At 40.7% G+C, this 72,089-nt stretch overlaps 5 protein-coding genes and 3 pseudogenes across 6 annotated transcripts; 1 reads left to right on the forward strand and 7 right to left on the reverse strand.

Annotated features, from left to right (window-relative positions):
• Window positions 1-4,714: 4,714 nt before the first annotated feature.
• Window positions 4,715-6,169, reverse strand: LOC115731705 (annotated as a pseudogene).
• Window positions 6,170-14,132: 7,963 nt separating this feature from the next.
• Window positions 14,133-15,519, reverse strand: LOC125315133 (annotated as a pseudogene).
• Window positions 15,520-23,122: 7,603 nt separating this feature from the next.
• Window positions 23,123-24,553, reverse strand: LOC125315130 (acetyl-CoA-benzylalcohol acetyltransferase-like). Its single transcript, XM_048279306.1, has one exon. It carries the CDS (start codon window positions 24,453-24,455, stop codon window positions 23,145-23,147), a length of 1,311 nt encoding a protein of 436 aa, XP_048135263.1. The 5' UTR covers window positions 24,456-24,553; the 3' UTR covers window positions 23,123-23,144.
• A 15,585-nt stretch (window positions 24,554-40,138) lies between these two features.
• Window positions 40,139-41,141, forward strand: LOC125315136 (annotated as a pseudogene).
• A 1,756-nt stretch (window positions 41,142-42,897) lies between these two features.
• LOC125315296 (acetyl-CoA-benzylalcohol acetyltransferase-like) lies at window positions 42,898-44,031 on the reverse strand. The gene has a single exon (XM_048279747.1). The coding sequence runs from the start codon at window positions 44,029-44,031 to the stop codon at window positions 42,898-42,900; it is 1,134 nt and encodes a 377-aa protein (XP_048135704.1).
• Window positions 44,032-48,156: 4,125 nt separating this feature from the next.
• Window positions 48,157-49,467, reverse strand: LOC125315297 (acetyl-CoA-benzylalcohol acetyltransferase-like). Its single transcript, XM_048279748.1, has one exon. It carries the CDS (start codon window positions 49,465-49,467, stop codon window positions 48,157-48,159), a length of 1,311 nt encoding a protein of 436 aa, XP_048135705.1.
• A 6,500-nt stretch (window positions 49,468-55,967) lies between these two features.
• LOC125315298 (acetyl-CoA-benzylalcohol acetyltransferase-like) lies at window positions 55,968-56,639 on the reverse strand. Its single transcript, XM_048279749.1, has one exon. It carries the CDS (start codon window positions 56,637-56,639, stop codon window positions 55,968-55,970), a length of 672 nt encoding a protein of 223 aa, XP_048135706.1.
• A 7,468-nt stretch (window positions 56,640-64,107) lies between these two features.
• LOC115730841 (acetyl-CoA-benzylalcohol acetyltransferase-like) lies at window positions 64,108-65,746 on the reverse strand. 2 transcript variants are annotated; one of them, XM_048279305.1, is made up of 2 exons: window positions 64,248-65,746; window positions 64,108-64,210 (listed from the first exon to the last, which is right to left on the reverse strand). In XM_048279305.1, exon 1 carries the CDS (start codon window positions 65,661-65,663, stop codon window positions 64,290-64,292), a length of 1,374 nt encoding a protein of 457 aa, XP_048135262.1. In that variant the 5' UTR covers window positions 65,664-65,746; the 3' UTR covers window positions 64,108-64,210; window positions 64,248-64,289. The 2 variants fall into 2 exon arrangements, with proteins under 2 accessions (XP_048135262.1, XP_030517320.1); XM_030661460.2 differs by having other exon boundaries at window positions 64,117-64,157; window positions 64,253-65,746.
• Window positions 65,747-72,089: the final 6,343 nt, after the last annotated feature.

The raw sequence follows: 72,089 nt of genomic DNA on the forward strand, positions 1-72,089 counted from the left end.
AGGAAGCAGAAAGTCTAAAGTGAGACGCCAAAGGAGTACTTACCGGTTTAGCGTTCTTCATGCCAAAACATTCAAGCACTTTTTCAATATACCCCTTCTGCGAAAGGTATAACTTCCCAACCTGTCTATCTCTACAAATCTCCATACCTAAAATTTTCTTGGCTGCTCCAAGATCCTTCATCTCAAATTCCTCGCTAAGTTGCTTCTTTAACAACCGTATCTCCGACATGTCCTTTGCTGCAATGAGCATGTCATCCACATACAATAGCAAATAAATAAAAGAACCATCATGCAATCTCTTATAGTACACACGACTATCATGTGCACTTCGCGAGTAGCCATGACTTAACATAAAGCTATCAAACCTCTTGTACCATTATCGTGGAGATTGCTTGAGACCATACAAAGAGCGTTTCAATTTGCAAACGTGATCTTCTTTACCCTCAACAATGAATCCCTCGGGTTGAGACATATAGATTGTCTCCTCAAGCTCGCCATGCAGAAAAGCGATCTTGACATCAAGTTGCTCAAGTTCTAGATCATAAAGGGCCACTAACGCGAGCAACACACGAATGGAACTATGTTTCACAACCGGAGAGAATACTTCATTGAAGTTGATCCCTTCCTTCTGACTAAAGCCCTTTGCTACCAAATATGCTTTGAATCTTTCATCTTCAACCCCTGAAATTCCGTCCTTTTGTTTAAAGATCCACTTGCATCCAACAACTCTTTTGCCCTTAGGCAATTTCACAAGATCCCAAGTTTGGTTCTTATAAAGAGACTCCATCTCTTCATTCATTGCAACAAGCCACTTCTCGGATTTAGAATAAATAGTAGCTTCACGTAATGTAGAAGGTTCTTCAATACCAAGCTCTTCAACAATTGTAAGAGCATATGCTACTAAATCAGCGAAACCATACCTCTAGAGAGGCGTAATTTGCCTTTTAGCTCTCCCTGCAGCCAAAGTTTGAGGTTGTTCAACTTCTTCTACTTCTTCTTTAATCAAATCTGAGTCTTGTTGCTCATCGTCATTTTCTAACCGAATAGGAACATCTTCAGAAGTTCTTCTTGGATGCTCCACACTAAACTCTATCTCATTCGCTATATTCTCTTCTTGAATATCTACAGACTCAACAACTTTTCTTTGATCAAGCATAGAGTTTTCATCAAAGGTAACATTCCTATTGATTATAAACTTTGGTGACCGAGGGTCAGAACACCACAATCTATATCCCTTAACTCCATCTGCATAACCAACGAAAATACCTTTCTTGGCTCTAGGTTCAAGCTTACCATCTTTTACATGATAATAAGTCGGTCATCCAAATATTTTCAAAATAGAATAATCAGAAGGTTTACCGGACCATACCTCGTTTGGAGTCTTACATTCAATTGCGGTAGAAGGAGATCGATTTACCAAATAACATGCTGTGTTAACGGCTTCGACCTAGAAATCTTTATCAAGTCCAGCATTAGAAAGCATACATCTAGCTCTCTCTAAAAGTGTTTGGTTCATGTGCTACGCCATCCCCATTTTGTTGAGGTGTATACCGGATTGTTCGATGCCGAACAATCCCCGAATCTTCACAGTACTTGTTAAAATCACCTTCGCAAAACTCAAGACCATTGTCTGTTCTGAGACACTTTATCTTCTTACCAGATTGATTTTCAATTAACATCTTCCACTTCTTGAACGTATAAAAAACGTCACTTTTATGCTTCAAGAAATAAACCCGGACTCTCTTAGAAAAGTCATCAATAAATGTCGGAAGATAAACCGCACCACCTTCGGATGTAACCTGTGCGAGTCCCCACAAATCGGAGTGAATGTAGTCAACTATGCCTTTCGTCGAGTGCACCCCAGATCTGAAACTAACTCTGCGCTGTTTCCCGTAAACACAATGCTCACAAAAGTCAAGTGAGACTGTATGCTCCTCGGAGAGTAAACCACGCTTACTCAAGATTGTCATTCCTCTTTCATTCATGTGGCCCAACCGCATATGTCACAACCTTGATTTATCAGAATCTGAAGATGATGATATATTTAAAGAACCAACAACGGTACTTCCCTGCGTAACGTAAAGACCATTCTTCTTGTTACCTCTCATCACAATCAAAGAGCCCTTTGAAATTTTCCAAACTCCACCTCCGCCAATATACATGCAACCAATGGAATCCAAACTGCTCAAAGAAATAAGGTTCTTCTTCAAATCTGGGATGTGCCTAACATCCGTCAAAGTTCTTACTATATTGTCATGACATTTGATCCGCACTGTACCAATACCTACAATCCCGCAAACCGCATTGTTACCCATCAAAACCGAACCACCCATTACCTTCTCATATGTGTGGAACCAATCACTATTTAGGCACATATGGTATGAACAAGTCGAATCCAAAATCCATTCATCGTCTACATGACAATCCGAGGACAAAACAGTAGGGACATTATCTGCATTAGCAAACTCATTATCCTTAACCGGACTAGCCGAATCAGAACTCTCCATTGACTTTTATCCCTTGGCTTTGAGCAAAGGACACTCGTTTTTATAGTATCCGAACTTATGACAATAGTAACACTCAACCTTTTCTCATCCTGGCCCGACCTAGATTTCGAACGCCCTTTATTGTTACTGCGTCTATCCCGATGATTCAACCTTCCCCTAACAACTAAACCATCTGCTTTATCCGCACTACTACTCGCATTCAACTTTGTATGCATCTCTGCGGAATTCAACGAAGCCTTCACATCTTCAAGAGGTATGGATTCTCTTCCATACAACATAGAATTCACAAAATTCTCATATGAGGTTGGTAGTGAGCATAACACAATTAGGGCTTGATCCTCATCATCTAACTTCAAATCTAGATTTTTCATATCCATAACAATTTTATTAAATTCATCTAGATGTTCTTGGATAGGAGTACCTTCTTGCATCTTTAGCGTGTAAAGACGCTGCTTCAAGAATAATCTTGTCGTAAGAGATTTCTTCATATAAAGACTCTCTAACTTTTGCCATAATCCCGAAGCCGTTTCTTCATCAGCAACTTCACGAAGCACCTTGTTAGACAACGACAATTGGATGGTCCCATGCGCCTTCTCTTCCATCTCCTTGATCTCTGTCGCAGTCATATCGTCGGGATAATTCCCATCCAAGGCTCTAACGTAACCTTCTCGACGCAACAAAGCCTTCATCTTGATCCTCCATAACTCGAAATTGTTTTGGCCATTGAAGGGTGACACTTCGAACTTGATAGATGCCACCTCGAACAAAAGATCGAAATTCCTTCGCTCCGATACCAATTTGTTGCGGAAAAACGCCAAGAGATGCACAAATTCAAGAGCAAAATAGCTAAGGATGAAAGTAAAATAAGAACGCACAAAGCACAATTTACGTGAAAAACCCAAAACGGGAAAAACTACGAGGAGAGAGGGGGGTTTCACTATCTTCAATAATGTGTACAAGCGTACAATCAAAGATCGAAAGATCTGACAAGAAGAAGTGAAAAACAAAGGGTTTCGGGATAGAAGTAAAAGCAAACGTTACAATATGCTATTCAAGATATCTTTTTTATAGCCCAATCTAAGAAACCCTAAAACAAAGTGAATGGTCCAAAATAACCTTATCACTAATTTGAAAGTAAAAAATATAACAAATCTCCATCTTGACTTCAAATCTTCGGAAGTGCGTTTTACCAAACGCCACAAGACCTCTCTCCCTCACCATTAAGAGTGACCACACAAGGCCGCCCTCCAAACGATGGAATCGACAACGCACACCCCTAAGCCTACGTGAGCGTACTCGATGTAGGAAATAAGGGATGAAACACCACCAACTCGGCCTAAGTAGCTCAAACAGTGAGAACACCAACCAAGTCCAAACAATTTGAAAGTTAAAAATATAACACATACCATAGAACCTGAAATTAAACCCGTTTCCACCGGTTCAATTTTGTGGCTCTCGATTCCGCCTTTGAACAATGCTCACCCTAGTGATAGTGATCTAGTTATGAGTGGTGGCCGAGGCTAGAGGGCTTGGACAAGGAGCGGTTTCTGACATGCTTTTAGGATGACGAAGGGGGTAGCAATGCATTAAACAAGGGGAGTGCGACTATGAGATATATACGTGAAAATTGAAAAAAACTCATGGAGACGCCTTTTGACATAACGATAAGCTATGCTTTCGAATTATAAAAATAAGGACACTCGGGCTAGAGCACTATTAGGATAAGTAACCTTTTGGGAAAGTGTTTACTTTTATGTCAAATGACAAAACTATGAAGCTTAGTATTGGACGAGCCAAAAGCGGACAATACCTCGAGTGAATTAATCCAATAATGCCACAATATAATATCTAAGTGGGACCCCCTCCAGTAGGTGTGTGGTTTGGGGACAAGCCACTCGGAAGCTAGTGGGCTTATAACAACTCGGTCAGATGACGAAGAAGAGTGGTCGCAAGGCCTAGAAGGCCTAGCTATGGAGCCGCTTTCGACAAGCTTTTAGGATGATGAATAGGTTGGAATGAACCACAATGTGCACTGAACATAGAAAATGATTTTGAGATATATGTGTGAAAACTACAATTAACTCATGGAGTCACTTTTTGAATAACGGCAAGCATTACTTTGGATCTCTAAAATGGTCAGAACATGATAAGAACGACCGAGAAAAGAAAATTAATTGGTGAAATTTGGATGTGAACATGCACGAGGGAGCAAACACTCACTTTTATTTGGTGGTTTTTCCATTAGGAGCACTTCTAGGAAGAAGTAGCTTGGAAGCACAAGCCACAATGTCAGGATCTTGCTTGAAAAGAACCATCTCATCTTGATTTAGAGTAATCCAAGCATCAATTCCACCATCAATTGGACTGTCCATAAGAAAAACTGACCTCATAGGAGGGCTTGTTTTGCTCACCAAGTCTGGTGTCCCCCATCCAAAATCACTGTCGTATAATGGGAATCTACACCAGCTACTGATCAGAATCAGGTTTGCTTCTTCTCTTCCCCATATACCGGCGTAATCTCGCAATGAATCTGCCACCATCCAGCGCAACTCGCTTGCATCTGCGACCGCGGCGTACCTCAATTTTGCATTCCTATGTGCGTCGCCTATCAGATGCTGTATTGCATCAAAAGTGGGCTCGCTCTTTTCTACAGCAAATGGAGTGATTATGTGAGCAAAGAAGTTACCGCACGAGTTCGCCGGGATTTTAATTGTACTCTCTCGCGCAAGTTGATCGAGGTGACAAACACGGAAGGCCTCGACAGGCCTTTTGTTGTGCGATCAATGCCGATAAGAGCCTTACATATCAGCGCAGATGTGATTTCCACCAGTGAGTTGGAAGCATTGGAAGCAGCTTTCAGTCTCGACAAGGCTAGGTCGCTTAATTCGAGTCTAGCCAGCGTAAAATTTTTCCGGAGGGGGAATGTGGGCAATGGGCTGAGTGCAGGTTCTTTTGCCGGGAATAGAGATGGCAGCTCGAAGTTCGGTGGGATTACTTCGTGGATTCCGCTCTGGCATGCAGCGGCCCTTGAGTTCATGAACATGGCCATGGTGTACATGTCGGCTATCTTGTGAGAAACGCGCAGGCCAATTGCTAATCCGCCGCAATCAAAGCTGTTTGCTTGAACTACGACCAGTGGACTGTTTGCTGCTTGCGGCGGGAATGTTGACAGGCAGCTGAGAAGGTCGCCGTAAACATCTCCCTGGAGGAGCTGATCTAGAGTGCCATCCACTTTGGCTTGTATCAATTCTACACCTTGGTCGTTGCAGTCGATGAAGAGCCCGTCTTCGACGTACCGACCGGCTAGAGGGTAAAAGAGGGTAAGCGTTTCGGAAAGCGACTCCTCCAAGCGGCAAAGCCTCGGAAGAGTATTGATCTCGTGCCTTCTTTTGCGAGCTCCATAGCAGAAAACGACCCCAACATAATTAGAAAACGAAAGGTCATCGATGAAGGACAGGCTGACCTTTCGGCAATGATTCGGCGTCCGATTCGATGGCTTGACTAGTTTCTTGGACTGTAATTCGACCTTCATGTTTGATACACTGTCGGTCACTTCGGTACTCGTTTAAGTATTTCAACGGATTATTCTTCATGCATGTCTTAACGTTATGAGCCAGCAAAGAAGAGAAAACAAGTCCACATATATTAATGCAGCAAATGTGTGATTCTCATCCACCTTTGTGACAGGCTGCGTAGATATCTTTCGAAGCAAAAACACCAAAATAATGTAGGGGGCAGTTCTGCACTAATTTTTTTTGAGTGATTCGGAGATCTTAGCGGTAGGCTGTGTAGACATCTTTCGATGCATAAGCATCAAATTAATATCCGTGGCAAGTCTACTATATCTTTTTTTTTTTTTTTTAGTGATTCAGAGATCCGATAATCCAAGAGCTTGAGTGGAGAGTAGGGGTAAATATGATTTCGGGGTAGAACCTAGAATCGGAACCCGCCCGGTTCCACATTTCAAGGTATTCAAGGTAGGTTGCGGGTAAAAAAAATTTGGGGAACCTGTTCCGACGTGTAGATTCCAAGTTTCGGGTACCATCTACCCGGAACCTATAACTTGTAACAAGTTTTTGGGATACTTGGTAATATGTCATCGCCCGATTCTACAATATTTCATTGAGTGTGTAATTTGTAACCAAGATTCTAAGCTTTCATTTTCAACAATATTTATAATTTAGACTTTTACTTTGTTAATGTTTCATATTTATTCTTATCTAAATATGAGCTGTGGTTAGTAGATTGTGGCAGCAAGTGGTGGTCGTTAAACCTAATGATCATTGCAATAATTTAGTTAAAAATACAGGTGGAATCTAGGTAGACCATGTAACATGTAACGGGTAGGTTCCAAGTTTCGGACTAAGTAAAGTAGGTTTCATGTTACAAAAAATGAGGAACCCGTTCCGACCACTTAGAATCGCTCAACCCTAGTCGAGAGGCTCGGGCTACCCGCAAGATAATGAAGTACCCTTAGGGCTCATGAAAATGATCTAGTTTAGGTTGTCAGCCTATATAAGCGTCCTCAACACATAATAAGTTGGGCTTTTTTTCAAATTGCGTAAAATATATATTTACCAAATTAGGTTTAAAAAAAACATATTTACCAATTTGGGGTCTACTCGCAGGTCTTCTTGCCGAGCGGGTGCCGCTCGGTAGTCAGAGTGCCGAGCGGGCCCCGCTCGGCAACTACACCGCCGAGCGGGCCCCCGCCGGGCAGCCCAACCGCCGAGCGGGTGGATTTCTCACCCCAAACTCCCCCAAACTCGCCCCCCAACCCCGCTCCGGCGATTTTGTCCTTCCGACAAATTGTCTCCCAAAAAAATTATGAAAATTCCCAAAAATTAGGAAATGACCACAATCAACTGGTCATGGACGATTCGTGGTATTTTGGTCGACGACTTTTAGAAAATGACAATTTTGCCCTTCTAGAAAATTGTCTCCCAAAAAAATTGTAAAAAATCCCAAAAATTAGTAAATGACCACAATCAACTGGCCATGGACGATTCACGGTATTTTGGCCGACAACTTTTAAAAAATGACGATTTTGCCCTTCCGGCAAATTGTCTCCCAAAAAAATTGTAAAAAATCCCAAAAATTAGTAAATGGCCACAATCAACCGGCCATAGATGATTTAGGGTATTTTGGCCGACGACTTTTAAAAAATGATGATTTTGCCATTCTGGAAAATTGTTTAAAAAAAAATCTCAAAAATTAGTAAATGGCCACAATCAATCGGCCATGGACGATCCAGGGTACTTTGGCCGACGACTTTTAAAAAATGACGATTTTGCCCCTTCGGCAAATTGTCTCCCAAAAAAATTGTAAAAAATCCAAAAAATTACGAAATGGCCACAATCAAGCGGCCATGGACGATTCAGGGTATTATGATCGATGACTTTTAAAAAATGATGATTTTGCCCTTCCGGCAAATTGTCTAAAATATATATATAATCTCAAAAATTAGGAAATGGCCACAATCAGCTGGCCATGGACGATTCGGGATATTTTGGCCGATGACTTTTAAAAAATGACGATTTTGCCCTTTTGGCAAATTGTCTAAAAGAAAATTGTAAAAAATTTCAAAAATTAGTAAATGACCACAATCGCCAATTTATTAGTCTTCCACGTTTTACGGTAAGTAGGTTCGAAGTGCGGTTTGTCTTGAATCTCCGCCATCAATGGCTTGATTTTGATATCCGGTTGGGCGGCGACCATTGCTTCTATTTGGTTGCGTAGGTACTTTTGGTCAAGGTACCGATGATCCCGTGATATTTGCGGAGAACCGCATATATGTGGCCCATTATACTTACTTATTTTTCAAAACATGCCATCCGATTTAGCAATCACGCGGAGCCTCCAACCACACGGTCCATTTGGATTGCCACACTTTGTCACATATTCTGTTTTCTTTGTCAAATAACTGCGAAAACTTTGATTTCTCCTAAGGGAGTACTCTTTTGCAGCCAACCGCATCGTGTCCCGTGATGAAAACAACATGCCAACATCAAATTCTTTTGATGGATCAAATAGCATACGGCCCGGCTTGCATCTTGTATCGTCTTGCATCATGTCAAAATCGATCTCTGAATAAGGCGGTGGATGTACCAATGGCAAAATGAGATTACTGCACCGGGTATTGTAGTAAGCCTCCATATTATCACATCCGACATCTTCTTCATCATTGTCATCGGTGTCCATCCAAGGATCATCTTCTTCATCACCACCACCACCATCATCATCATCAGCATTATCATCATTATCATCATTATCATCGAACCGCACGCACCGATTATGCGGACCATCGTCATCTTCACCAACATTCGAACCTTCCTCCGCGACATCATCTTTCATTTGATGTTTCGCTATAGTTGCATAAAACCGTAAAAACTCCGTACCCCCAGCCTGAAGTGCAAATTGCTGGATCATCGTAATCGTAGCATCATCATGCACCTCCGTAATGTCATATGTAACACAATTGCGTATCACAATCGGATATCTATACACCACTGTTTGAATATACTGGTTTCCAGTTATATTCAATACGCTCTCAATCGAAACACGTAACTCATCAAATGTCGATATGTTTGCAATCCCGAACATGGTAGATTGTCCGCCTTCGTAATCAATTCCATATTCGGTTCGTACTATTGTACCTCCCCAATGCACAATCGCAAAAGATGTAGACGACATTATGCTAAATAAATAAATTAGAAATTATTTCTAAACTACAATTTGGTAAATATTGTCCCGTATACGTTATCCAATTAACATTACCACTATCAAAATATCAAATGAAATAAATGTCCTAGTATAACCCTAAGGGCTTAGACAACATTTTGGGATTTTTTACAATTTTTTTGAGAGACAATTTGCTAGAAGGGCAAAATCGTCATTTTTTAAAAGTTGTTGGCCAAAATACCCTGAATCATCTATAGCCAGTTGTTTGTGGCAATTTACTAATTTTTGGGACTTTTTACAATTTTTTTGGGAGACAATTTGCCAGAAGGGAAAAATCGTCGACCGAAATACCTCGAATCGTCCATTGCCAATTGATTGTGGCCATTTTCTAATTTTTGGGATTTTTTACAATTTTTTTGGGAGACAATTTGCCAGAAGGGAAAAATCGTCATTTTTTAAAAGTTGTCGGCCAAAATATCCCGAATCTTCAATGGCCGATTGATTGTGGCTATTTACTAATTTTTGGGATTTTTTACAATTTTATTGGGAGACAATTTACTAGAAGGGGAAAATCGTTAGCCGAAATACCCCGAATCGTTCATGGCCGATTGATTGTGGCAATTTCCTAATTTTTGGGATTTTTTACAATTTGTTTGAGAGACAATTTTTCAGAAGGGCAAAATCGTCATTTTTTAAAAGTAGTCGGCCAAAATACCCCGAATCGTCCATGGCCAGTTGATTGTGGTCATTTCGTAATTTTTAGGATTTTTTACAATTTTTTTGGAAGACAATTTGCTAGAAGGGAAAAATCGTCATTTTTTAAAAGTTGTCGACCAAAATACCCTAAATCGCCCATGGCCAGTTGATCGTGGCCATTTCCTAATTTTTGAGATTTTTTACAATTTTTTTGGGAGATAATTTGCCGGAAGGGCAAAATCGTCATTTTTTTAAATGGCTGGCCAAAATAGCCAAAATAGTCTATGGCTAGTTGATTGTGGCTATTTCCTATTTTTTCAAAATTTTTAATATTTTTCCTTCATTTTTTTGAAAGTTTCTATGATTTTTCTATTTTTTTAATCAATTTTGTATTTTCTAATTTTCTATTATTCGAATTTTGAAATTATTAAAAACATATTTTTCGGATAGGGTCAAACCCCGCCCCCGCTTCTCGGGCCATCTGATCAACTTTTTTTTTTCCCAAAAATTCATTTTACACTCCTAAATTTCTTTTTCATATTTTGAAAACCGTCAAAATGAATATGGACATAGTTGCAAAAATGAGTCCCAAAAATTTGTTTTACTAGATTATGGTAATTTTTTTATTTACCGAAATTCGTAAACATTATTAACTATTGAGTGTACAAATAATAATCAAATAAATAAAACAATACTTACGAAACCGCAAAAAATAACTATAACGAGGTTTACCTCAAACTATTGATGGTAATTATGTGCCGAATGTACAGCTCAAACTATCAAGAGGAAGCACCGAGTAAGAAGGCCGGCTTTGCTTTTGTCTCAACTTCTGTAAAAATAAAAAAGTGCCAATTTAATTTAAACATGACAAAAACATTTGCACTAAAATAAAAACACTAACATTAATAAAGGCACCCGAGGAGAGAGGGATCTGAGAAAATCTCCGTGAGCCGTGTGAGAGAGAGTACAAGGGGAGAGGGGGCTCTGAGAGTACAAAAAGAGGAAGACCTTCTGCGGAGGAGGGAAGAGCAATGTGAACAGAAGAAGACCTTCTGCGGAGGAGGGAAGAGCAGTACGAAAAGAAGAAGAGCTTCTGTGGAGGAGGCTTTTGCGGAGAGGAGAGCCTTCGGCTTTGCTTTAAGCAGAGCCGAAGGCTCAGTAGTGCTCGTGAAAGGTGCTGCAGTGCCTGCAACACCTTTCACGCCGTGTGCTAGCGCCCGATTAAAGGCGCTAGTAGGGGTAGGGGCCCGGCGGCGAATCGCCGAGCAGAGAGCAGCAGCGGCTCTCTGCTCGTTGTCTTGCTCGACACTTGGGGTGCCGAGCGGTGGTCTGCTCGGCACCAAGATCGCCGAGCAGACCCAATATCGGTAAATATGTTTTTTTAAATCTAATTTGGTAAATATTTTTTTTTACGCAATTTGAAAAAAAGCCCACTCACACGGATAATGAGATTTTAAGTTGAATATCTCCCGACGTCGGCGCCAACCCTAAGAGGTTCTTGTATTCAACTAAGTTCCATCTTTCCGATCCGATCAAAGTCCGACCATTCCCTTCGGATAAAGCTAAAACTGATTTTTATAATTATTGTCCAACCGATATTGACATCTCCAATGAAAAATTCAAGACAGAACTTGTAGTTTGGAGGGAGCTGCGAGATTATCTGACGCAACAAGTGATCAGGCTACATTTTCTTCTCATGCTTTGGAATGACTCAAATCAAAATGCCGGTGAATTTCCTTAGGTGTGGACTATGGATCTCGGCAATCTAACCTTAGTTAAGGCCTTAACTAAACTCCAGCCGATTGCTTGGGAATCTGAAAACTTGAAAACACACTGCTACAAGTTCAAAATGTTCAATACAAAGATAGAAAAAGACCGATGTCGGTTGCCTCGATCAAGACAAGAATGGTCACTTATGAACAATCGAGTATTAGAAAAGAAAAGAGCCGGCCAACTAGCTTGGCCATAATGTCGTTTCTGTTGCTTTCATGTGAACGTGGATGGGTAATTTTCTAGCTGTGATCTGTGCTCTCTCATTGAATATGACAGCTTATCGCATAGCATGGGCAAAACTTCAAGCGCATGGGCGGCGCGTTCCATTATTGAAGAACGTCGGGATTGTTGTGTTGTGTGGAACCAAGCGATCAAACGATAAAATAGATAAAATAAAAAAATAAATCGGACACCAAATGTAGCGATGCAATCGTAGAAACTTACGTCTATAGGGAGAGCAGCAACGAATTCCACTATAAAATAAGCGATACATGGAGATTACAAACCAAACTCGAGTAACTCAAATACTCTCACTATTTCCAGCCTCAATTACATTTAAGAACGCACACAGTGTTTAGCCATCAATTCTTAGCTAAATAATCTCTCAATCTCGTAAAGGAATTAAAACAAATCTTAAACTCACAAGATTTAATCGGTTTTGATACTTGAATTCTTGATGTAATTCCACGAATAAATTCTACGAAGAAAACCTTGCCAAGCACTCAACGAACAGACGGCGCTTCAATCAAGACGTGTATTGCACGCCTTCCACAATGGCCAAGACCCGCGGCTATATATATTTTGCCCAAAAGGATAATGAGACCGACTTCCACTTGGATAGGAAATTCGTGGGATACGGTCAACCAACTGTATCTTGGACTTTTCCCTTGTTGATGAGGATAGTGGATATTTGAATTTTAATCTCCTTTTCTTTTTTTATTCTTCCAAAGAGTATATTTCTTTGCTAAACACTTCGAATATCCACGTCAATTAAAATTCATCTCAAATCAAATTTCATTCGCGAGCTTAAACTCGAGACATATTCTAACAGTTTGGCCTAGTTGAAAACCACCAGTGTTGCCCATTGCCCTCGGGAATCCATTCAAGCTTCAGACTAGGTCGCCAAAGCCCACCGCCTCATCAGCCTTTTCAGAATATTTTATGTTCAGAAACTCGTATGTTATGTTGTAATAGCGCTCGTTAATGAACGAAAAAGCTTGTTTTCAGAAAGAAAAGAGAAAACAAATCAAAGTAAGAGACATGGAGAGAGAATTGTGGGGATCTCGGAACAACTTGAATAAATTACTAGGAAACGATCGTACGTGTGTACCAATACGATGTTTGGTGACTTGAAACAAGATGGAAGGATAATAAGAAGGTATGTCAAAAGATATTTCTCATCCCTTTGTCTTCATCGTTTCTTTTGAAACTTTTGCGTGCATTTAGAATGATATGCTCATCATTGTGGCAAAATCTACCCTATTTCAAGTGAAAAAAAAGTTTCATATGAATTTCAATGTATCACCAATTATTCCGAAAAAACAAAAAAAATTGCGGCTTCTTTTCATTTCTTTAATTGCTCCATATGCTTATTGCGAGGGAACAATTTAAGTAGGGAAAAAGGTGCTAAAATGTTCAACTTGTTAAAGCATGCATTACATTTCGGTTTTTCAAAAAACAATTACAAAACAGGCATAAAGGGAAGCGTGACCAACCTATGTTGAAATGAGAGGACTGGCTTTCCTCTTGATGCGACGGTAACTCGAGATAGAGGCGGTTTACCCTGTGACGGATATCAGCGGTTCCTTATCGAATTTTTAGGCCGATTCCCCCTTCGTACTACCAAAAAATGAGATTCTTGCCAAATCCGAGTTTCTCCATGGGAAGCCTACCACTGTGCTTCAATCCCTTCTTCTGCATTTCACCTCGACAGGTCGGAGAGTATGCTTCAAAAGAGCTACTCTCACTTCACACCTCAGAATGCACCCTTATTATAGAGAGACTCGCATCAGCTCCTTGTATGTTACATATATGATGGAAGATAAATGCTTGCTCGATAAAAGATGAAGTATTTTCTACTATTGTCCAATGTCCATGATATTTTGGAAATGGCCAATTTTTTTTTTAAGTTACATTGAAACCAATAAAATATTCAAAATTCATAACGAAAGCCGCGCACATGGTAACACTTTTGCTCTAAAAATCAACTTCTTTTTCTGAGCAGAAGTTGACTTCAAGTAAATAATTTTTACTTCTTCAAATGGCTCCAAAACTCTTTTTGGAACCAAAAAAAAATGCTTAATAAGTAGAAAAACGAAATTGCGTAACCAAACCGAATTTTTGCTTCGAAGCACTTCTAGAGCAGAAACTTTACTCCATAAGTGTTCTCTTGTGCTACAAACCATAAGTTTATACCGACATAATAAGGATATGTTATGCAAACTCAGAAATACCCAAAAATTTTACAAAAAATTCCTAAGAAGTACAAGCCACAATGTCAGGATCCTGCTTGAAGAGAACCATGTCCTTTGGGTTTAGAGTAATCCAAGCATCAATTCCACCATCATCTGGACTATCCAGAAGAATAACTGACCTCATAGAAGGGCTAGCGGTGCTCACCAAGTCTGGCTTCCCCCACCCAAAATCACTGTCGTAGAGTGGGAATCTGCACCAGCTACTGACTAGAATCACGTTTGCTTCATCTCTGCCCAATATATTGACAAAATCTCGCCACGAATCCGCCACCATCGAGTGCAACGCGCTTGCGCCTGTGACCGCAGCGTACTTTGATTTTGCGTTCCTATTCGCCTCGCCGATCAGATTCAGTATTCCATCGAAAGTGGGCTCGGTCTCTTCTACAGCAAATGGAGTGATTATTTGAGCAAAGAAGTTGCCGCACACGTTTGCCGGATCTTTAATTGTACTCTCTCGCGCAAATTGATCGGGATGGAGAAGAGGGCAGGCCTCGGCAGGCCTTTTGTTGCGCGATCAATACTGATGAGAGCCTTACAGATCAGCGCAGACATGATTTCCACGCGTGACCTTTGGCGGTTAGTAGCTGTTGAATCCGATGAGTTGGAAGCAGCCTTCAGTCTCGACAAGGCTAGGCCACTGAATTCGAGTCTAGCCAGCACGAACTTTTCCTGGACGGGGAGTGCGGGCCATTGTCTGAACGCAGATTCTTTCGCTGGGAATAGAGACGGCAGCTCGAAATTCAGTGCGGCTACTTTCTGGATTCTGCTCCGGCATGCGGTGGCCCACGAGTTCATGAACGTGGCCATGGTGTACATGTCGCCTATCTTGTGAGAAAAGCGCAGGCTGATTGCTAATCCGCCGCAATTGAAGCCGTTCGCTTGAACTACGGCCAATGGATTGTTTGCAGCTGGCGGCGGGAACTTTGACAAGCAACTGAGAAGGTTACGGTCAGGATCTCCCTGGAGGAGCTGATCCAGAGTGCCATCCACTTTGGCTTGTACAAATTCTACCCCTTGGTCGTTGCAGTCGATGAAGAGCCCCTCCTCGACGTACCGACCGGCTAGAGGGTAAAAAAGGGTAAGGGTCTGGGAAAGCGACTCCTCCAACCGGCGAAGCCTCTGACGAGTATCGATCTCGTGCGTGCTTTCGCGAGCTCGATAGTAGAAGACGACGCCAACATACTTAGAAAACAAAAGGTCATCGATGAAGGACAGGCCGAGCTTTCAGCAATGATCCGGCGTCGGATCCGATGGCTTGACCAGTTTCCTGGACTGTAATTCGACCTTCATGTTTGATACACTGTCGATCTCTTCCGTACTCGTTTGAGTGTTTCAACAGATCAACTTCATGCGCATCTTAAGGTGATAAACCAGAAAAGGAGAGATAACAAGTCTGCATTATTGGTGGAGGAAATGTGTGATGTCTCATCGACTGTGTTGTGGGCATCTTTCGGTGCATAAGCATCACAATAATGTCGGGGGCGTGCATGGGCATGTCTGTGGTGGGTCGGACACCTTTATCACAGGCTGTATAAGGGTGCACAGGGTAACGTTTCTGTTCTAAAAAATAATTTATGAGTGGAAATAATTTTTTCCGATTTTGTTCTAGAGAATTGTTTCTAAACAGAAAAATGCATTTGATAACTTCACAAAAATTTTATTCCCAAAATAGAAAAAGGATAGAAATACGTTTGGTATGACCTTAAAAATTTTTATTCTCATATTATTTAATTATAAAAATACCAATGGAAGTGGCGGGGAGTGACGGCCGGTATTGGTGACTAGTGGCTGCGGTGGCGATGGTGGCAACCGGAGCTCAAGAACGACGATTGGCGATGGCGACTAGAGACCGGTAATTGACTCGTAGTTGTAAAGATAAGTATTAAGTTACATTGAATTTGTTTTTCTAAAATAAAATTATTTTTCTTTTTGTTTTCGAGAAAAAAGAAGCTACTTTTTTTTTGTAGTTCTTGTTTCTTATTCGTGGGAACAAAAACCAATTAGCGTGCACAAACGTATTTATGTTCTTTTTCTGTTCCGAGGAACCAAAAAACATAAAAGTAGAGAATAAGAAACGTTATCAAAGAGACCCGTAGTGTCGCAATGAATGAGCTAATGAAGCTATTTGAGATTTAACCTTTTGCTTTTTCTCTTTAATTCTTAAAGCAACCAAGGGTGCTGCCCAGAGTAGTTACATAACAAGTCGCAATCCTATACAAGAGACGTCCCGCTCATGTCATTAACTTTAGATTGGACCGGCGATGCCCAATAGAAATTTTCAAAATGATAAATAGTTTCCTCGTGATACCATGTGTCACGCCCCGACTCTCGAGCTCGCGACATCCCTACCAATTCGCCACGAGTCATAGATGATAGCGTCCCAGGCGGGCTATCGACCTACGTACTTAAAACGCATGCGTAACGTGCTACACTCCCAAATAATTACAAACAGCGGGGATAGTCTAATAAGACAGCTCAACGATCGTTCATTTAAAAGACCTCTACACTCATTAACTAAAAGCAGACGAACTTTATCCCTACAGAGCTACAGCAATCACATACAACCCCACACTTCGGGGCAACTCTCGAGGATCTCGAAACAAAAGTACTAAGGTTAAACCTTCATCTACTTCAAAAGACTAATCCAGCAGCCAAATCTTGGCATCCGTGGGTTCCATCACTCGAGACCCGAAAATGTTAGCCCACGATGGGGTGAGAAATAAATCTCGGCGAAGTCAACGCCTAAGCCCGGCTATGACGTTAATTCGCCCAGGGCATCCTATCAAGCGTATACAACATCATAGAGTAGATAATCCAACCACATGCAAGTTTACCCTCCGAAGCCACACATAATGCGATGCCAACTTGACATAACAGTCAACCCATCAATTAATTGGCAAAGTATCACACAACTTGCATGCATAGGACACTATACGCGGTCCATTTATTATCACATTCAACCCGTAGGTTCAGCACACTAGGTAGTTGGTGCTCTTCCGGCAGGACCGGACATCGTTTTATTCCTTCAATAAGGACGACCGATAGTCCCCCTGGTACCCCTGGGACGGACATATCTAGAATATTAAGTATCGTCCCCTGGTATCCCCGGGCCGACGATATTAATCCCCCTGGTACCCCCGGGACGGATATTTTAGGCAATTCACGTATCGTCCTCCGGTACCTCCGGGCCGACGATAATAATCCCCCTGGTACCCCGGGGACGGATATATTATACAACTCATGAATCGTCCCCTGGTACCCCCGGGCCGACGATAATTCTCATGTAACCACCCAAGCAATTCGACATTGAATTAATTCATTTCTCAAATTTAGTCGAATGCTCATATACGCATGCTCAAAGACTTGGCCCCGGGCCGTTTTCATGCTAAAATATGCAATTTGATCTCACACGTGATCTCGGGGATGCACAACTTCATCGACCGATATTTCACGCGAAACGAGACGAGCGATCTCCGAATCAAACATCCACAACATTCAACAATTGATTCAAGCACTCAATTCAATCAATTAATGAGACGATCAATTGAAGTCATTCGATCTTTTCATAATCTCCAATTTCCAATTGACAGTCAATTGCGCCCTCGTTCCTAACCCGTCGCTCGCTCGCGATCAGTCAATTCTAATTATCAATTAACCACATATAACTTACCTAATCCGACTAACTTAACTAATTACGGTCCCTTAACCTAATCCATGTTTCTAACTAAACCGATCGTAATTAAATCTACCTAAACACCCTAATTAACTAATTAACTAACCATAAGCGTAATTAGCGCCATAACTGAGGTTTAGAGGTTGACTCACCACAACGGCCGTTGATGTCGGGTCGGGCACGAACTTCGAGGCGTGTGTCGAAAAATACTGTTCACCACCGGAATTACTGTTCACGACCAGCCGCGCGGCACTGTTCACCGAACACTATTCACTGTACTGTTCGGGGGTACTATTCACTGCACTGTTCACGGGGGACTATTCACTGCACTGTTCACAGGCACTATTCACTGCACTGTTCACGCCGGTACTGTTCGTGGAACAGTAATTTCGGCGAAACGGCTCGGGTCGACGACGGAGTCTCGCGGCGGTATGGCAGCTCGAATCTGAGGGCTTAAGGTAGCCCGGGCGAGCGGGACCGGCGGGTTGGCATCGGGTGAGAGGGGTGTGGGGTGGTCTCGGGCGGCCGATTTCAGGTGGTGGCGAGGCGCGACGGCGGAGGACCGGCGACTGGCTGAGGCGTCGGGTGAGCAGAGGGTGGGGTTGCGAGGTCGGCTCATTGCACGGCGCGACTGGTGGGGCTGAACAAAGCCGGTGGATGGCGGGTGTAGGTGGCGGAGCCGCGTCGGTGCAAAGGACGACGAGGAAGGGGTCGCGGTGCCCGTGAGCCGCGAGACCAGCGACGACGACTACTAGAGGTGGGTGTCCGGCGAGTTGGCAGCGGCGGTGGCGCGAGGCGGAGCTACGGTGGAGGCTGGCCGATGGAGTGGCAGCAACAACAGAAGGCGTCGGGGGTGGAGGTCGCGCAATAGAGGAAGAAGATGAAGAAGAAGAAGAAGAAAAGAAGAGAGAAAAGGAGGCTTTCGGGAGAAAATATTGGGTACAGACGTGGGAAATCCGACGTGGTCCAGACCACCATTCAGTGCGTGACAAGTGGCGCAAAAGGGTCCCACCACAAAAAAGTTAAAAAAAAAAAAAGGAAAGTTCTCTCCTCTCTCTCCATCCTCTCTCTCTCGCGTTGCATCTCGACCGGAAAATCAAGAAGACGTCGGCAACTATGGCTACGGAGCTCGAGCTCCACAGCCATGGCGGCTGCGACTTTTGCGGCCGGGACGCCGACTGACGAGCTCATGCCACCATGGGCGAGGAGCTCGAGCGCACAGCTCGTGGCCGCCATGGCCACGGAGCTCGAGCTCTCGAGCTGCACGGCCATGGCGGCCGTGAGCCATGGGCTCCAGCTTCCCGGCCAGAGACCCAGAAGACGTCAGCCACAGTCGCAGAGCTCGAGCTCGCGGCTCGCGGCCGCCATGGCCGCGGACCTCGAGTTCTCGAGCTCGATAGCCATGGCGGCCGCGAGCTCGAGCTTCGCGACCAGGGGCAGAGAAGACGTCGGCCGCAACAGAAGAGCTCGAGCCCACGGCTCCCGGCGGCCATGGCCGCGTAGCTCGAGCTCAAGCTCCACAGCCATGGCCGCCAGGAGCCTTAGGCTCGAGCTTCGCGGTAAGACGTCGGCGAACGAAGGGACAGAATCCATCAGCGGCGAGTCAGTTGCCGAAGACTTCGAGGGCGCTCTTCGATGCGGTCCGTAACGGCTGTGGCTCGGCTCGAGGTCGGAAAGGGAAAAGAGATTAGCCGAAGGAAAGAGTGGGTAGGACTGTAGGGGGTCGGAGAGGTCAGGCGAAAGATAGAAACAGTGGCAAGACAGACAGAGAGAAAATTTTCTTTTTTTCCTGAGTAGTGGACCCCCTATTCGACACGTGTCGTAAATTGAATGGTGAGCTGTGCCACGTAAGCTTTACAAGGTTTGTATCTAATATTTTCTCGGGTTTCGGTCGTGGGGTTGGGGGGAAAGGAAGAGAGAGAGAAGTGAGGTGATGGGATGGTGATGGGAAGAGAGAGAGGGAGTGGGTCACGTGGGAGGGGGAAGGAAAAAGAACCGGCGGGAGAGAGGGAGAAGGAAAGAGAGGGAGAAGAGAGAGGGAGAAGGAAAGAGAGGGGGAGGAGAGAGTGAGAGACTCGATTGGTTGGTGGTGATGGGATAAGTGGTGTCCCATCACTATCAAGCCTCTTGACTTTTAGTGCATAAATACCTGAAGGTAATTTTGAATATCAGGTAATATAGAACTGGTTGGACATTTGGCTCAACCGATAGAAAAATCATTTTGGTCTTTTCATAGATCGAACTCCATCGGAATTAGGCTCGAGCGCAAGGAAATAGATCTTAAAACGCGGCGACTAAGATTTTCGAGACCTACTCGAAATCGAACGATAAATCGGGACTCGTCCAAAATTCATCACTTACGTCCTTACGATCCAAATTTTGCACCGATTAAAATCCAATAATAATCTTTTTTTTTATTGAACTCGGTCTCCGCACATAGGGTCAAATTTTCAGGGCGTCACACCATGCAATTGTATAATCTACTTTGTTTTCGTTTGACAATTGATTAACTACACTTAGATAGTGCAAAGTAATGGAGAGTGGCGGTTAATTGCAGTTTTTCACTCTCAAGTGCCAAATGATGACTACGGATTCATTTAGGGTTCACTCGCTCCGGGGACAATGAGCAAAAATTAATTGCTTAGACTATTATCGATGATGGAAACACGTTCCGTTGACTAATTTTTCTAAACGATGTAAGCAATCATTTTCTAGAGAATGTTTTCCAAATCGCTCATTTTTTGCGAAATAAACGCATCTTTAAAGTTAGTTCCAGCTATTATGACAAACCGGTTTCGAGGTAATTTAGGTGAAGAGATGAAAAGAGATTTAAATAGTTTCCAGCTAGTATGTCAAGTTTCGCATTGCATGTGAAAATGGCGGTTCCATAATTCGATGTGCTTCAAATTAAGTAGTATTATAATCCAATGTGCGTCACATTAACTATAATTAATTCTCTCGAATCGCTAATTCATTTAGCATAATTTAATATTGGTCGACAATTTTATACCGTAAACATGGGGATTCTAATGCTAGGTTGTTCGTTACTTGATTAATCAAGTGGTCACGTGTAACCATGGGCTATTTAGTTAATGGTTTGAGTGATAATTAGGGGTGAGTGGTTTCTTTCCGGGTTCCAACTAATACCTCGAACCTACCGATCGGAATCTTTAATTTTTGAAATCTGAAACCTAACCTAAATGCATTGAAATCTAAAACCTACTTTGTGATAGGTTCCAAGGTCGGTTATAGGGCCTATTCATGCTCCATCCGTATTTTTAAATGAACGTTTGAAGTGATTCATTTTTTTCTAATGACCACAATTTTCAGCTATAATCCAATGACCATAACTCATATTTGGACACACCAAAAATATGAAATATTTACAAAGTAAAAGTCTCAATCATGGATATCTTCGAAAATGAAATATTAGACTATTGGTTCAAGATTACACCTTCATCATTGATCTTCGTAGAATATCACTGGATTATGTGAAGACATAGAACAATAAAAATATAAAGACTTGTGCAAAGTTCTAGTTTCTGATTCCGAACCCGGAACCCGCATTTCTGAACCGGTTTCTCAATTTTTGGAATCTATAACTTAATATGCATACCATAGAACCCGAAATTAAACTTGTTTCCACTGGTTCAATTTTATGGCTCTCAATTCTACCTTTGAACAATGCTCACTATTATATTATGTCTCGAGTTTGAGTGGTATTTGAAACGTGATCTGCACTATAGAGATAATTAAATGTTCAAGGGAAATCTTGGTTGGATTTTGATCTTATCAAAATCGATGTTATCTTTTATTCAAGACTATTTCGTGGTTTTGGAAATAAAAGATGTTGATATCTCTTGGGCACAAGAATAGGATACGGTTGAAAGAAGTATCCACGTTGGACTGCACAAAGAAACACAAGAAAGGCGGTCACTGTTGCGGTTAAACAAGAGGAAAAAGTCTCTATCACTACAAGACAAAATAGATGGTCTTACATTATTTTATTCTATTAATATATTTGCGCTTGGACCAAAGGAATTAGGTCAGATTGAAGAGAAAATAAAAGTGGCTTGGGTGCTTTTATTTTTTGAGTCTCTGATCGCAACCACACAAGGCATGGGGTTTTTTCGGTAGAGAGCTTAAGCCGCACGTAAGAAAAAGAAGCTGTACAGAGTGCTTCTTGAAGCCGCACGTCTTGAAGCCGCACGGAGAACGACGCAAAGAATGTGAAGGACGTTTTTGGTTTTGCCGTACGTAAAGCAAAGAAGATGAGTATTGTTTTTCTCTGTAAGTTTTCTGAGTAAATTCTCTGTGAGAGATTGCGAGATAATACTTGTGGGTTTGCTTTGGGCTTAAGCTAGGTGCGGGAAACACTCGAGTGCATGAGAGATTGTAACTTTGATTCTCCGATTATAGTGGATTATATTGTTGGCTCTCCCCGTGGACGTAGGTACCGACATTCGGACCGAACCACGTAATCTCTAGTGTCATTTATCGTTCCTCGTAATTTTTCTGGTGATTTCGTATTGACTTATTTGCAAGATCCGTTAGTGTTTCCGCGTTAATATCAACACTCACCCTAGTGATAATGATCCAGTTTTGAGTGGTGGCTAAGGCTGGAGGGCTTGGACAAGGAGCGATTTCCGATAGGCTTTTAGGATGACGAAGGGGGTAGGAATGCATTAAACAAAGGGAGTGCGACTATGAGATATATATATATATATATATATATATATATATGTGAAAATTGAAAATAACTCATGGAGATGCCTTTTGACATAACTACAAGCTATGCTTTGGAACTCCAAAATTAAGCGCACTTAGGCTAGAGTACTATTAGGATAAGTAACCTTTTGGGAAAGTGTTTACTTTTATGTTAAATGGCAAAACCATGAGGCTCGGTATTAGATGAGCCAAAAGTAGACAATACTCGAGTAAACTAATCCAAGAATGCCACAATATAATATCTATGTGGGACCCCCTCCAGTAGGTGTGTGGTTTGGGGACAAACCACTCGGAAGTTAGTGGACTTATAATGACCTGGTCAGACAAGGGAGGAGAGTGGTCACAAGGCTCGGAAGGCCCTATGGAGCGGCTTCTAACAAGCTTTTAGGATGATGAATGAGTTGAAATGAACCACACTGTGCGTTGAACATAGAAATTGATTTTGAGTTATATGTGTGAAAACTACAATTAACTAATGGAGTCACTTTTTGAATAACGGCAGGCATTACTTTGGATCTCTAAAAAGGTCAAAACATGATAAAACGACGGAGAAAAGAAAATTAATTGGTGAAATTTGGATGTGAACATGCACGAGGGAGCAAACACTCACTTTTATTCGGTGGTTTTTCCATTAGGAGCACTTCTAGGAAGTAGTAGCTTGGAAGTACAAGCCACAATGTCAGGATCTTGCTTGAAAAGAACCATCTCATCTTGGTTTAGAGTAATCCAAGCATCAATTCCACCATCAACTGGACTATCCATAAGAAAAACTGACCTCATAGGAGGGCTTGTTTTGCTTACCAAGTCAGGTGTCCCCCATCCAAAATCACTGTCGTATAATGGGAATCTACACCAGCTACTGATCAGAATCAGGTTTGCTTCTTCTCTTCCCCATATACTGACGTAATCTCGCCATGAATCAGCCACCATCAAGCGCAACTCGCTTGCATCTGCGATTGCCGCGTACTTCGATTTCGCATTCCTATGCACGTCGCCTATCAGATGCAGTATTGCATCGAAAGTGGGCCCGCTCTTTTCTACAGCAAATGGAGTGATTATGTGAGCAAAGAAGTTGCCGCATGCGTTCGCCGGGATCTTTAATTGTAATCTCTCATGCAAGTTGATCGAGGTGACAAACACGGAAGGCCTCGGCAGGCCTTTCGTGGCACGATCAATGCTGATAAGAGCCTTACATATCAGCGCAGATGCGATTTCCACCCGTGAGTTGGAAGCATTGGAAGCAGCTTTCAGTCTCAACAAGGCTAGGCCGCTGAATTCCAGTCTAGCCAGTGCAAACTTTTTCCGGAGGGGGAATGCAGGCATTGGGCTGAATGCGGGTTCATTTGCCGGGAATAGAGATGGCAGCTCGAAGTTTGGCGGGATTACATCGTGGATTCCGCTCCGACATGCAGTGGCCCATGAGTTCATGAAAATGGCCATGGTGTACATGTCGCCTATCTTGTGAGAAACGCTCAGGCCAATTGCTAATCCGCCGCAGTCGAAGCTGTTCGCTTGAACTATGACCAGTGGACTGTTTGCTGCTTGCGGCGGGAATGTTGACAGGCAGCTGAGAAGGTCGCGGTAAACATCTCCCTGGAGGAGCTGATCTAGAGTGCCATCCACTTTGGCTTGTATCAATTCTACACCTTGGTCGTTGCAGTTGATGAATAGCCCGTCTTCGACGTACTGACCAGCTAGAGGGTAAAAGAGGGTAAGCGTTTCGGAAAGCGACTCCTCCAAGCGGTGAAGCTTCTGAAGAGTATTGATCTCGTGCCTTCTTTCGTGAGATCGATAGCAGAAAACGACCCCAACATAATTAGAAAATGAAAGGTCATCGATGAAGGACAGGCCGAGCTTTCGGCAATGATCCGGCGTCGGATCCAATGGCTTGACCAGTTTCCTGGACTGTAATTCGACCTTCATGTTTGATACACTGTCGATCTCTTCGGTACTCGTTTGAGTGTTTCAACAGATCAACTTCATGCACAGGTTAAGGTGATAAGCCAGAAAAGAAGATACAACAAGTCTGCATTATCGGTGGAGGAAATGTGTGATGTCTCGTCGACTGTGCCGTAGACATCTTTCGGTGCATAAGCATCACAATAATGTCGGGGGCGCGCATGGGCATGTCTGTGGTGTGTCGGAGACCTTTATCACGGGCTCTATAAGGATGCCCAGATAATGTTTCTGTTCTCGAAAATAATTTATGAAGTTCTAAAGAATTATTTCTAAACAGAAAAATACATTTGATAACTTCACAAAAATTTTGCTCCCAGAATAGAAAAATGATAGAAATGCGTTTGATATGACCTTAAAAATTTTTATTCTCATATTATTTAATTATAAAAATACCAATGGAGGCGGCGGGAAGTGACGGCAGCTATTGGTGACCGGCGGCTGCGGTGGCGATGGAGGCAACCGGATATCGGCAACAACGATTGGCGATGGCAACTAGATACCGACAATGGACTCGTAGTTGTAAAGACGAGTATTAAGTTACATTGAGCTTGTTTTTCTAAAATAAAATTATTTTTCTTTTTGTTTTCAGGAACAGAGAAATTAATTTTTTTTTAATTCTTGTTTCTATTCGCGGGAACAAAAACCAATTAGCGTACACAAACGGATTTCTATTCTTTTTCTATTCCGAGGAACCAAAAAACATAAAAGTAGAGAATCGGAAACGTTATCAAATAGACCCGTAGTGTCGCAGTGCATGAGCTAATGAAGTGGCACTACTAGTGTACCTAATATTTGCCGAAGAAAACAGCGAGAGAAGAGAGAACATAACTAAGGAGAGAGGAAAATTTTGCCAAGTGAACCCATTATGGACACGTATCACAGAGTGAATAATGAGGTACCACCACTAGTATACCTAATTTTTTCTCGATCGTGTTGATATATCTCATACATAAGCTAAGCAATACCGATATCGACACGCGACAAAAAGGAGCGGAAGCAAGAACTCAATCTGAAACAATTATGCTATCCCACACGGGCTCACTGGCCACTCAAGGGACTGTTTGTTAGTTTCCAGATCTTGCTCTTGGAACTAATCCTTTAAGACATCGATTTCTGATCCACGGGATCCACTATCCATTACCACCATAGATTTATCCCGATCAAATATTGGATAGATCCAGCACTCACTTGCGAAGTTAATCAACAAGTGGAGAGAGGCCCCGACGGACTCTACACGTGCTTTAACCCAATACTAGATCTAATAAACTTTACGGATGATTACGGAATTTGTGGCAAGTGGAGAGCATACTGAACCAACCATTGTAATAGAGAAGTAGAGACATTTTAGCACAGAAGTATCCGCTTGAAGAGAAAAGAGGAGTGTTTTAGAAACTCATTAGGAAGCAAACTCTTACTTGGATTTCACAAAGGAAGCCAAGTCTTGGCCGATACAAGGGGTAAACATGCCTTATATAGGCGAAAACACAAAGGAGTCCTCATAAGTGAGGTCTGACAATCACACAACCAACATTGACTTTCGAGGAAGCCATTATTGCTACTAAGCACACAAGCAAACAAACTCTGCAGCCACTCTTGACTCTTTTTACAAAGTGGAGCAGGTGAGCAGGTAAACACACGACTCTTTGGGCTTCTGATGTCTGATGGAGCACATGGCCTTGTGCGGTGGAGCATGTGGTGTCAGATGGAGGAAGTTGACAGATCTGATGGAGCAGGTGCATAATCGTCTCCTGTCCGGGTCGGGATGATAATTGGCGTCGTTAGCATAATTGTTTCAAATTGAGTTCTTGCTTCCGCTCCTTTTTGGTATCAGAGCCATATGCCATTGAAGATAGATTAGTATTGATATTTTAGTGCTCGAAGGTCCGTGATGAAAAGAAACTTTCTACACCATGGAAACTCCACAAGAAGAAAACATGCTCACTCCCATACAGCATCAATCTCCACTCTCTCTTGCATCACCCCCGGAGTTACGAAAATCCACTGCATCCAAAATAGACTATCTCTATGAGGTAGCCTTTTCTGAAGACAGCAAGATCTACGAAACACATCTTCGTCTCATCAACCCATATTCAGCCTTTGCCAAACCCACCTCCTTTTCTCCAATTCGCTCCATCAAACATCTTATCCGACACACTCCCCGCTCTGTTAAAGAATATGTTCGATCCTCCAAGTTTGACCAACATCATATTCTCGCTACACAACAAGAACAGTTTGTGACGCTCCAAATTCCTCCTGAATTTCCACTCCAGTGGATCCAACAAGGGTTCACTCATCTTCACTTCGGAGCCATCGGACTTGCTCTTTCCTTTCATGGCCGAAAAGGTCTCCCTGTTGTAGCCGGAATTGCCCTTTTGGACACGCGGTTTTTAGACTACCAGCATGCCTGTATTGGTACAATCCAGACCACTTTAAATGCTGGGACAGTCTTTGTTACTTTATTTCCAAATTTCAACATGGCACTAGCGGACCCAGGACTACCGTCGCCCTTAAAGGTTCAACCGCAAATTCTTGGAGCTCCTCGGACTCCTAACTCTTTGGCTGCTACACTCCATTATCGGATGGTCTACGGGGTCCGGAATCATGCCATTGATCTTAACCATCCCACCTCGGATGATGCCCTCATCATCTCAATAGACCATGACCAGACATCCTGTGTTCATGTTCCCAGGCAAATACCCAGAGAACAGCTCATCAAACTTCTCCCCGATATTTGGGTCACCAATTATGAAAAACTTCACCAGAATACAAGGCCGGTTCGGTCAGCTGAACCTCGGTTCACAAAAAAGAAAGATGGTACTGTGACCATCAAATTTGCAAAAGAAAAAGAGGACTCCTCGTCCCTTTTCCCTTATTTCCCTACTATTCTCTGTTTCACCCCATGTCCATCCGAAACAGTTAGTATGGAAGACCCGCACCCAAAGAAATTCGTCCGATCTTTTGGTTCTGATGGGCAACCGATTCATGCCTTTAAGGATTCTTCAGGTCATTGCTTTTGGGATCCGGAATGTTCCTGTCCTTCTTGTACTTCTTCTGTTGAAGAAGACGACAGGCCCATTTCAAAAAGAAAGAAAAAGAAGAAAAATCTCTTGTATCAACGGTACCTTGACGGTGATCCCACCGTAGGTCCTCTTGGCGAAGACGGCGGAAATTGGCAATACCTTGTTCAGTATGGTGCCCCTCCCGTACTTCAAATTCCTTCTCCATCCTCTTGTAAACCGGACCCCCCAAAATATCCACCAACATCGCCTCAAAAACCTGTTACCGGTCCCTTTTATAAACCCATCCAAAAATGGATCAAGAAAAATCCGTCTTGCTCCATTGATCTCCCAAAACCATACACATGTGTTACCATCCCCGAACCACTTCCAAGCATCCGTATGTTTCAACTTGGCGATTTTCCTCCACTTCGGCCCGCAGATGAATCTCACTCATCCACTTTAAATTTTCCACCACTCGAGAAAATTCTCGACCCTCGGCGACGGTATTATCATGCTCCTAAGATACCCGCACCAAGCGAGATTGACCCACACGGGAAAAAGAAAGGTCCGGCTCCGGCTGAAACCTTTCTCAATTGGCGAGGCGAGAAAATGCCTTAGCCCAAAACGTGGCTCTTGAGAAAGTTTCCACTCAAGTAGATCGAGTTGATCAAGCTTCTACACACATCCGCAAGATGCTTGCAGATTTCCTTAAGAGAGTCTACATGATGGAAAATCAGCAGCTCCATCACCATTACCTAGAAGACGGGACTCCTCAAATAGAGAAGCTGAAGAGACAGATCCTCATTCTTGAAAATCAGAAAGCTCAACTTGAGTACCAACCACCTTTCTCCTCATTTACTTCCCCTATTTCTCCATTTCCCTCCCATACACGTCCTACTACTCGTTCGTCCCAAGCTTCTAGCCAAACTTCTTCGACCCCTTTCCAAGAAGTTCTTGAGACAGTACCTTCAGATTCAGGTATAAACGTACTCGCTCTTCGAGCTCGTCTCAAAGCAATCAAGAAGGCTGAAGGCGATGCCGGAAGAACAAAATTCTCCGACACATCATCATCAGTTCCTACTTTTCCAATTCCTCCCACAGCACCGCCGGAACCTCCCGACTCACCTCCACATTCCCCTTCACAGAAGCTACCTTCATTCATGGTTTCTAATCCCATTGAAAGTTTTTTGAGGAAACAAATTCCATCCATTTCCACAATTCAAGCCACTGAGCAAGATGATTCTTCTTCAACATCATCTGCACCACCATCAGAAACATCTCCTTCTTCAGAATCCGAAAATGATCCCGAACACGGTTCGGACCAAATCCCAGCCATTATGATGGCTGCGGCGATCCCAAAAGAAGAAGATGAAGAAGTGGAATTTGTCAATCTTAAAACCCCTTGAGATCCAAGTCCATCATCTCGTCCAGCCCATTCCTCATCAAGCACATACTTTACTCTTGATGATGTTCCTTACCATCGTTGGCCCATGAAAATCCAGGAGTTCCATACATGGCTTGTTGCCAGAAATCTAGCTGAACAAAGCACTTATGAAGTTCTTTTAGAATTCACTAGCAAGTTCATTGGAACCCTGAAAGACTGGTGGATCTCCATCTCGGAACAAGACCAAATTGCTTTTCTCCCGATGAACTTTAATCAGGCTATGCAGGTCATTCACCCGTATTTTGTTGGTCAACCCACCCGTGAAAGAGAACTCAAGCGAAAAGAGTTCTTTGAAAGAAAATGCTGCTCCACTTCTCGAAAGGATCTTGATAGACATTTCAAAGAGATGATTCGACTCTTTTATCATCTCGGAGCAGACATCAATCTTAAACCAATCTTTTTAGCCTCCATTCCTAAAGAGATTGCAGATGAAGTTGATAAACATCTTCAAAGGCCTCTCCTTGAATCCACACTCGGAGAAATACAGCAAGTTGTTCATATTGCCATTGAAGAAAAATGCGGAAGAAAAAGACGGTTCGACCAGTTCTTAAAAGAAAACCGCAAGTATGACAAGAACTGTGAAAGGCCAGAATGGAAGATCAAGTGCACCAGAGACCGTAATGATCCGTCTTGCTCGGGTCACAAGAAGAAAGTTCATTTCAAGAAGTTTTCATTTGCGAAGCCTCGCAGAAGCAAGTGGAAATTCCTCGGGAAGAAATCACGCGGTCGTTCCGCAAAGCACCGCAAAAAATCAAAGTCCGGCGGATGTTATATTTGCAACAAGAAAGGTCATTTTGCAAAAAAATGCCCCCAAGCAAAAAAACAGGGCGGTTACATGATCCGGAAGATCTCTCAAAACACTGGGATCTCTCTCGGTGATGAAGACGTTGAATCCATCTTCTCCATTGAAGAAGAGCCGTCTCCGGACACTTTGTGTGCCATTGAAACTTACTCTTCTGATTCGGACTCAGCCCCGGGAGATATTCTCTCCTTCTTTCCTCTTGCCGATTCTTTCAGAATCCACTCCCCAACATTCCATCCCCCACATTTTCCAGTCCAGACCCGATACGACATACTAACACGTTATTTATCAAAAATAAAAGATTTCGACACGTTAGAACACGTTGTATGTTAAATATATATTTTTACTTGCATGATAAATAAATAGAGGATTTAGAAACTTCCTGCCATGTTTAACCCCAAAAGTCATCTTCCTAAAAAAATAATAATAATAAAGTAAAAAGAATGATGCCTTGCCATAATCATTATGATTTTGTAAAATAAATATAGGTGGGCCCAAGCCCAACAAAATCTCGGATGATCTCACGAAACATTTCCTCACCTCGTTTTCTTCCTCCTCCATAGTACTCTCTTTCTCTCTCTAAGTGCTCCGGGATCTCCGATAACATAGATGCTCAAGTGTTGAGGCCCGGCGTGTTAAGGGTGCCTTCTGAGACTAAGTTGTCTATTTCACGATTTTATTTGAGACAAAGTCCATTCTGAACCGAAATTCAACTAATGTCCCGACCCTATTTGAGATTTAACCTTTTGCTTTTTCTCTTTAATTCTTAAAGCAACCAAGGGTGCTTCCCGTAGTAGTTACGTACCAAGTTGCAATCCTATATAAGAGACGTCCCGCTCATGTCATTAACTTTAGATTGGACCGGTGATGCCCGTTAGAAATTTTCAAAATGATAAATAGTTTCCTCGTGATACCATGCGATTACATAATCTACTTTGTTTTCGTTTGACAATTGATTAACCGCACTTAAGATAGCGCAAAGTAATGGAAAGTGGCGGTTAATTGCGGTTTTTCACTCTCAAGTGCCAAATGGTGACTACGGATTCATTTAGGATTCGTCCGCTTCGGGAAAAATGAGCTATTTGAAAAATATTTTTTAAAAAATAATTGCTTAGATTGTTATCGATGATGGAAACACGTTCCGTTGACTAATTTTTCTAAACGACGTAAGCAATCATTTTCCGGAGAATGTTTTCCAAATCGCTCATTTTTTGCAAAATAAACACATCTTTAATGTTAGTTCGAACTATTATGACAAACTGGTTTTGAGGTAATTTGGGTGAAGAGATCAAAAGAGATTAAGTAGGTTCCAGCTAGTACGTCAAGTTTCGCATTGCATGTGAAAATGGCGGTTCCATAATTCGATGTGCTTCAAATTAAGTAGTATTATAATCCAATGTGCGTCACATTAACTATAATTAATTCTCTCGAACCGCCAATTCGTTTGGCATAATTTAATATTGGCTGACAATTTTATACCGTAAACACGAGGATTCTAATGAGCAGTTGTTCGTTACTTGATTAATCAAGTGGTCACGTGTAACCATGGGCTATTTAGTTAAATGGTTTGGGTGATAATTAGGGGTGAGCGGTTTCATTCCAGGTTCCAACCAATACCTTGAACCTACCGGTCGGAATCTCTAATTTTTGAAATCTGAAACCTAACTTAAATGCCCTAAACCTAAAACCTACTTTTTCATAGGTTTTAGGGTCGGTTCTAGAGCCTATCCATGCTCCATCTATATTCTTAAATGAGCGTTTGCAGTGAATCATTTTTTTCTAATGACCACAATTTTCAGCTATAATCCAGCGACCATAACTCATATTTGGACATACGAAGAATATGAAATATTTAGAAAATAAAAGTCTCGGTCATGACTATCTTCGTAAATAAAAGATTAGACTCTTGGTTCAAGATTATGCATTCATCATTGATCTCCATAGAATATCACTGGATTATGCGAAGACATAGAACAATAAAAATATAAAAACTTGTGCAAAGTTCTAGTTTCCAGATTTCGGACCTGGAACCCACATTTCTGAACCGGTTTCTCAATTTTTGGAATCTATAACTTATTATGCATACCATAGAAACTGAAATTAAACTTGTTTCCACTGATTCAATTCTGTGGCTCTCGATTCTATCTTTGAACAATGCTTACCCTAATGATAATGATCCAGTTATGAGTGGTGGCCGAGGTTAGAGGGCTTGGACAAGGAGCGGTTTCTAATAGGCTTTTAGGATGACGAAGGGGGTAGAAATGCATTAAACAAGGGGAGTGCGACTATGAGATATATATGTGAAAATTGAAAATAACTCATGGAGACGCCTTTTGACATAACGACAAGCTATGCTTTGAAATTCCAAAATTAACCACACTTAGGCTAGAGCACTATTAGGATAAGTAACCTTTTGGGAAAGTGTTTACTTTTATGTTAAATGACAAAACCATGAGGCTCGGATTTGGACGAGCCAAAAATAGATAATACCTCGAGTGAATTAATTCAAGAATGCCACAATATAATATCTAAGTGGGATCCCCTCCAGTAGCTGTGTGGTTTGGGGACAAACTACTTGGAAGCTAGTGGGCTTATAATGATCCGATCAGATGAGCGAGGAGAGTGGTCGCAAGGCTCGGAAGGCCTAGCTATGGAGCGGCTTCTGACAAGCTTTTAGGATGATGAATGGACTAGAATGAATCAGACTGTGCAGTAAACATCTCCCAAGAGGAGCTGATCTAGAGTGCCATCCACTTTGGCTTGTATCAATTCTACACCTTGGTCGTTGCAGTCGATGAAGAGCCCATCTTCAACGTACCGACAGGCTAGAGGGTAAAAGAGGGTAAGCGTTTTGGAAAGCGACTCCTCCAAGCAGCGAAGCCTCTGAAGAGTATTGATCTCGTGCCTTCTTTCACGCGCTCGACAGCAGAAAACGACCCCAACATAATTGGAAAACGAAAGGCCATCGATGAAGGACAGGCCGAGCTTTCGGCAATGATTCAGTCTCGGATTCGATGGCTTGAGCCAGCAAAGAAGAGAAAACAAGTCCACATATATTAATGCAGCAAATGTGTGGTTCTCATCTACCTTTGTGACAGGCTGTGTAGATATCTTTCGAAGCAAAAACATCAAAATAATGTAGGGGGCAGATCTGCACTAACTTTTTTAAGTGATTCGGAGATCTTTGCGACAGGCTGTGTAGACATCTTTCGATGCATAAGCATCAAATTAATATCCGGGGCATGTCTCTACTAATTTTTTTTTTAATGATTAAGAGCTCTGATAATCCAAGAGCTCAAGTCCAGAGTAGGGGTAAGCATGGTTTCAGGGTAGAACCTGAAATCGAAACCTGTCTAGCTCCACATTTCAAGGTCTACAGGATAGGTTCCAGATTAAACAAAATTGGAGAACCTGTTCCGGCAGGTAGGTTCCATGTTCCGGGTACCACTTACCTATAACCTAGAACCTGCAACAAGTTTTTGGGATTCTTGGTAATGTGTCATTGCCCGATCCTACGGTATTTCATTGAGCGTGTAATTTGGAGCCGGTAATCCGAGCTTCCGTTTCCAATAATATTTATGATTGAGACTTTTACTTTATTAATATTTCATATATTTTTTTATCTAAATATGAGTTATGATTAGTAGATTGTGGCGGCAAGTGATGGTCATTAAATGCGATGATCATTGTAATAATTCAGTTAAAAATACATGTAGAACCTAGGTAGACCCTGGAACCTATGTCGGTAGATTTTAGGTTTCAGAATATGTAGAATAGGTTTCAGATTACAAAAAATAAGGAATCTGTTCCAACCACCGAGAACTGCTAAACCCTAGTCGAGAGGCTCGGGCTACCTGCAAGATAATGAAGTACCTTTAAGGCTCGTGAAAACGGTCCAGTTTAGGTTGTAGGCCTATATGAGCATCCCCGGCGCAGATTTTAAGTTGAATATTTCCTGACGTCGGCGCCAACCCCAAGAGTTTCCCGAGCAGGTTCTTGCATTCAATTAAGTTCATCTTCTCGATCCGATCAATGTTGGACCGTTCCTGCTGGACCTGTGGAGTTCCAAGGAATTACTTTCCCCCGGCTTGTCCAAGCGATTGCGCCATCAAACCGGAGTCCTGATGCCTTTTAAACCTCACAATCCATGAGAACTCAACAAGATAAATTCCCGCTGGATAAAACTAAAACTGATTTTTATAATTATTGTCCAACAAATACTGATACTTCCAGAGAAAAATTCAAGACAGAACTCGTAGTTTGGAGGGAGCTGCAAAAGGAGCTGTTGCCAGAGTTTGCCGTGACTCGAGTGGGTTGCTGGTGGCTGGATTTACGAAACTGGCGTTCGTCTACTTGACGCCGTAGCTGCGATCTGTGATCTATTATTGAAGGTGACAGCTTAACAGTAGCTGATCATGGGCAAAACTTCAAGCGCATGGTTCGCGCGTTCCATCATTGAAGAATGTAAGGATTGTTTGGCCCAGTTGAAAACCGTGAGTGTTGTTTATTGCCCTCGGGAATCCAATCAAGCTTCAAATTGGGTCGGCAAAGCCCACCGCCGGAATGTCCTTCCATCTAGCTGGTTAACTTCACCACCTCACTAGCCTTTTTGGAATATTTTATGTTCAGAAACTTATATATTATGTTGTAATAGGGCTCTTTAATGAATGAAAGAGCTTGTTTTCGGAAAGAAAAGAGAGAACAAATCAAAGGAAGAGATATGGAGAGAGAATCGTGGGGATCTTGGAACAACTTGAATAAATTACTAGGAAACGATCTTACGTGTGTACTAATACGATGTTTGGTGACTTGAAACAAGATGGAACGACAGTAAAAGATATGTCAAAAGATATTTCTCCTCCCTTTGTCTTCATCTTTTCTTTTGAAATTTTTGCGTGCATTTAGAATGATATGCTCATCATTGTGGCAAAATCTACCCTATTTCAAGTGAAAAAAATGTTTCATATGAATTTCAATGTATTGCCAATTATTCCCAACAAAAAAAAAAATTATGGCTTCTTTTCATTTCTTTTAATTGCTCCATATGCTTATTGCGAGCGAACAATTTAAGTCGGGAGAAAGGTGCTAAAATCTCCAACTTGTTAAAGCATGCATTATATTTCAGTTTTTCAAAAAACAATTACAAAACAGGCATAAAGGGAAGTGTGACCAACCTGTGTTGAAATGAGAGGGCTGACTTTCCTCTTGATGCGACATTAACTCGAGATAGAGGTGGTTTACTATGTAGCGGATGTCAGTGGTTCCTTATCGAATTTTTGGATCAATTCTCCCATTGTACTACCAAAAAAAAAATGAGATTCTTGCCGAACCCGAATTTCTCCCTGGGAAGCCTACCATTGTGCTTCACTCCCTTCTTCTACATTTCACCTCGATATATCGAAGCGTATCCCTTCGAAAGAGCTACTCCCACTTCACACCTTGAAACGCACCCTTATGTTTATATGATTAGATCATTTTTTATCTTATTCTGCTCCATATTTACTTTGTCTCTTCTGTACGAGTGGATGGAAACTGCATGATAATCTTCTTTTTTAATACTTAAAGCAGCCATATATATATATAAGATTAGTATCGCAAAAAATCTCAAACTGATACACTTATAAATTTATCCAAAAAAATTTTTGGGTCACCAGAATTTCTAAACTCGTACACTTGTGACGTGGCATGCTCTGAATTTTGCAATCTCATCTCTAAGTTTTGGAATGCTTTTCAGGGGAGAGATATATCTGGGCCTGGCCAGTTTTCAATGGGTTGTTAGCCTGTGCAGGTGCTGCAAAGAGGTCACTGTTCACCGATAACACGGAAAGCAAACTAAAAACACTTCAAAACAAAATCGCAAGCGAAAACCCACTTCAATCGATGCTTAAAAACCAAGCACCACGACACCATTAGGTCTAACATTCTCGAAGATCACACCATCCTCCGATTCTAATCCAAGATCGACATTCAAACGCCCGAATCGATACCAGTTCTTTGAGCAAAAACAAAAGGGTAGAGTAGGAGCATTTACATTGCGTCGATGAGTGAACTCGGAGATGGTGCTTCCACGGACTTGGTGGTTGTCTAGGGTTTGTGGAAGAGACATTCGAAACAGTGCGGGGAGATGAGTAGCGAACTGACAAGTGATGATTGATTTGGAGAGTAAGATTGTCGAAGTCGGGTCATAAATAGTCCGGTCCGAATAGATCCATTTAATCCGCTTATAATTTATTTATTGCAATACAATATACCCAATCCATATTCATAAATCACTTCTATATTACTAAGACCCAAATTGAGGTAAGAGTACGGACTAGGTGAAAGCGAGATCGAGTGAGGGTGAGAGTGGTGGGTTGAGTCTAATTGAATTGTAAATACATTTATAACCCATTTATAACCTATTTAATATCAATGTTATGTTTAAACTCATTTATGACCTATTTGATTATTATATAACTAATTCAGGAGAATTACAAAAAAAAAATGGTAAATCTATTGCAATTGTGTCAATTCGGTTCTAAAACTTTTTTTTTTTGTCAATTTAGTCATAAATATTTTGAATTTGGGCCAATTCAATCTATTTCGTTAGTCGGAGCCGACGTGACCTCCGCCGACACTAATGTAGATATTTTTTATCCATATTTGATTTTTAATTTCAATTTTATTTAGATAAAATTCAAAAATAAAGTAATTTTTTTAAAAACAAAGGAGAAGAAGGCGACCCTCGCCGCATCCGCCCCACCATCATCGGGAAGGGCCAACGAGGGTGGGGGATGGTTGGGCCTCGCCTAGGGATCGATGACCCTACTAACGGAGCCTAACCCTCGCCTAGATCCGGGTGATCCCCGGATCGGGTCAAAGGTCCCGGGCCTCACCCGGATCTAAGCGAGAGTCGTTGGACCCTGGCCGGGCCCGGTGACCCCCACCGACGATCCCCTACCCTTGTTGGCCCTTCCCGGCTACCGAGGGGGGGGTGTGGCGGCGAGGAGGGCTGCCCTCCTCACTGTTTCTCCTTTTTTATTTATGATTTCGCCTTATTGTTTTTTACATTTTTTGAAATAAAATTGACATTTGGACATAAAAAACTTTATGTCGCCTCCGGCCGGCCAAATAGATTGAATCCGTATAAATGCAAAATGTTCAAGACCGAATTTACATAATTGTAATAGGCTTAGAACTGTTTTGGTAATTTTCCCACCTAACCCATGTACTAATTCACCTAATCATATGGGTTAGGAAACTAGTTTATGACCCAACTTTCAATTAGGTTGACATCATTTTATCAATGACTCTTTCCTCCTCTCTCTCTCTAATGGCGATTTTTTTTTTTTTTTACCATGTCTTCCATGCTGTCACAATTTCATGCCACGTCATTGGCGAACCTCCAGCTACTTTGTATATTGGGCATTTCCTACCCTTCAATTGAGGGATTTGTAACTTCCTATGATTAAATCATGTCTAGAATCTCAGAAAATGCAAATATATATCAACAATTATAGGCAGTGCGACAAAGTTATTTACCGATTCAAAATGTATAAGTGATTGTAATTACCTGCCATTAATGCGATATAAGTACTAACATTGTAATCTCTATAAAGGGATCACTTAAGCAATTGCGGAGCACCCGCTCTTGCAAATTTTCTTTTTCTCTTTAAGTTTCCTATGAGTTCACCTTCCAGGCACCTTTGAATTCCTCGTACCATTTACTTTTCTCGCGAGTTTAATCACAGTACTTACACTTTTCCTGTCCAAAATCAACGAAGGAATCCCTTCTCCATTTCATTAATTTCATCCCTATCATTAGATTTTCACTTTTCTGTTGAACACACTGGACAATGTGTGTGCATAATACGCATCGTATGCGTTCTACTTCTATTTCCTACACTGCTTTATTAGAATTTGGCGAAGAGGCTTGAGCAACACATCTATTAAATTACGTTCATGATGGGGTCTGTTGCATCTTAAAGCCCTCCTTTGTTCACGAGCAATAAGCACATTCAAATGAAAGTGAGAACGTCTTAAGCGGAAAAGAATGCATGCTCTAAGATCTTTCTCCTTTGAAATTTTTTGAGTAGTTTGATCATTATTTTCGAAAAATATATCTAATTTCAAGCGGGAAAAAATACGTCCATGTACTTAGTGCGACCGAGAGCAAAATTCCGAGGAACTAGTATATATAATACAAGAGGAGCCTTAATTCTTTAAGTTGAGAAGATTTCGGTCAATAGTAAAACTTTTCATAAATAACGGTGCACCGCAATTATAATCAAGACCATGAGATAAACAGTGTTTTCTCACGTAGATCTCAGACGAGGACGGCTTGAAAATCAACAAAGGATTTTGAGTTTCTGGGCTGTGACCTCACTTCTAATTAATTGATTCATTAATGACTGATCGTTTATATAACAGACCGTATGGTAGGTCATAAATTAGGAAAAATCTTCATCAACTGTAAATTTCCGTGTGACATGCAAAAAATGATAATAGATCTAGTCGTTAACGTAAAGCTAGCTTGCCGGCAGAGAAAAATGAATTTAAGATTTCTTTTTCCACAAGGTCTCACCCTATATATATGTGTATATATATGTATATATATATATATATAATGACACTTTTATTTCTTGAATGGGGACAATCATAACTCCGTGTTGGGTAAAAATGGGCAGCACTTCGGCACAAACTAAGCCAATCCAGGATCAAAGTCTCCCATCGTAACTACACCGATATTATCTAGCAACAACCAACAATATATATCTAGCAAAAACAATCTCGCAACATGTAAATATGATAGCATAATGATAAAGAGACAGTATACCAAGATTTACATGAAAAACCCAAAACGGGAAAAAATCACGTTCGGTCAAAAAACTTTCACTAATCACCAAGAATAGTAGACACACAAAATGTTTCTCTCAATTACACACTAGAAGCTCAACATCAACATTACATGGGCGTTTTCTCACCAAAAAGGTGAAACAAGACAAAAGAGGGCAAGAAAACCCTAACCGCGATTGGAGAATTCGGAGATGAATTTCAACGAATGAAACCGATCAACTCGTAGATCTCGGCCTCACGAACAACATACTCAAATTTGAGCAAATTCCGTCAACATTTGGCCTACGAAACGGGACCGTAAATTTGCGACCCTTTTCTTCTCCTCCCTCGCACACCCTCATGCCTCGCCTCAGGTCGCCTCATTCAAAGGATAATGGGTGGTAGCTCATTAGGTGAAGATGGACAGCGAAGCTAGACGAAAATAGAGCTCATCTCGTGGAAACTGAAAGCAAAAGAGAGGCGCACGAGGGAAGGTTCGTCAATGGAGGAAACATGTGTGGTGTTGTGATGTGCAGATGAGAGAGAAAGTAGAGAGAGAGAGGTGTTGTTTTCTTGAGGGAGGGTGTCGAATATCTTAATTCGATCATATCAACGATGCAAGAAAGTAATGAAAATTTGCACAACACAAGAATTTACGTGGTTCGACAAATGGGAGATGTTCCGCCTACCTACGTCTACGAGGAAATGAGATCTATTTCACTAATAACGTAGAAAAGTGTACAGCCGCTCTTTCTCACACACACTCTATATAATAGAGACCTGTTTCGCTCTAAATATATATAACGAAACCCTACACGGCACAAATTACAAAATTGCCCACATAGCCTAAAATATTTAATTTTCCCATAGAAATCCTTCTATAATCGAGCGGGACCCCCGTCTTTGTTCGGTCGCAAGGGGCCTTTCGGAACCGCCTCATAATATCTTGGATAACAGAATACAAAACATTAACCTCAACAGAGGGGGTGATGACAGCTCTTTACACTTCCCTAATTTATAACTGATAGGGACCTATGAGATCCCAAAAAATAATATTTCCTTCCTACCCTCCTCCCCCTTTTTTGTCATTTCCTTTTAAAATATTATCTTTTGGAAAATATTTTCTTTTCTATTTGCTCTCTTTCTTTAATTTTTTTTTATTTCCATAAAAAAAAATCAATGGATGTCTGATGGAATAATTTTCTAGGTTGTTGTTATTGTTGGTACCTTCTTGATTTCATTCAAGTTCGGTATTTTATGAGACTTAAGATATGAAATCATAAAAAGTAATAATTTATCACGCATATATAAAAAATATTTATTTATTATGCCACGTGTCCCAAAGTGTCGAAATTCTCTATTTTTTGAGAAATCACAGGTCGGCGTGTCGTGTCGTGACGTGTCTCGTGTCTCGTGTCGTGTCGGTGCTACATAGGTTAGGATAGCATTATTTTGGATCATCTTGATGTCGAACAAGAACAATTTTGTACGCCTAGAAAAAAAAAAAAAAAGCAAAGTGTGGATTCAACTTGATAGAGCAAAACAATTGGTAATACCCCGGACTGAGTGATAGAAACTTGTGAAATCCCTAAAGATGAAAAGAACTGCACCGCGGCATTCCCTCTGATGAATGAATGCAATGTTTGTTGCAGCGAAGTTTTCAGCTGAGTACTGCAGGGCGGTCCAGAAATTGGCTAGGGAACTGCTCAAGGGTATATCGGAGAGCCTAGGACTTGAACCGGGCTACGTCGACGAGGAAATGAACACGGATTAAAGCCACCAGATTTTAGCAGCGAATCTGTATCCGCCGTGCCCGCAGCCAGAACTCACTACGGGCTTACCCCCACGCTCGGACTGTGGCCTGTTGACCATCCTCATGCAGAATGGAGTTAGCGGCCTCCAAGTGCACCATGGTGGGAAGTGGGTCAAAGTCGATCCCATTCCGAATGCGCTCGTGGTCAACAACGGTGATCAGCTTGAGGTAAAGATACAGAGATCCATGCTTAATCTTGCACGAGTGGTCCAATTAATATCAAATCTAGGTATTTACTCTGTGCCTTGGAATATAGATGCAGATGCAATGTAGGTATTTGTGGAAGGGACATTGTTATTAGACATAGAACTATAGTACATACAGTTGTGTAAAAAATTTGTTGAAACACACTCTATTGTCTTTGTTTCTTTAACCAGATATTAATTTGTTAAAAAGCCGATACAAATCTTTGTGATTTACTCTTGTTTCTCCCATTGAACAGATCAAGCTTCTTGGAAACTAATTCCTTTTGTGACACTTTTCAACTGTGCTAGATTATGAGCTATGGGAAATACAAGAGTGTTCTGCATCAAGCTGTTGTGAACGACAGGGCTACAAGGATATCGATCCCTTTCAATGCCGGACCATTGCCCGACACTGTCGTCGTGCCAGCAGAGCAGCTGGTGGAAGGCGAGGACAACCAAGCCACGAAAATCTCGGTGAATTACAAGGACTTTATGGAACTTAAACAGAGCAAAGTCATTGATTCGAAATCATGCGTGAATCAGGTAAAGATATGATTTTCTGTTATGCTGTATCATGTTAAAAAGGGATGTGCGATGTCTATTGGTTCTAGACTGTCTGAACACTTTGGAGAGCAACCTCATGGAACGTGTAATGTTATTTGATGCAAGGTGCAAGAACCATACAGCACCAAACTGAACCTTTCTGTGATGTATCTTCTTGACATAACAAATGGAAGTGAGAACTGCATTATGTCTGATTAAACACCGCAAATTTGTAGTGCTATACCAAACTATAACGTTCGGTCAGTATGAGCAAGCAAATTTATGGGTCTGCACTTTCACCGGAAACGGCCACTTCATTGCGCTGAAAACACCGGGGTACTAGCCACAACTCGAAGAACCTGTTTCAAATATAATCTCCTCCGACGAAAATAAAGATTTGTTTAGGCTGAGACATCACCCTAAGCATCGTAACCCCAGAGGCATCTTGTGCCTATGTTGAGGATGATTCTAAAACCTCGTTTTCTTTTTAGATTTGACGGTTTCAAGTAGACATTGCACCGATGGAAACCCGACTTTGTCCAATCTATTAGGATTAGGCTTCCAAACACAATGAAATAGAAAGTAAATGGGAATAAAAGAAATAGAGACACAAGGTTTATCTTAGTTTATTCTTAAACTAGAGCTACATCCAGCAGATGATTCCACCATAATGAACGTTTCCCACATGTCTATTGACCCTCAATTATAAGAGAAAGATGTTATATATAGGCCACTCAGTAGCCATTCATTGCTTCAAGTTCAAATTATCAATAAAATAAAAACCCAACCTACAAAACTTCCATGCCTTCCTGTCAATGGGGAATATGAATTACACTCCAACACAATCTTGATGGCATGCCGAGAGGGTATATTTCCATTTTGTTGAGCGATCAACTGTCCCGATTAGTTCTTGAAGCAAATCAAGTATAATTCATTGTGTTCAAACAACTAAGGGTGCATTTGACTCATGGAAAACAAATATATTTTTTTAAAAATGATCATTTGTATCACTTGAAATGATTAACCGATAAATAACAATATTATTATCAATAACAATTTATGCCAACAAAATTTTAGACAATGAAAATATTTTTCATTTGTTCATTTTTTTTTAGTGATCCAAGCGATTAGTTTTCGAAAAAAAAAATTCTAAATCATTCATTTACTAGGAGAACATCTTCTTTTATTTCCTGGTGTTTGGATAGCTTAGGAAAATGAGTCAACGGCAAATGTTTTCAAAATATGACCAGAAACTCTGCAGTTGAGTCCGGCACTTGTTCCCAAGCTGACAACGGGGCCGGGACCATCAAGGCCTAGCCTGAGACAAAGGTGCCTATGCCTGCGACGCCGGGCCTGGTAATATGGAGGCTGCACTATGGTCCATGGTCCGGGGCTGGGCACAGAAGTTTACGTGGTCCGGTCTGAGTGTCTATATGTACTTTACGAGGATACCCAATCGCCAAGAAATCCACTATGAATTTGGAGAATACAAAGACATTGATGCACTCTCGATGACGCAATGATGGACTCTAGATCTGAGGCAAATGCAATTTCTCATGCTTGGATAAAAAAACATAAGAGCCACACCAGCTTATATAACTCTCAGATTCAAGATTTGGTTAGAACAAAGAGAGTGCCCGCGATTGCTCTGCCTCGAATGGATCTTCTAGGAAGTGAAAGCCACAATGTCAGGGTCTTGCTCCAAAAGAACCTTCTCCTCTGGGCTTAGCATGATCCACGCATCGATTCCACCCTCAGATTTGCTATCGATGAGAAAAACCATACGGACAGGAATGCACGTGTTGCTCACCAAGTCCGGCTTCCCCACCCAAAATCGATGTCATAGAACGGGAAACCACACCAGCTTGAAAAGGCCACCACGTTCTCCCGATCACTGTGAGCAGCCCATTCTTTGGATTCTCTTATAGAGTCCTTCACCATGTTCATGCACGACTCTCCGTCCGCTGTCGCCGCGTACCTTGTCTTGGCACTCACAAATGTGTCGTGGATCACCTTCGCAAACGCCTCGAGATTCAGGCCATTCTGATCCATGGTGTGTCGGCCGACGACCATGGTGTAGAAGTTACCAAACGCATTTGTTGGTATGGGTAGATTGACTCTCCCTCGCAGGTTCATCGAGTGACAAACCACGAAGGGTCTTAGGCGGCCGTGTTTCTCTCGATCCATGGTTACAAACACCTTACATAATAGTGCGCACACGACCTCCACTCTCGATATCCGCTCAATTTTAGCCGCAGCTAGTTTTAGTCTCGATAGGGCCGCACCGCTGAATATGAACCGATTCATCGTGAATTTTACTCCACCACGGAGTGGAGGCCAGCGAGTGACTACCGACCCCTTCACTGGGAATAGAGAGGAAAGGTTGAAATACGGCGAGGCTAGCTCATTGATTCCACTCCGGCACACTGTAGCCCATGAATTCATGAATGTTGCCATGGTGGACATGTCGCCTAACTTGTGGCAAGAGCGCAGGCTGATCACGAGTCCCCTGCAGTCGAATACGTTCACTTGAATCACGACTAGGGGATTGCCGGCAAGTCCCAGTGGGAACTTGGACAAACAGCTGAGCAGGTCCACGTCGAAGCCTCCCTGGAGGAGATGATCAAGCTGGCAATTCACTCTGGCGTGCACAAATTCTACTCCTTGGTCGTTACAGTCGATAAAGAGCCCTTCCTCGATGTACCGACCAGCTAGAGGGTAGAAGTTCACTAGGGTTTCTGAAAGCGACTCCTCCAAAAGGCGAAGCCTTTGGAAAGTATCGTCTTCACGGTTTTCGCCATCGGCCCGGTAGTAGAAAAGGAAACCTGCATAACCCGGATGCTGAAGCTCATCTATGCAGGAAAGGTTTAGCTTGCAATGATGATTCGGCGTCGGAGCCGATGGCTTGATCAGTTTCCTGCTTTGCACTTCCACCTTCATGCTTGATTCTCTTCCAATCACTCCAGTACTCCCCAACAAATTGGAATTTCCTTTCCTGGTGCACTCAAACCTGGTCGGTAGAGATTGGTTATATAGAAACTTGTCAAACAATGATCCATTTATAAGGTAACTCCTGGATGAATGTTACAAAAGTCGCGTCTACGAAAGGTAGTACCAGGTGATCATAAAAAAGAGGCCCATCGTGAGCTCTGGTAGAGATTTTCTTGTACCATGTCCTTCAATTGAAGGCAATTATGATAGAAAAAACCAGAAAGAAGTGTCCTATGTACAAGCCCTTGAAATACAAAATCAAATTAAATTTCTAGTAGGAGAGATTTTAATCTTTCTTCATTATCTATAAGATTAACGGTACTATTTACGTGTCCTTACCAAAAAAAAATTTCCTTACCAAAAAAAAAAAGATACTATTTACGTGATTCTAGACCATGTTGATGTACTTTGGATTCGCAGATGTTTCATTTTCCTACCTAAACGGGATACAACTTGTGTAGATTAATGATTATAAGTTAGCAATCGCGAAGACTCGAAGATTATGCTCGTCTGTCTGCATGAAAATACCTTTGACGTCCGAGCAATTCCAATCTAGGAATTGGAGTGATCCATGCAACTTTTATCAACTGTGTCCAAATTGTTCTTGATAAGGGCCACATATACAGGCTTGGACTTAACCGAATTATGAGCTCATAGAGTGTACCATGGGCTTATAGACAGTGGGCCTATGGATAGTCAGGTCTTTACACCCATCTTTCTTAAATACCAAATGTAAATAAATAACTAAATCTAAAGATGGCCTTCATAGAATCATAGGCGAGCCTAATTTAGATCTGTTGTGGAAATTCCGAGAACTATTGAGTGTAGATAGAAAATCACGAAAGTCCAAGACGTGTAAGCACAATTTTCAAGGATAAATACCGCCTTTCAGAGAGTGCAGAGATTAGAATGCAACTATGCTCCAGGATTCGACATACCTTCCAATTAGTATGCACTACAATATTGGTTATAGCAGTAACAACATAAGATGTGAAACCAGGAGAGACAAAGGAGGAGGAAGAAGAAGAGGAGGAGAGGGTTCCGTTTAAATCTTGTGCGTAGAATGAAGAAGAGCGGGTAATTATTTATAGAAATAAGGTGATAAGAAGTTGGAAATATCAGGGAATGGCTAGGAGAAAGCAATGTGAAAACGGCTAGCAATAAGAAACGGTTAGCGGATTAAATATCATTGTAGCTACCAGAATTAATGTGAAAATGACAAGCAAAATTAAAAAGAAAAGAAAAGAAAAGAAACGAAACGGTAGCAAATTAAATATCACAGCTACTAGTTTGACTAATGGAAAAACACCAAAATCAAAGATATATTTGTGGGCATAAGGACACCTCAAGTGTCAATATTTGTGTACGGTGCTTACTTTGGTGCCGAAATATTTTTTGGGATCACTTCGGTGCCAAATCAGATAAAAAGCTATCACTTTAGTGCCAACAATGAAAAATTCTGATAATCTCATCAGAGTTGGCACTCAAATAATCTTTTCTCAAAAAAATTGGTACTTTTTTTTGGTCGAAAAAAATTAGCACTCAAATGATCCAAAATAAGATCACTTTAGTGCCAAATCGGAGAAAAAACTATCACTTTAGTGCCAACGGTAAGAAATTCCGGCAATCTCACGGGAGTTGACACTTAAATAATCATTCTTCAAAAAAATTGGCACATAAGTGATTAAAAAAATGTTAACACCAAAGTGAGTGTCGTACATAAATATTGACACTATTCACATGCGATAAGTCAAACCCCAATCCCATCATGGTTAAATTGAAGGTAAAATAATAGATCCAATGGTGCTCGGCCTCTGCCGCCACCCAAAACATTAAGCTAATAGCCGTGATCACACTATAATAAGCATTTATATCATCCGCCTCTTAAGATAAAACTAACTCCAATGGTAAGATACTTAACAAATTGGTAAGCATTAGGTTTTTTTTTTTTTTTTGCACACTTGGTAAACATTAGTTTGAGAGTTGATCTTTTCCAAAAGAACCATAACACTTAAAAGAAACCAAACAGATGCGACATATACTAGAGACAGATAAGATAATTTGAAGGTGCAATTCACACAACTTGATTCTAATCAATTTATTATCAATTCATTACAAGACTTGCCTTGAACTTGCAAAATATTGAACTAAATATAGAAACAAGACCGGTCATGATGCATGCATGTAGGACATTCATGAATTTGATTTAATTACTAACAGAGACTTGAGTCCATTTTCATTTCCCCGGTCTACATTATTGCAAGGTACAACTACTTCGAAAATAAAATATTCAGGCAACATCTCTATCTACAACTTGGAAGTGAATGCTGGAATTCCTGGATCTTGTTTAAGAAGAATCATCACATCTTTGTTGATGGTTATCTATGCATTGATTCCTCCGCTATCTTTGTCGTCGATAAGAATGATCGATCTGTAATTCATTGACGTGTTGCTAACGAGGATCGGCCTTCCCCAACCGCAGTCATTCTCATATAGCCCGAACCGGCACAAGCTACTGAAAGGAATCAGATAATCTTGGCCTGTGGACAGCATTTTGACAAACTCGGTCATAGAATTGCCCACCTTCGTGGGTAACTCCTCCCTGTCTACTACTGTTGAATATTTCATTTTGGCATCAGCTATCATGTCACGCATTACATTCACCATTTCGTTGAACTCCAATTTGCTTTTTCTTATATTTAAGATGTCCATATAGGCATTTTCCTGAAATCCCTTTGGGCATCACCAAACCTATTGTGGAGGCGTATTGGCCATCAGCCATTTATGTGCTTCAATAATCAACTTCATTGCTTCATTTTGGCGATGCACTCATTTCTCAAATTGAAAGTATACTCAAGTATTTTCAACATGTCAAGATTCTGCATAATTTTAGGGAGAGAATGACGCAGCGTTCAGCGAAGATTGCAAGCAAATCCTTGCTAAGAGGAGAGAAATCTCGAAAATTCTGTGAATATTATTGATGATCTGCTTCAAAAAATGTGATAAACACCTTTTATGGGGTGTTATCCTAACCCTAGTCCAATTAGGAATCGAAATATCGAAAAACGGAAAATTACAAAAGTGCCACTGAAATAAAATTAAGCCCGAAAAATACTAAAAAAAAAAGGAAAACCCATCTAGACATTCCCGAACCGCCAAAATTCATTGTTAGTCACGGCCAAAGGTGGTGAGTATTGATCAGGACGCTGTTTCGCTTTAGCCTACCAAATTTGAGCTCAATCCGACGTCGTCCACCCAATCCGTCGGTTCTAGCCACAGCACCGTTTCGCCCTCCGATTGGATTTCTGTTGATCCAATCGATCCAGGAACGCACTACTAATGACATCCGCATAAGAGAAATGCAAGTGCAAATTGGCTAGCAAATTGGGTTATCCAACCCAACAATGTGGTTGATAATTATGTATTAGATAGGCCACCAATGGGTTTGCTTCCCCGGGCTGTTAGGGGATCAAATTAGTTAATGTTTTGTTAAGAGATAAACGACCTAATTTTCAGGCTCTACTCATGTTCTTACAAACAAAAGTTACTCGTATAATTTTGACTAACGGCTTGCCTATTCAAGATGGACTTTCACATCTTAAAAGTAAAACGTTACCTATTCAAGATGGACTTTCTCATCTTAAAAGTAAAACACTAAATCCAGCTATGCTCCACCTCCACCACCATCAAAGCTCACCCTTTTTGAGATGACAAATGGGTATGTGATTGTCGTTAATTGACTGTAAGATTAACAACGATCACAAACAAATAATCAAAATTTAGTGTGATGTAGATTATACCCACAGAATACGTTAAGAGAATGAATTTCCAGCTGCTTTAGCATGCAATTACATTAGCCTCTTTTTAAACTAACGATAACTGCAAAAGTAGTACTTAAATAATGAGTAAACATCAGTTAAGAGTTGACCGTATACCCAATTATTCTCAAAAGAACCAAACATACGGGACAAATACTAGAGAGCCGAGCCCACCATTTTTATTTTCCCACTCTATGATATTGTAGCATACAAAGACTTTCCAATTGATATATTCAGCCAACATCTCCGTCTCCAACTAGGAAGTGAATGCCAGAAATTCCGGATCTTGTTTAAGAAGAATCATCTCATCTTTATCGATGGTTATCCATGCATCGATTCCTCCGCTCTCTTCGCCGTCAATAAGAAAAATGAATCTGAAATTCGTTGGTGTGCTGGTGACGAGAACCGGCCTTCCCCACCCGAAGTCATTCTCATATAGCCCGAACCAGCACCAGCTAGAAATACCAATCAGACAATCTTCGGTTGTGGACAAAGTTCTGGAGAATTCAGTTAGAGAATTTCTCACGATTGAGCAGAGCTCCTCACCGTCACCTACTGTTGCATATTTTGTTTTGGCGTCCGATATCAAGTGGCGGATCACATTCACCATCCCTTTGAACTCCAACTTGCTTTTGCCGGCTGTGGGTTGACCGGATCGTGCAAACATAAAGGCAAAGAGATTGCCACAAGTATTCGAGGGTATTGCTAGATTGATTTTCTGGCGCAAGTTAACAGTCATGCAAACCACGAAAGCCCTTTGTTCGCCATTTATATTTCGATCAACATCGACGAGAGCCCTACTTATTAGTGCTGAAACAACCTCCACCCTTGAAAGATGGAAATCAATGGCCATCGAGTCCTTTGCATTGTCTCTAGCTAGGGCTTTCAGCTTTGATATAGCATTGCCACTGAACCTGAACCTACTGCTGACGAAATCTTCCTTGCCAATAAGTGGTGGAGGCCTAAATGGAACACCCGACTCTTTCACCGGGAATAGAGATGACAACTCGAAATTTGGACAGACTATTGCATCTATGTTACCTCGGCAAGTGGTAGCCCATGAATTAATGAACATGGCCATGGTGTACATGTCACCAATCTTGTGTGCAAAGCGCACGCCTATTGCTAATCCACCGCACTCGAAGGTATTCACTTGAATCACAACTAACGGATTGCCTACTACCTTAGTCGGGAATCTCGACAAACAATTTAGCGAATCCATGTCGGGGTCTCCATGGAGACCCTGATCAATCTGGCCATCCACTTTGGCATGGACGAACTCAACTCCAAGGTCATTACAATGGACAAAGCAATCGTCGATCTCCTTATATCTACCTGCCATAGGATAAAAGATTGTTAGGGTTTTGGAAAGCGACTCCTCCATTTGGTGGAGCCTTTGAGCAATATCAACTCCTGGTTTCTCAGCATAATCTCTATAGTAGAAGATAACACCCACATAAACGAGCGGCTGAAGCTCATCCATTGATGATAGCTTCCATTTTTGCCGGTTGTTTGGTGTCGGCACTGACGGCTTGACCAACTTCTTCCATTGTACTTCCACCTTCATGCTTGGATTGCTTCTCAAGGACGGTGAAGATGGTTGGGTGCAGGATCTGGTGCAGTACAAGTCGAGTCATGTGAGGAACGATTGTTATTTTATACCCGTATGAGGAACGATCGTATATTTAATGCCTTGTACACCTCTCACCTACCGTATTGAATGGAGAGCGGGTAGAAGAGAAGGAGGTTCTCATACGGAGTCGCTGTAAGCCCAATCAAATATGACTGTTCTAGAAGGGGTGGGCCACCCACCTTTGAATGATGTTGGTCCTACGGACCATGAACAGATTCACCTATGGCCTCTGGGCATATCCAAACCGCAACATATTAAAAACATAAGGATGGATACATTTTAAATTTACTAGAAAAACACTTTTGATAGCTCTAAGGTCAAGATTGGTCCTTTTAGGGTAAGATACTTTGTTGTTATGACCAATGCGGAAACAATAATAAAATTAAAACTGAGAAGAAAAAATGAATAAAAGTTTTACGTAGAAACCCTCACGGGAAACACCATGGGGAGAGGAGAAGCAAAATCCACAATAGAAATTCAAAGATTACAAAAGGTGGCTCAAAAAATTAAAGACTCTTTCTGTCTCTGTTTCGTGACTTAATAACTTGAGAAAAATAATATTTATACTACTTCCAAACTCTAACGTCGGCCGAAGCCCATAAAGAATTCAAGACATGTCGACAAATCTCCACCTTGGCTTGAATTCATCAAATAGACATTCTCCTCTCACCAGAATAGAAACTCATTTGCAAAAATCATTACCCATATCAGCTAGATTGTTTTCTATACCAATCTTCAAGACCTTAATATAGCCATCAGCAAAAATGCCTCGAATATAATGATACCGCACATCAATGTGCTTTGTCCTATAGATACATTTGATCTTTGGTAAGATGCATAGATTCTAACTATCACAATAGACAATAGTCACACCATAATCCACATTGAGCTCTCCAAATAAGCCTCTTAACCGTATGGCCTCTTTAACTTCCTCGGGAATAGCCATATGCTCTGTCGCTGTAATAGTATGCTATAAAGCAGCTTTCCAACTAATTGCACAACCTCCAATAGTAAATATGTATCCAGTCAAAGATCTTCTCTTATCAAGGTCAACAGCATAATCGGAATCAACATATCTTGTAAGAGTTTCACGAGTTTTTCCAAACTCTAAACCATAATTTGAAGTACCCTTTAAATTTCTCAAAATCTTTTTCACAGCTTGCCAATAAACTTTGCCTAGACATAATAAGTATCTACTTACCACACTAACAACATGTGAAATATCAAGTTGAGCGCAATGGTTTGCATACATAAGGCTACCAACTATAATGAGTATGGAACATGCAACATATATTTTACCTCCTCATATGTTTGTGGGCATAAACTAGCTGATAATCTAAAGTAAGCAACAAGAGGAATACTAACTAGTTTAGCATCTTTCGTGCCAAAACAATCTGACACCTTATCAATGTAGTATTTCTAGGAAAGACATAGTTTCCCCCTTTTCGATCTAGCCGAATTTCCATGCGTACGATTTTTTTCGCTGCACCTAAATCTTTGTCACGACCTAATTTTTCAAAGCTAATGGATTAGCAGGCTAATTATCTAACTAACCTAATTTGGACTCTAAGTTACGATTTCATATAGACTTTGGAGAGCCTGAGCTAGGTTAATTAAACAATTAGCTTAGTAATGCATTAGTCCAAAAATTAGGTCGGTGACACGCACCCTCACGCGAGTATTATACGGTGGAACCCACTTAACTCATTGTCTTTATTTGTAAGATTAGAAGGCCTTTGCACTCATAGATTAACCCATGCACACTCATTTTTCTTATGTGGGACAAGAAAATGTACCTCTTTTGTTTTTACAAATAAACAATCAACAAGGGGTAGCGGCTATGTGTAGAACTGCGGCGATAGGCAACGATGCGATGTTACCGTGGGAGGATGTGACGTGTATCGAACATACGAGAAGAGGTGCTGGGACAAGAATAAGGAAATAGGGGAAAAAACTAAAAATGAAAGAAAGAAAAATTACCAATGCAAATTTAACTTGCCGATGTGCCATCCTCTTCAAGAGGGAGGAAATTCAGACATAAATTTATCGTCTTAAATTGAAAATTCAAGTCCACGTGGTTAAAGATAAATTTTGGGGGTGAAATGTCTTGAATGAAGATGAGGGAGGGAGGACAAAGGCTAATTGAATTAAGTGTTCACAAGAATATAAACTTGCGAGGTGTTATCCCATGAATCTACTTCACTTTTGAGTTTGTGACTAGATTATGTTTGTTTACCACTTATATTATGGAGACACCGCTGAAGAGACCATATGCAAATAGAGGATCTTAATCTACAGAAATTAGGGTTTGATGTAGAGGTGGTCGGTTCCGTGGAACCGCCGATTCCGATTCAGGAACCGGCGGTTCCGGTTCCTAAAAAAGGTGGAATTGCCGGTTCCGAGGCCCAAATTGCTCTTTTCTCCCAAGCCTCCTCCTTTTTTTTTCCTTTTAAAAAAAAAACGGGTTGGAACCATGGGGCCGGTCAACGGGCTGGTTCCGGGCCCATGGTTCCATTTGGCCATGTCTAGTTTGATGTTTTGAGAAAAACGAGTACTTATTCCCTTTTAAAAAAAAAATAATTGAGGAGCAGCCCTCTTAATAAAAGAGGCACTCTATTTGCTGACTGTGTTGTTCTTTACTTAACATTGTATAACGTATACCTAATTTTTTTTTTTTTGCCCATGTACGTATGCCTAACTTACACTAAAGTATGACCAAAAAAAAAAAAAAACTTACACTAAAGCAATTTTCACATTAAGTTGAGATTCTAATCTATTACACACCATTTCCTCCAGGAAAGTGTCAAGAAAGTCATAAATCTATTGTATTAGTGCCAATTTAGTTATAAATCTTTTTTTGGTGCCAATTTAATCTTAAACATTTTGCATTAGCACCAATTTTCAGTCCTAAACCTTTTACATTTGTGCCAATTAAGTCCTAAATCTTTTGCACTTATGTCAATTGAGTCAATCCGGCCAATTTTGTCCGGAAATTGCTAACATGGACGTCGATTTTCATACGTGGCACACCGGCGCCGACGTGAATATTTTATAATATTTTTAATAATATTTTTAAAAATATTTCTAAAAAAACCAAACAATGCTTAAAAAAGTCAAAATAATTTTAAAAATGTCCATGTTGATTTTGTCTTGCCACATAGGACAATCGATGTACACATCAATAATTTCAAATTGAAATTGGTCGTGTGTGACACAATTGGCAAAATTGAAAAGATTTATGATTGAATTTGTGCTAGTTAAGTTCTAAATCTTTTGCATTTATGTCAATGAATCAATTCAGCCAATTTTGACAGGAAAAATCGCTAACGTGGACGTCGATTGTCTTACATGGCACAATAAGCCCTAACGTGGACATTTTTAATATTTTTATTATATTTTTAAAAATGTTTCTAAAAAAACAAAAAATGCTTGAAAATATTATTAAAAATGTACATGTCAACACCAGTTGTGCCATATAAGCAATCGTTGTCCACATCGGTGATTTCAAGCTAAAATTGACTGGATTGACTCAATTGGCATAAATGTAAAAGATTTAGAATTGAATTGGTATTAATGTAAAAGGTTTAAGACTAAATTAACGCAAAAAAAAGTTTTAAAAACTGAATTGACATCAACACAATAGGTTTAAGACTTTCATGACACTTCTCCCCTTTTTCTCCACCCCCAGCCATCAATCTGCCCAAGTAGTTTCCTCTTTTTAGTGCAATAGAATGTTCTTACAAGGAGGGAGACAGGGCCGGCCAAGGCAGGGAGATCTTTGCTTTCTTCCCCTTTTGGCCTTCAATGTTAAAAATAAGCACATCGGAGTTGATGAGAGACGGTGGGAGGAGAGTGGAGGCCGGAGTATTGAGGGCCTTGATGGGCCGGTTTTGATCGGGCCAAGCACTCTTTTAGGCTTCTATTTTGTCCTAGTTGAATCAAGACTGGAGTATAGAGGTCAACAAAGTTGCGGATTGGGTCGTTAAGGCTTAAAGAAAAAGAAAGTTTACCTAGCAATTGGACACTTTATCATCTCCTGCTTTGCATCTGATCTTTCATCACGTACCGTTTTGGCTCGGTTTTCACGTTACCACGTCTCGAGAACTACCCCTTCATGAGATCACCGAAAACCATGAACATGTCCGACTTCTTGGCATGTTAGACATATCGCTTTCGTCGTGGAAAAAAAAAAAAAAAGATATATCGCTTTCTCCCTCGTGACATTCTATTTTGCTCATAGTTTTCCACTTAGCCACATGTCTCCTCATTAATCCAAATTATGTCTTCCATTCAACCAGATGCCTCGACCTACTTTCTTTAGGCTCACTCTTCAACCTACAAAATCGATGAGGCCACATTAAAGTGTACACACAATTTGATATATATGTCAACTTTCATTATAGAAGTACATGTGGTATGAATGATTACGATTGCTCTGATAATGTAGGCGGAGCAAATTTGACATCTCAAGATGTTTGATACAGTGCCGGGTAAACAACAAACTCACCAAATTCTAGTAAATTGCAAATATAACAGGTGCATGGAGTGGACGTTTACTTTAATTTTGGTGCATTTCTTTGTGTAAATTTTTTTTTTCATATGTAAAAATTTCTTATCAAGATTGTGAGACGAGTATTCTGCCGAAGGAAAAAAAAAAAGACCCAAAGAGGGCATTGTGGGAGTGTGGAACCAACTTGACACCCTGGTGGCATTCATGTGACAAAATCCAAACCCAGTCTTACCATGGCGAAATTAATGTTTCAAGGATAAATTTGTCTTTTTGAATTACACGCATAGGATTGGTTGGCTTCCAATGGAAAGTTGCTAGCCTAACAGTTTAACAGTATTGTCGGTTATTTTCGACCACACGATCTCTTAATCAATGAGTATTTTATAAAAAAAACACGTGGTGATAATGTGTGGGCCTACGGTTGACATTGTACAACCCCCGACAATCTTGTCGGAGAAGCATTTTCCCTTCCAATACCACTAGAGTCTTCTATTCAAGTTTCCCATTTAGGCATTTTGCAATCTCTGCGTTTAGTGGTCAAGATAAAAATTTATCCTATCTTGTGTTTATCTCATGGGGGAGATGGGTTAAAGGTGCATAGGATTTCTCATGTTCATGGTATAAAAGCTATTTTTTTCTCAAATAAAAAACTTATTAAATAATAAGATTAAAATAATTATTATATATAAATTATATTTGAATTCTAAAATTAAAAAGAAACTACAAAATAAAAATATTTTTTTGTTTATTCCTATATGCATTTACAAATTTTAGTTTCTTTCTTCTTTATAAGATATATTTTGTGCACCTATGTATATAACAAACTTCATATCTATATCATTACTGATTTTATTATTTAGTAATTTTTTCGTAAAATATAATGGAACAGAATAAAATAATGAAAAAAGGGATATAAAAAATAAAATAATAAGTAAATAAAAATGAAGTAGAAGAACCTAGATTTTGAATAAACAAATTCAAAATTGAAAATGATCTTTCTAATTCTCAAAGATTGTGGAGCAATGAAGTTTCTAAAAAAAGCGCATAAATCTCCATCTCCTTCTCCTACGTATCTTTAGTTCATGTGAAGTTTCACCAATCATTTGTGATTTTTTAGTTCACGTCAAAACTCTACGAAAATGGCGAGAGAGTTGAAACCTCTTCTCTTTCATAGGTTTCCGGTTCACGTTAAAAGTCTATGAAAGCAAAAAGAGAGTCAAAACTCATTCTCCTTTGTAGCAAAAATATGATCATATTTTCTATCTTACTAGAGTTGACAGTGAATTATGAAATATTCGTTTGTGCAATTTCATGTTCATTTATATCGATAAGTGTAAATAACACACAATTAATATGATATGATATGAATATATCCGGCTTTATAACTATGATTCACCAAACAGTGGACGGGATATGGAAAAATTCTTGAATTTCATATCATATCCAATCCTATACTGGCTAGAAATCTAGACGACCAAATGCAGCCGAGTATTACCAAGCTTATGGTCGAGGCGAACTCACAATCAGCTATCGAAAACCAACTTCATGCGACGTGTGAATTTCTCAAATTGAAAGTATGCTAAAGTATTTTCAACATGTCAAGATTCTCCATAATTTTAGGGGGAGGAAATGAATGTGCTGATTGCCTAACAAGTTGGGTTATGCAACCCAACAATGCAAGTGAGAATTATGTATTAGATAGGTTACCCATTTAATTACCTATTCAAGGTGCATGGACTTTTTCGTCCTAAAAGTAGAATATTAGATCCAGCTATGCTCCGCTCAGCCAGACAGCCACTGTCAAAGCTCACCCTTTTTGAGGTATAGGTTATACTCACCAGAAACGTTAAGATAATGAATTTCCAGCTGCCATACCATGCAATACTTTGCAAGTGATATAATCAGCCAACATCTCTATCCCCAACTAGGAAGTGAACGCCAGAATTTCCGGATCTTGTTTAAGAAGAATCATCTCATCTTCATTGACGGTTATCCACGCATCGATTCCTCCGCTTTCTTCGTCGTCAATAAGAACAATCGATCCTAAATTCACTGGTGTGTTGGAGACGAGAACCGGCCTTCCCCACCCGAAGTCATTCTCATACAGCCTGAACAGGCACCAGCTAGTAAAATTAATCAGACACTCTTCGCCTGTGCACCAAGTTTTGGCTAATTCGGTTAGAGAAGTGCCCACCATTGAGCAGAGCTCCTCACCGTCACCTACCATTGCATATTTTGTTTTGGCGTCCGCTATCATGTGGCGGATTAAATTCACCATCCCATTAAACTCCAACTTGCTTTCGCCGACTATGGGTGGATCGGATCGTGCAAACATCAAGGCAAAGAGATTGCCACAAGAATTAGCGGGTATTGCTAGATTGATTTTCCTGCGCAAATTAACCGTCATATAAACTACGAAAACCCTTTGTTCGCCGCGTCTATGTTGATCAACATCGACGAGAGCTCTACTTATAAGTGCCGAAACAACCTCCACCCTTGAAAGCTGGAAATCATTGGCCATCGAGTCCTTTGCATATTGTCTAGCTTGGGCTTTCAGCTTTGATATAGAATTACTGCTGAACCTGAACCTACTCATGACGAATTCTTCCTTGCCAATACGTGTAGGAGGCCTAGATGAAATCACCAACTCTTTCACCGGGAATAGAGATTACAACTCGAAATTTGGACTAACTATTGCTTCATCGTCCACTGATTGCCATTCATTAGCTCGCCGGCCACCAATCGCTGCTCCGTCGGTGCGCCGGTCGCTGGTCCGCCATCTACCTATCACTAGTCCATCGGTTGCTGGTTCCCAACCCACCAATCACCAGTCCACTAGTCACCGACCTGCCAGTCAGTTAGTCGCCGGTCCACTAGTCATCCATCACCCATCTGCCAGCCACCGCTCCGTCTATCGGATCGTCGGTCACCGATCCACCATCCGTCGGTTCGCTGGCCCTGCTAACCACTGTTTGCCGCTCTGCTTTCCAGCGACCACTAGCTGCCACTCCACCTATTCGCCGATCCGATCGTTGACATCTAAATTTTTAGTCGGTTTTCCTTTAGTTTTATTTTCCAAAATTCACTGAAAATTCACAAAAAAATTAAAAATTAAAAAATCAACATTGGAAGCCTTGGCCAAGCATAAGGAACCAATTTGGAACAAAAAATAATTTTTCATATTTTTCACATTTTTTTTAATATTTTCGGAAAATAGGAAAATACTTCAAAATTCATGAAAAAATACTTTTCGAGGTCACAAAAATACACAAAAATGTCCGATATTTTTATTTTAATTCCCTTTCAATATTGACCTCAAGAAAAATCAAAAATTAAGTTCAATTTTAGGTGTTCCTTTATAACGCATAAGGTTGAATTTTCATAAAAAATACAAATTGAGTCATTTTATTTGCAATTTTTGCACATTTTAAGTCTAGACATTCAATTGCAGTCCCTTTGAGCTTCAATTTGATTAATTGCACCCTCAATTGCACGAATTGTGCGAATTAGACAAAAATCCCCAAATTATTTGCAATTTAGTCCCTCAATTTGCCAATTTTTGAAATTACTTTTAATTGAGGGACTAACATGGTAAAATTGGACTGGCACCCTATGTTTTCACACATTCTGAATCAATTGGCATAGGTTTCATAGTCCAATTTGGTCAAATTAACAGTCAATTGAACTTTTCCCCAATTTGGGAATTTTGAAAAATTTGGGGTTTTCATGCAAATTGATAAGAACGTTTGGGCAAAATTGCATTTCTAGATAATATCTAGGCCCCTAAGTCCAATTTTGAGGTTTAATTGCAAAATTCCCGTTAAATTTGGATTAATTTTGAAAATTGCACGTCCGAACCGGTTCGGACCGGTCTCGATCACGGTCGGACCGGTCGAACCGGTCCGTAACAGGCATCTTCTTCCCCAACTCAACCGCGCCATTTGCAGATTTGACAATGAATTTCAGTGACCAAATTGAGAGCCAATTTAACCCTAATTGATTCAATTGATAGAGGGCTTTTGTTACGCGGGTGATTACGCGTCGATTGGCACCGGCGGCGAGGCCAATGGCCGCCGGAGCACGGCGGAGCGGCCGATCAAAGGTTCGGAGGCCAAAAAGTCAACATTTCTCAAACCGTGACAAATTCATGCTCGTTTGAGCTCGATTAAGGGTCTAACGGACGTTGACGGAATCACAACCGATTCCGTCACCGTCCGGCGACCAAAGCACGTGAGATTAGCACGTGAAGTGCTCGGCCAAGCTTCACCCGCGCGCGCATTTTTAAAAAATTTGGGTATAAATAGTTGAGAGGATTCTAGAAATGGAGGAGGCTCATTTTTGGCTCGCACAACAACGTAATAGAGAGAGAAAGAGAGAGATTAAGAGAGAGAGAAGCTCCGGCGACGCGATAGTCGGAGTTGCGGACCGAATCTGTGAGGTCTTGGCCCAATCGATCTCGAGCCAATCGTAGCCGGCGATCAAGTTCGGAAGTCCACCGGAGCCGAGGAGAAGCGATCGCAACCGCCAAATCGCCTCGGCGTCTTCAAAACAGTGAGTCACCTCTTCGATCATCTCTCGGTGCGATCATGGCATATCACTTCCTCCCGCACGATTTCTTAAATTGATGTGTGCCTTTTGATCTTGGAACTCTTCTGACCATCGTCGCATCATTTCCTTGCATCGATTTTGTACAAATACCTCGAATCGAGTCCGCAAACCTCAACCTCCATTGCCGATCATCGTCGAAGCTCGTCTAGGTAATCCTAGACCAAACCAGGTCAATCCGACCTGCGGGTAAGGTTTCTGAACCTCGTTAGAATGTATTTTGTGAACGAATTGAACTGTCATGCTCTATATTACGTGATTGAGTTCTGCAACTTTGGTTCCGTGCAAGCTAGAATAGTGTTGATTCAGTGGATGAAACCGCCTGATTTTCATATATGTTAACTCGGATGTCGAGTCGAGTCGATCGGCGGTGGTTTCGTGCCGATCCGGCGAGATCTGATCGTTGGATCTCGCCGGAGGTTTCCTGGCCGTCCGTTCGGCGTTGTCGCAACGAAGAAGATGAAGGCGATGTGGCACGGCCCGCGAGTCAAACGTCTAGGTGTCATGTCCCCATTGGTCCGGCTTGGATCCGAGTCGCCTCGGCCGTTGGCGCGAGCGAGCCGACTCGGATCTCATCCGACGGCCCAGATTTTTAGCCGAGTTTGTTTCCGGGCCGTTGGATTTTTATTTTATATTTTCGGATATTAGGATATTAGAAAGAAAATAAAAAAAATCAAATACTGTGTCGTTTTAGTTAGTAGCACGCGACGTCGTTTAGGGTATATAGGGCAGAAGCGGCGTCGTTTTAGGCTTTAGAATGGACGAACGGTTCAGATTGGTTCTTAGTTTTAATCGCAGCCGTCCGTCCCCTTAATTCATACGGTGCCGTTTAGGTATAGGTGAGGTGAACGGTTCAGATCAAATCCAGAATAGATCGTGGCCGTCCATAGCTTTAAAGAACACGATGTCGTTTTGAGTAGATAGACGGTAACGTCGTCGTTTTGCTTAAGCGTAGGCCGACGGCTGAGATTGATTCCACAGTTGATCTTAGCCGTCCATTCTTTTTCTTTTATTCGAATATTAGGAATTTAATTTTAGAAAATCAAAAAATGAGTAGATAATTAGATACGGTGCCGTTTTAGGTGTCGCGGGGTGAGTTCGAGGCGGTCGGACCGGGTTGACTGACCGTTGACCGGTTTGACCCGGTCCGGTTTATTAATAAAAAATAATAAAAAATAAAAAATAAATTTCCAAAAATCCAAAAAATTGTAAAAATACTTAGAAAATTCATAAAAATTCCCCGATTTTCATAAAAAATTTCTAAAAAATTTCTAGATCGATTCGAGACTCATAAAGTCTGGATTGAAAATTTTTGAGACTTCGAGGGTCGATTAATTTCGATCCGGAAAATTTCCAATATTTTTGAAAAATAAATAAAAATTCCAAAAAAATAGAAAAAAATTAGAAAAATTCAAGAAAATCACAAAAAATGAGAAATGACCACATTCAACTGGCCAAATCGAAATTTTGTGATTTTCGGGTCCCAAACCCCAAAAATGACCATTCTACCCTTCCGGGCCATTCGCCCCAAATTTTTACCCAAATCACCCCGACACCCAAATTTGATTTTTGTATGGGCCGATAGGGCCATTTTAGACATATCGAACCTTGATTGATTGATTTGATCGATTGTAATGATTTTGATTGCGCATTAAATTTCTTGATTGTGATTGATTAGGATAGAAAATTCTCATCTCGCATGAAAACTTAGAACCGTTAGGGCCTACCTCACCCGATATTACATTTGTATGAATTCTTAGGTTAGAAAAACAATCAACATCGGTAACCGAAAGGGCGTCAAATATGAAATTTGGCGTTACCAAGTCCCCGGACCCAAAATCTCTGGTTTTCGCAGAATCGAACGGTTTCTCCCGACCGCTCGGTAAGGTTTTCCGATCGTACCTTCCAATAAATCGATCGGTGGCGACTCCAAAATTACATGTACACATCGCACATGCCACCCGACCACACAAGGTCAATTTCGATATTTGAAAAATTTTACCCGACATCGCGATTCGAGTAATGGGTCTTGGGAGAGACCCGCGATCCCATAAAAAAATATATTATAAAAGGGGGATCGGCTCGTTAACCCTACTCGCCCCGCCGGGACCGACCGACGGAGGGTCGCGACACCGACGTCTGTCGCCCCTCGGTTCACCGATTCTTTGGTCTCATTGATTGCCGGTAACCCTAAAATTTTTATGTTGTTATCATACGACTTTATGTTCTAAGAATAGAAATTTTGTGTCATTATAAAACACATTTATGTGCTCAGAAATTCGCCTGGAAACTAGAAATAGAAAAATCCATTTTTGGCCAAAAATTGATTTCAAAAACAGAATGATTATCATTGATGCCCTAAACATATAAATACATATTGCAATCATCCATAAACGTAATGAAATACCTTTTGCCCCCACGAATTATGCACTAAATCCAATAAATTCGAATTTCCGTTAATAATAGGACATCGTTTCTTTGTCAATTTAGACTTAGCACAGATTTCATGTTTATCACCTCTATCAAAATTTATTAGATCTAGCTTTTTCATTTTCTTTAAATAGTGAAAATTTAAATGTGCTAATCTACTATGTCACAAAAAATGAGAATCAACAATATGAGTAGAAGATGCGGTCTTATTGTTAATACTCGGATGATACATTCAATAATTGGCATAACCATTTCCAACAAATTGTCCATTCTTCAATTAAATATCCTTGTTAGATTCGAAAAAAACCTGAAATCCCCTTTTACAAAGTAAATTAATAGAAACCGTGTTCTATCTAATTTCGGGTACAAACAACATATTAAGAAGGCTAACCTTCTTTCCAGAAGTAAAATCTAACTCCAATGTGCCTCAAGCAATCTTTGCAAGATTGTTATTTGTCATCTCGACCTCTTGAACAATCACGTCAAAAGCCTCTTCAAAATGCTTGAACATTGATTAGTCCTTGCATACATAAACTTTTGTACTGGAATCTACCCGCTAACTAAGTTTGATAGAAGTAACATGGTTGAAAACATGGTTAAAATCATGTCCATGTAATTTCTTCAACCCTATTAGTATTTACCTTCATCGTTGATGTGTTCTTGCGATGCCTGCACATCTTTTCATAGGGATCCTCTTTGCCACAAATAAATGAGGACTCCTTTTTCATCTTATATGTTTACTTTAAATTCCGCTCTCTATTGCATTTCAAGTTCTTGTGGTTTTTGGATCGAAATCCATTTATGTCCACAACATTCACTTTGATGTCATACAAAATAAAATTATCACGTAAACGTGACTTTCCCTTAATTCGAAGATGTTTATGAATTTTCTCCAAAATTATGTCCCATGTCTTATGCAAGCATCCTTTTTCCATAATCTTTGTATCTTGAAGGCAACTTTGCAATAATTGCTCCAACTTGAAAGGATTCTGGAATCTCTATCTTGAGAGTACGAATATTATTGACAAGCACATGAAATTCATGGACTGGCTTCTGTTGAAAAATTTAAGTCCATAATACTTCGTAATCCTTATTGGTACCTTGCTCCTCCATTTTGTACTTGAATTCAAGTGCATTCCAAATGTTTGTGCCGGATTTCATCTTAGTGAATAAATTACACAATGGATCGGGCAATGTGTTTAGAATATGCCATCAACGGAACAATTCATCCTCATCACGTTTCTTCCTCTCCTTGTGACCCTTACAATGGACTCTATACTTTGCTGTCTTCCTTCAATGGTATGCTCATGATCCTCTATGAGTGTCTGATTGGGGTGTAGAATGTAGGAAAATTTCAAGGCTATGAGCAGAAACATCTTTGTCTCTCCAATGAACGAAATTGCTGCCATCAAATCGATCCGGTTTCATCATGTCTTGAATCATGACTTTGATTGATTTTGACTTCACTGTTGCAAAAATAATTCCTTAAAATTGTTGGGAAAAATATAATAATCAAATGGAAATAAATGGAATCGGACTTTGAGGTATGATAATAGTCTTTTTAAGGAATAATTTGCCCTACAACGTTGTTAATGATTACTGAAAAAAATTCTCTACGATACAACAAAATCTCGAAATGAGAATATCAAATAGCAATTTTGATATTTCTCTAAAAAATTTCAAAGGGAAACAATGAGAAGGACAGTTATATCTCTTTGAAAAGAAAATGAAAATGGAAGTTGAAGTAAGTGAAATGTTAAACAGAAACATTAAATGTATAATAATGAACACCTTTATGAACAAACATGTTAGTTCGAAAAGGACACAACTTTTCATGTATGCAAAGAACACAACTTTTCGTGTCTTAAGATTGAGAATTCGGGGCACAACTTTTCATGGTCGAAAAAACAATAAAGTTGAATTATGAAAATTATCATTTTTAAAAAATTGTAACTTTTCAAAGGTTGTAAAAAGCGCCTAATAACTGTTAAGCAAAAATGAAAAAATGAAATTCATTAGTAATAAACTTACCGTAACTATATTGTGAACAATCATATTGTTTTGATGTGACACAGCGGTAATTTTGTTATTATAAATTTGGAAAAATTGATAATAATTATTGATTAATATCAACTCTGATTCACGTGCTCGCAAACAGGTCAAGTGCTACATGGACAAAGAAATGCACCATTTTTCTTTATGTTTTATAAACAAACAACCAACAAGTGGCAGTGGCTATGGCTATGGCTATGTGTGGGACTGCGACAGGACGATAGGCCGCGATTGGATGTCACCGTGGTCAGATGTGACGTATACCAAACAAAGGAGAAGAGGTGCTGGGACAAGAATCAGGAAATAGGGAAAAAAACAAAAACAAAAACGTAAGAAAGAATTTAATTTGCCGATGGCCATCCTCTTTAAGTGGGAGGAAATTAAGACACAGATTCATAGTCTTAAATAGAAAATTGAAGTCGACGTAAAATCATTGTCTTTTAAGATGAGATACTAATCTATTTCAATCAGCCAAAGTTGTGTCCCTCTTTTTGGTGCAATATAATGTTCTTACAAGGAGGGAGAAAGAGAGCGCTTTGCGTTCTTCCCCTTTTGCCCTTCCATGTTCAAAATAAGCACCTCGGAGCCGCGACCGGTGGCCGGAGTTTTGGGCCATGAGGAGCCTGTTTTGATCGGCCCGATCTCTCTTTAGGCTTGTATTTTGTCATAGTTGAACCTAGGTTGGGTTGTGGAACTTGGTGCTCCAAAATATTAGGCTTAATGGGCTTGGATTGAGCTAAAAAGTCCAAAATTCGATCCTTAAGATGTTTGAAAATGCCTGATGGACCTGCAAACGAAATTCTGGTGCCAACATTGATGAATTAAGTTTTAGTTTGGATCATTTAGGGTTGTATCTTCTAGATTTATGATGCTTTTGTTTTACGAAACATGACTTATTTGAAAGATATTTTCTTAAAAGTGATTAGTCGTATTGCTTAAAAAAAAAAATGAACGAAGCCTATTTACACCCGAAAGACATAAACTAATGTAAATAATAAATATTTTTCATCAAGAAACCAAACACTTAACGTATATATAACTAGCGAGCCATTTGTGTAAAATCTCGTTTACACTGGCGGTGCATGTTTTTTTTTTCCCCTTTAAGGAGATACAATAAGTATGCAAATAATATAATATTTTAGTCAACGTCTATCTCCCACTAGGATGTGGATGCCTGGATCTCCGCCTCACGTTTGAAAGGAATCATCTCGTCTTCCTTGAGGGTCACCCAAGCATCGATTCCTTCGTTGTCTTCAGCGTCCATTAGAAAAACTGATCTGAAACTCACCGGCGGGAGGCCGACTAGTGTCGGCCGTCCCCACCCGAAGTCGATCTCATATAGCGGGAACCGGCACCAGCTGCTGAAAGCGATAAAATGCTTTTCACTTGAGGTCGCATGTTCCATGAATTCCGTTAGAGAATCCTTCACCATCGTAGAGAGCTCCTCTCCTTCTTCTACTCTTGCATATCTTGCTCTGGACTTGCGTAACATTTCGTTTATCACACTCACCGCTTCTTTGAACACCAGCTTGCTTCCATCGGCCATAGCTCTACCGAATTGTGCGTAAAGCACGGTAGCGAAGTTGCCAAAGGAATTAGCAGGTACTGCGAGACCAATCTTCTCGCGCAAGTTCATCGTCATGGAAATCACGAAAGGCCGAAGCTTGCCATGTTTGCTGTGATCAATATCGACGAGAGCCGTGCTTATTAGTGCCGAAACAACCTCTAGCCTTGAAGGCGGCGAATTATCAGCAGTTGACCCCGGTGCATCCGCCACAGCTAGGGATTTCAATTTTGATATGACCTTACCATCAAACCTGAACCTATTCGTGACCAATTTCTCATCGCTAATAGAAGGTTCAGGCCCAGTTGCGACGGATGACTCCTTCGATGGGGATATAGACGATTCATCGCTGACACAAGGTTCGGATCCAGTTGCGAAGGATGACTCCTTCATTGGGAATATAGACGATAACTCGAAACTTGGGCGAACTATCTCATGCGTGTTTCCCCGGCACGCGGTGGCCCACGAACTCACGAACATGGCCATGGAGTACATGTCGGCTATCTTGTGCGTCATGCGTAGGCCAATCACTAATCCGCCGCACTCAAACACATTCGCTTGAATCACGACCAGGGGATTGCCTGCTAGTTCTCTCGGGAATCTTGACAGGCCATCGAGCAAATCCGGATAGGGCTTCCCATGGAGAAGCCGATCAATCCGGGCATCCACTTTGGCATGCACGAACTCGACTCCATGGTCGTTACAGTCGATGAAACAACCGTCCTCGATATATCTCCCTGCCAGAGGATAAAAGATTGTTAGGATTTGGGAAAGGGACTCCTCCATCCGGTGAAGCCTCTGGACGATGTCAACTCCAGAATTCTCAGCATTATCTGCATAGTAGAAGATGATGCCAGTATAATGTGGCGGTAGAGGCTCATCCATTGAAGACAACTTCAGTTTTCGCAGGTGATGCGGGGTCGGCGCCGACGGCTTCACCACCTTCTTCCACTCTACTTCCACCTTCATGCTTGGATTGCTTCTCAGGATATGTCTAGAAAGACTTCGATAAGGAAGTAACCTGGTCGAACGAGGAAATACTTCAGGAGGCTTATGCACGTATCTGTCCTGTGTCTGAGGATCACTTGTTTTATAGATTCTTTAGACAATATTTTGAATCTTGTAATAGTGCTGCGTGTAATTGGCACTATGCGGAGGTGTTGTGCGCTGCGTCAATATAAAATAGAAAATGCTAAAAGTGGACATAAAGATCATTTTCTCCAAAAGAAAAAAAAAAAAAAAGCGACGGCGCCTTGAGGAATGAAAGGGGCGATAAGTGCCAAGCCGACTTCATTATAAATAAAGTAAATCTTATTTTAAATGAAAATTTGGAGTACATTTAGTTTTAAATAAGAGCTTGAAGCGGCTATACATGATGTTTAAGAATGTTTTCGCTATTCACTTTTTCAATATATTTTTATTTTTTCTATATTTTTTTAAAATATAAAAGTAAAAAAATTAAAAATACAGGCGGCCGCCGCCCTGCCGCCGGTCCTTGTTATACAAGTCTTGGACCTCGTGAACCCATTCATCGGTCATCATTGTGCGTCCCCCACTCCACGCGTCCGATGTCAATCTCGGAGGGCCCCACAGGGCGTCGACATTATTGACTCGGTCGGCATAAAGAAACACTTCCAGGTCATCGTTTGTCATGTTCCTGCTGAGAGTTGGCCAATCAATTGAACGCTTTGAGGGAGGCAAGAGTCCATCATTTACTCTAATTTTTGTTATTCGTGCAAATGGATCTTTAATTATCTATCTACAATCAAATCCTCAAATTTAATCCAGATCTCGCCCGGTTCGTCGAATTGTTTCTCGGACATAAAACATACTACTTTCAATCCTAATAAGAAGGGATAAATTATGAGTCTCCACAATCCAAACATAACAAAGACCAAAGATTTTGAGAGGGTTTTAAGAACCACTTCGGATTGAGGGAACCAGTGCGGTGGGCCTTAGGTACCCAATCGGCTGCTTGATTTGTGGAACAAAGACAATGGGCCAAAGAAACACGTATGAGTTGATCTAGTAAGACTCTATAGTCATTGATAATTGAGCTCACAATCAACGAGCTTTCATCCAAGCCCATGACCCACGTACATCATAGAGGCATTTAGTCTCTAACACCATGCTTAGTATTAAGGATTAAAGACACGACGACTTTTAGATACCCTTCCTCTTGGTACTTTCAACAAGAACTCCAGCTCTTCCCGCATGGCTAGGGTAGGGTTTTCGCTACATAGGCAAAAGGAGCTCGAATCTTCTTTACATAGCTAGATACATGCGTCCTGGAGGATCCCAACAGCTGTGACCTCCCTCGATTTGTTGCACCATGACGCATCTATGCTCAATTTCAAACTCCCCTGAATCGACAAACACCAACAAGCAGGTAAGGGATTCTTCTCTATTGGTCTGGTTTTTCCGCTTGGGTTCCATCTCTTATACAGCCTATAAGAGTTCATAGCTTTATTGATGATGATCCAAGGTTGTGGTTTGCGCTTTTGAAAGATCTAGTAATTGTTGACATCAAAAATTTGATTTCTTATTTCACTTTCATAAACTTCAGAAAATATCTGAATGCAGGCATCCCTCCACCCCAGCTTTGTCTGGTATTCAAGGTAAGTTTAGAACCTAGGCAAAGCGATCCATACTTCAAGGTGTGAGCTTGAAGTGTATTGGATACTGTCTCCATTTGCATCTCATCTGCATTCATGCATCGTACTTATTGCATAAAAGGAGCTACCATTAGTCCCTAGCAAACATATTAAATAATTTTTCATATAGGATAGTTTAATTTTAACATGCATTTACATCCACATTTAATGGGGTCAGCGGCAGAAACGACATGAAATTGACGAGCGGACATGCTAGAACTTAAGATAAAATTCTGCTAGTAGCAGGGATTAGCTGTGCTGAAAATTAGAAGAGGCCTTAGGGCCTATTTAAGCATTATTCAGCCCGCGCAAGTTAACTAATTAAAAAGGCCTTTAATTAAAACTCAATTAAATAAAAAATGGCCTACTTAAGAGTGGATGAGCCCACAGGCAAGAGGCTTAGGGTCAGCCAATCCCGCTCAATGGGCTGGCCGGCCACATAGGGACTAAACTGAACAAGAATTTTCTCTCTAAGGACTAAATTGCGATTATTCGAAAGTCGATGGACTATTTCGTCAGTAAACATAAAGCACGAAACCGTATCCCATTATTATAAATAAGTGTTTTAGAGTTGACGTTAAGGAGGGAACTCATGCACACCGCTGTACAGGAGGAAGAGGAGAAATGGACGGCCAGAGGGGAAGAAGCTGGATTCTCTTTCTTTGACTCCGCACACGAAAAGAGAAAAAAGAAGAGAACATCCAGAGAGAGAAAAGTCTTCTTCTTTTCCTTCTCTATCTAGAGTGGTCACGTTCTGCAGAAGAGGTCAAAGAAGGATAAAACTCTTCTTCACCGCCGCTTGAAGGGGGGAACGTTGACGGGCTCCCAATTAAGATCCAGGCGTGCGACGAACATCCAAGCAAGACGATTTCCAGGAGGTCGTGATAACGACCAGCAGACATCAGCCCAAATCGAGCGCATCAAAACCAGTCGGTAGCTTATTACAAGTGTCCCAATGATCCTCTTAGCATCTTCAACATTCAAAGACTTCCAAGGATATCACCACACTCGTTGATTTCCCGTTTTCACTAAATTGCTGAGTCAGCTTCCAAAGACCTTCAAGGACATCAATACCACTACCAATTCCTCGTCTTCACTGAATTCGCTGGACCATTGCCATTGCCATTGCCTTTCCATATTATCTGAAGAGAACCGCTCCAGCCAACATTCTGATGTCCTGATGTCGATCCATTCTTCTATCCTTTAGTCCTTACAAGTATATTGGCAATCATGATTCTACCAAGCTATTAATCTTCAAAGGTGTGGTCCTTCTAAGCTTTAACAAACATTACTATTTTACGCTTGCTCACCATCACCATGGTCCATCCAAATGCTCACCTTATCTTGGTCCTTCTAGGCCATCATGAATATCCCCGTTCTTCTTGGCTTATTATCCCTCGATCGAGGTCCTTCTAGCTTGTTTATCTTTGTAGACACCCTTTCAACTTGTAGATATCTCCATGCCCGATACCTTATTCACCTCCGATATCCGCAATGATCTTTCCATATTGATAGAGCATTCTCAATTGTGACAAAGCACTGAGCATTACATCAGATACTGATCAAGATACCATCTGCACTATGCTAGTGTATGTATCATCCGGTACTACTTAACTAACACACACGTTAGTAGTCTTTGATTGTCTTTGTCATATTCAAAACATCATAAGAGATTTTCCCAACGGGTATCAGAGCTTGGTGCTCATTATTTTGAAGTGTTTATTTCTGAGTTAACGATCTATTATGGCTAGCAAGCTTGGACCAAGTATTTTCAAAGGACAAAGCAACACGAGACTTCCCCACTTTGATGGAAAGGACTAAGATACCTAGAATAACAAGATGCAAGCTTTTCTCAATCCACAGATCCTCTAATACGAGAAGTCATCCAAAATGGTGGGAATGCTCCAACACCTAGTAGAACTTCAGTCACAATGGCGATTGGGGAATCAGGAGACTCAAACAAAAGAAGAACTGCACCGATTCCTCAACCCTTCAGCTCTCCTCAAGATCTAGCAAAATGGGAAGCAATTGATGCTAAATCTTTATATTCATTATATTGTGCTTTATCTCCTGTTGAATATAATCGCATTTCTTCTTGTGAAACATACAGCGCAGACGATCTTTGGATGGACTGATAGGCTCAAGGAAATCAAGACAAACATTATCGTAGGAAGATAGGAGTCATTCAAGAAGAAATTGGATGAAACCGTTGCTGATAAGCTCAACAGATTTTGACCCCCCCCAAAAAAAAAAGCTCAATAGATTCACTGATATCATCAATGACCTCACATATCAAGGGAAGACCTATACTCCATAAGAGAGAGTGAACAAAATCCTTCAAAGCCTTACAAAAGAATGGAACAACGTAAAGACATTTCTTCAAAAACACAAAGAGTCAAACCTCTTATCTTCGATGAACTCATTGGAATTCTAATGGCTGACACGGCTTAACATCTAGACGATGAAGAAGATTACAAATGTAAGAAGTCTATTACTTTGAAACTGGCGTTCATGATGCAGATAACTCAAATCATCATGTGAAGATGAGTACGACGAGGAGATGGGGTTGTTGACCAAGAGATTTCAAAACCTTGTGAGAAAGAGAAGAAAATTCAAGGGGAAGAAGCAAACAAGAAAATCCAAAGAAAGGAATCTATACAAGAACAGAGAAGACAATAAAGATCAAGAAATAATATATTTTGAGTGTAGAAAACAAGGTCACATAAAACTCGATTGTCTTTTATTCAAGAAAAGGAAAGAAAAATTTGAAATGAATAAGAAAGCTGTGAAGGGCAAGACGTGGAATGACACAGAGTGTGACTCGAGCAGTGATGAGATTCAAGAGCAAGCAAGTCTTTTTTTAGTAACAGACATTCAATTTGAAGAAGATATTATGATTTGCTTAGATATTCTCGACGATGAAGTTCTTTATGAAAAGTTATTTGTGGAACATGAAAATGCCTTGAAGATTTTTCTTGATTTAAGTGATCTTTTAATTCTTCAATTAACTTATCAACAAGTTTTGGATTATTAAATCTAATTTGAGTAAGCTACCGACGTTTAATTTTTTTTATTACCAATGTTTCAATTGGGCTACTTAGTCAGTAAAATATTGGTAAATGGAATAATTAAAGATCGATAATTTTATATGATAGTTGGTACATCTAAGGATTTTGTGAGAAAGGTCAATTAAAGTTGATTAAAGAGAAGAGAAGTTGTTTATTTAAAGAAACACTAATTAAATATTGGTAACTAAGGGTGAGTAAAGCAAAACTAAGTGAGAAGTTAATCGTGAAAAGGGCTGGTAACTAAGTCAAATAAAAGTTGGGACAGTTGGAGTTAAGGGTTTGATCAAAAATTGACACGGGGCATGCATTAGAGAACTAAAGCACTGTGTCTAACTTTATACCAAATGTATAATAATTATATTATTTACTAAGTCAACTTTGGCAGTTTCTTTCTGACCCAAAAAAAAAAAATTTGCTTTGGTAGTTTCTTAAGCATGTTTAACGTTTATCTTAAGTAAATTGGCATAGATTTGAAATCTTCTAATAGCGCAACTACCGATCCGATAAGTAGCGGTAGGGGAATAGTTTCTCTCTAGAAAATGTAAAGCAATGATTTGACAAAGCTTGAGGATATTCCATTAAAGCTAGACTTCTTCATTATTTGTTTAAATCAGACACTCACAGGAAGTTTAGATGGCCAGCAAGACAGAAAATCACAGAGAAAAAGTTTATGATTATTTTATTGATTAAACTGAAGTGCAAGATCGTTCTTTTGACCGGCCTTAAAATGAAGACGCCTGGTTTGCCTTATTCACAGAGAATAACGTTAGAGATGCTTCAAGGATTTAGAGACGGCCTTTCGTGCCAACAAAGTTGTCGTAACTCCAATGGTCATTTTGATCAACTTTTCATTTAGAAATTGACACATGTTAATTATGTCTTGAGTTTGAACCGTTTGATGAATCCGAATAAATTGAAGAATGTATATCGTTTTCGTAAATGGATATATTTGGGAAGAAAAGAAATCTTGGATTAGAATTTCTTTTCTTGAAAACCTCGTCAAATCTCGTGAAGATTTGTTATTCTGTTGAAGGAAGGTTATCCAAGATTACCACCCAACAGAATTTTTTTGTACGGGAGAGACTCCACCTTTATGTGATTGGTTGGTCAATGAAGAAAGAAGTTTTTTTGACTTCTTAAAAGCTGCCCAAACAGAGGAAATAAAACAGAGGGCTTTTATTTCCAAGTTCCTTTAGCAGAAGAGAGAAGCGACCGCCGCACGAAGAGAAAGAAAAAGGTGAGCACGTACAGTGTTCTGGTTTTGAAGGTCGTGCGCGAGAGTTTCGTTCAGGCTCAAACATTTATCGTTTTGTGTTGTGTGAGTTTTTATTATATCCAATTAAGTTGTTTTATTTGTAAACACTAAGGGTTTGGGTATAATATAGGTAGAGGAAACACGAGCGTATTGAGCGATTGTAATTCCGATTCTCCGATTATAGTGAATTGTTCTTGCTGGCTCTCCCGTGGATGTAGGTACCGATATTTGGACCGAACCACGTAATCTCCGGTGTCCTTTATTGTTCATCGTTATTTCTCGGGGTTTTTCGCATTGATTTATTTGCAAGATATGGGCTAGTTTCCGCGCGTTATATTTCAATAATTGATATCAAAGCGCCAGGTTCGGATATTCTAGATTGTGATTTGGGGCTTTTGCTTGTCTGATTATTATCTGG

The sequence above is a fragment of the Rhodamnia argentea genome, chromosome 5 (genome assembly GCF_020921035.1).
Source record: "Rhodamnia argentea isolate NSW1041297 chromosome 5, ASM2092103v1, whole genome shotgun sequence".
Lineage (NCBI taxonomy): Eukaryota > Viridiplantae > Streptophyta > Magnoliopsida > Myrtales > Myrtaceae > Rhodamnia > Rhodamnia argentea.

Excerpts from the sequence above, each read along its gene's own strand:
- LOC125315130 (XM_048279306.1), bottom strand. The coding sequence starts at position 24,455 with ATGAAGGTCGAATTACAGTCCAGGAAACTGGTCAAGCCATTGGATCCG.
- LOC125315296 (XM_048279747.1), bottom strand. The coding sequence starts at position 44,031 with ATGAAGGTGGAAGTGCAAAGCAGGAAACTGATCAAGCCATCGGCTCCG.
- LOC125315297 (XM_048279748.1), bottom strand. The coding sequence starts at position 49,467 with ATGAAGGTGGAAGTACAATGGAAGAAGTTGGTCAAGCCGTCAGTGCCG.
- LOC125315298 (XM_048279749.1), bottom strand. The coding sequence starts at position 56,639 with ATGAGTAGGTTCAGGTTCAGCAGTAATTCTATATCAAAGCTGAAAGCC.
- LOC115730841 (XM_048279305.1), bottom strand. The coding sequence starts at position 65,663 with ATGAAGGTGGAAGTAGAGTGGAAGAAGGTGGTGAAGCCGTCGGCGCCG.